The following is a 72089-nucleotide window of genomic DNA, read 5'->3' on the forward strand; positions in this document are numbered from 1 at the left end:
AGTATTATAAAATATAAACTTGATCACATGAGTATAAAAAGCTTTTACAAATATTCTCCTTGTTTTACAAACTAAGTATAAGACACAATCTCAAAAGCCTGAAAATCTCTATGAAAATAAACCCATACCATTAATTTCAAAATGTATATGTAATAGCATAGAAATCCTATGTAACCTCTGAACTGATACTATCACTCTGAGTGAATTCAGAACACTTTTGATTCCGATATCTAAAATCCCCAATACTCATATCAATACCTTGCTGCTTACTTCTACATTTCTGTAAAATATGTACCCTTCCATGGCAAAAGAAGCGGAGTCTTGAACTATGGTGATGATTGTCATTCTTATTCAGCTTAAGTTTTTCTTCTTTAACCCCTCTATATTGTCTGTCAGTCTTTTCACCATACAAACGCTTTATAAGATTACTAATTAAAGACAAAAGCAGGTTAGCAAAATTATGAACAAAACGAGTATATCTGGAATTTAAAGGGTTTTCTAAGGTTGTCTCAGAAGCACAGCCAGGCTGGGGAAGGGCTGAGCCTGAAGCTGCAAATGTAGTTAGAAAAAGTTGAGCATGCGCATCAGATCTCTGGACTTCCCAGGCAGGGGAAGCAATGGGCTTGGCCATGGGAGGAGTAGAGGGTGGGGTCTGGAGAGGAGGGGAGGGACCAGAGCAATTTGAATCAGACTTGATTTTGAACTCAGGCCTGGATTCCTCTTCCCCCACTTTGCCTCCAGGTGCTAGGGGATTAAAAGCTTCTAGAGGGTGGGTCATTGCCTCCAGGCATGCAAAATTAAAGCAACAATTACTGTTAGAACTGGGAAAAGCTGCGGGAATCTCTTCAGGTTTCTCTGAAAAAGCATGGTTGGGAGAGGGGGAGATATTTCCTTGTGTGAGTAAGTTGCTGGCTCTTTTAACAAAAATAAAAAGAAAAATAGAAAATCCACAAAAACAAAGCATTAACATGATCTTATCTCCCATTTGTCTGGTTAAACAGACTAAAATCAAAAATAGGGTAATTAGGGAGTTTAAAAGGTCCATTCGAAAAAATTTAAAGGAAAACACAGCCAGTACACCAGTACTTAGCAGTTAAAGGGAGAGGGAGGGGAAATTTCTTACCCAACCAGAAGATCAGAAGAAGACTGAGGGTTAGCTTTCCTCTTCGTGGTCAGCCATCTGTTAACGGCTAAAATTCTAGCTAGTCTGTCTAAAATATCTAATGAGTGGTCGCCAATAAATTATAAGCTTTAGCAAGAGTTAGACTTTTAAGCATTTATTAAGGATAATAAGAATTTGGTAAAGAGAGAAAAAAAGGCCTAGATTCCTATCTATTAAAGGGAGAGCACATTTCTAGCTCCCTTCTCCGCCAGCGTCCTCAGGAAAGAGCCCCAGAGTCAGCGCCAGTCTCTTCCTTCCTCCTCCCACTCGCTCGCGTCACTTCCTGACTCCTGGTCTTGCCCTCAAAGACCTTCCCTTCATGGGCAGAACTCTTCTACAGTAAGTATCCAGCAGGTGGCGTTATTCCAATCGTTACAACAGTGCTTGTTTTCACTGCCTTCTTGGCCTGTTGTTCACATCTGTCTATTTGGTTGCCCAGGAAAGTCTTCACATACTGGGGGTAGACACCACCCTTATTCAATGATGAATCTGAGTCCTCTCCATTACCCTCAACCTCTTTTAGCCTGTCAAAATGTGCATACTACAGTTTCTTTGAGCCACACATGAGAGTTGGGTGGGAGGCAGGCACCAAAGGTAGAAACCAACCCTGAAAAAAGAACTTGACACCCCTCACACTAGAGTGTTTATCTTCTCTGTAGTATACCCCATGATAGAATAATGGAATATTATTGTATAATAAGAAATGTTGAGCAGGATAGTTTCAAAAAATGTGGAAAGACTTGTTTGTACAAAATGAAGTGAGCAGAACCAGAAGAACAATCTACATAGTAACAGCTATATTATACAATGATCAACTGTGAATGACTTAGCTATTCTGATCAATACTATGATCTAAGACTATTCTGAAGGATTAATGGTAAAAAAAAATACTATCATTCTCTGGAAAAAAAAAACTGATGGAGTTAGAATGTCGTTTGAAACAGAATTTTTTCACTTTAATATTCTTATTTTTTTGCAACATGGCTAAAATGGAAATAGGTTTTGTATTATTTCATATGTATAATTGATATTACTTTTCTTGCCTTCTCAATGGGTAGGAGAGGAGTGGCAAGGAAAGAGACAACTTGGAAATCAAAAAAGTGTCAAAATAAATGTTAAAACAAATAATCATAAAAATATTATGATGTGGCAACCAAAAAATAAATGTCATCTTAGGCTACATTAAAAGAATCATAGTTTCCATGAATAAGGGAATGATAGTCCCCCTATACTCTGTTGTGATATTTAAATTCTATATTGTGTGATCGCCTTAAATTAAAAACTTTAACACCAGTCTTTGGGCATTAAACATTTATTAAAGCATACAGGTATTAACATGGAGTTCAGAAAGTTAAGAAAAGTCCTATCTCACATAGAGTTCCAGCCTGGGTGGGTTCTTCCTCAAGTCCTCCTCCAGGAGCCTGCTTTAATCAGGAACTCTCTCCAGCAAACTGATTGTGGAAGCTTCTTATAGGTCTGGAACAGAGGCGGTCCTTACACACTGCTTCAAGCTGATTGGTTAGTGTCATCCAAATCCATTGATTTTGAAGGTGTTCTCAAGTTGAGTTCACAGTCTAGCTTCTGAGAACAATACCTTCTTTTTTTTTTTTTTTTTTTTTTAGTGAGGCAATTGGGGTTAAGTGACTTGCCTAGGTTCACACAGCTAGTAAGTGTTAAGTGTGTGAGGCCGGATTTGAACTCAGGTACTCCTGACTCCAGGGCCAGTGCTTTATCCACTGTGCCATCTAGCTGCCCCGAACAATACCTTCTTAAGGGATAGCCAGGTGTGATTACAATCCAATTAACTTGAAGTAGGCTAATCAGCAGTCAATCACTCTCACTTGATTCAATCAGTCTAGATTAATCTCCAGGTTGGTCTTTGAGTATCTGCAAAATCCCATTATTTCATCACACTGTCCTGGTCAAACCACATCTGGAATATTGTGTTTAGTTGGTTTCCACAATTTTTAAATTGAGCACCAATGTTTGAAAGTTAAGGAACATCTATGGGAGGGTAACCAGAATTTTGAAGCCCCTTTGATCCATGTCTATAATGATCAGTTAAAGGATCTAGTTGTTTTGATAGGTACCTTTCCAAAATTGATCTAAACCTAGTATTCTAGCATACCGGTAATGATGCAGCCTTTTAGATGATATATACATTGAGTTGTTGACTACTCAATTGTTAGATCCTTTAACATTTTACCAAAGCAAAATAAGTTAACTAGTTTCAATTTGAATAATTCAATTTGTCTCCCCAAATTACAACTAATGCTTAAATATAGTTGATGTAGTACTATAATGCTTAACATTTATTAGAAGAATGTTTTAGATACTAACTAATGGTAAGTGCTCCAAAATTTGGGAACTGATTATATTGACTATACAGTTTGCTATCTTAATTTTTCTCAAATTTCTAAAAACACCATTAAACTGATTTTCAAGAAATGATTAATTCTTGGATTAAAAAAGAGTAATTGAAAAATTATTTTGTATCCCTAGGATTTAATTTTAAGCATGACAGTAGGTTTCTCTCATTTAATGCACATTGTTTAGTTAAATGATTTCAAAGTATTTGTATTTAAGCATTGGAAAGAACCTCGGAACATATACCTAAATAAGACTGTGTGAGAATCAGGGTGCCATCCCCTGCTGAGAAAGACATTGTGAGAACCAAGGCAGCTCCACCCTGAGGAGAAAGCATGTGACTTGGCATCTGGAAGTTGCCTGGCATCCGGAAGTTCAATGCTACCAGCCAATTAGCTTGGAGCTGTGTGTGTGGACAGCTCTGCATCCTGATCCACAGGTGACTTCTGGGAGAAGCCACTGAGGATCTCTCCTTTTTCGTCTGGTTTCGTCTGGTTTCGTTTGATTTGGTGGCAGACAGAAAAAAAAGAGAAAAAAGTAGATAGACTTTCTTGTGTTATGGGACTACATGTGTTGTCTTTACTCTTTAATAAATCCTTAAAAGCCTAAACTCTTGCTGAATTTATCAGTAAATTTCAGCTAGTTTCCCCCCAAAATGGGTGAGGCAGGTAAGGACCCACATTAGATTTTAAACCTCACAGTTGGCGACCACAAATAGATCTTGTTGTAAGAGGACTCAGCAGTTTCTCCATTTCATTTAAATAAATTTTTAAAAAGGAGCCTAGATACATATTTCAAGAAATTGTCAAGGAAAACTGTTCTGATATCCTAGAACCAAAGGGTAAAATAGATATTGAAAGAATCCACGAATCACCTGAAAGAGATGGCAAAATGAAAACTCCCAAGAATATAACTAAATTCTAAAGCTCCCAAATCAAGGAAAAGATATTGTAAGCACCCACCAACCTTGAACTAGTGTGTCCTCTAGCATGTCATCAAAATTAGCCATTGTATTTCCCATGATACTCTGTTTCTTATTTTGTCATAAACTCTTCCATTATAAATACCTATCAGAACAGGTAACATTTTCCAAGCTCTCCAATTTATGATATCGTCTTTTATGTCTAAGTTATGTACCCATTTTGACCTTATCTTGGTATATGGTAAGATTGGTCTATACCTGGTTCCTGTCAAACTGCTTTCCAATTCCCCCCTCCCACTCCAATTTTTGTCAAATAGAGTTCTTCTTCCAAAAGCATAGATCTTTCAGTCCATCAAACATCAAGATTACTGTGGTCTTTTACTACTGTGTATTGTGTACCTATTCTACTCCACTGATCCACCACTCTTGCTAGATTGTTTTCATGATTACCACTTCATTTTGAGATCTGGTACTTCTAGGTAACTTTCCTTCATATTTTTTTTTCATTGATTCCCTTTATATTCTTGAGCTTCTGTTCCTCCACATTAATTTTGATATTTTTTCAAGTTCTATAAAATAACTTTTTAGGCAGTTTGATTGGTTGGCATTAAATAAGTAAATAAATTTAGGTATGTGTTGTTTAAAATCTAAATTGTGGGTCCTAATCTACCTCCCCCGGTTTTTGGGGGGAAGCTGGCTAAAATCACTGATAAATTCAGCAAGAGTTAAGGCTTTTAAAAGATTTATTAAAATATATTATAAGTTAGGGGAGAGAGAGAGAGAGAGAGAGAGAGAGAGAGAGAGAGAGAGAGAGAGAGAGAGAGATTGAGAACAGATTCCTTATAGCATAGATAATTCTAGCTTAGATCTAATTCAGTATAGCCGGAGAGAAAGAAACCAATTTCCTTTCCTAGCAGCCCATGTGAAATCTCTCACCGCCAGTGTCCGAATGACTAAAAGGGGCCTTCCTGTTCTCTCTCTGCCACCACGTGGCACCAAAAAGAGACTCCTTCCGTGAGTGAGTGTCCACTTCCTAGTTCCTCTCCCCTCCCCCAAAGGGGAGGTCCTTCAAGCTGATTGGTTGAGAGTAGTCTCTTGCTGATGTCAGTAGTACATCACCTCTGAGAACAACATCACTCAGGGCCAGCCAGGTGTGGTCCCTATCAATTCATCCTTAAGTAGGTACTTAGTCAGTTTCTCATTCTCACCCAATTCAAATGATACTAAATCAATCAGGTGGAACCCCAGGGTGTCTGCCATATTCCATTATTTTATCACCGGTATAATTGTCATTTTTATCATATTGGCTCAGCCTACGCAGGAGTGGTTGTTATTTCTCTAGTTGTTTAGATCTGTCTTTATTTGTGTGAAAAGGGTTTTGTAATTATGTTCATATAGTTCCTTGCTTTTTCTTGGCAGGTAGACACTCAAGCATTTTACATTATCTGTAGTTATTTTAAATGGAATTTCTCTTTCTATCTCCAACTGCCGGACTTCATTGTTAACATATAGAAATGCTGACGGTTTATGTGGGTTTATTTTATATTTGCAACTTTGCTGAAGTTGTTAATTGTTTCAACTAGTTTTTTAGTTGATTCTCTAGGAATTCATAAATATACCACCATATTGTCTACAAAGTGATAGTTTTGTTTCCTCATTGCCTATTTTAATTCCTTTCTTTCTTTCTTTTTTTTGGTGGGGTGATGGTAAGGCAATTGGGGTTAAATGACTTGCCCAGGGTCACACAGCTAGTAAGTATCAAGGGTCTGAGGCTGGATTAGAACTCAGGTCCTCCTGAGTCCAGGGCCGGTGCTTTATCCACTGTGCCACCTAGCTGCCCATTTTTCCTCTTTTCTTATTGCTACAGCTTGCATTTCTAGTACAATATGAAATAATAGTGGTAATAATGGATGTCAATACTTCACCCCTGATCTTATTGGGAAGGCTACCAGCTTATTCCCAGTACAAATAATGCTTACTGATGATTTTAGATAGCTACTACTTATTATTTTAAGAAAAGCTCCATTTATTTCTGTTCTCTAGTTTGTTTTTTTTCTGTATCTGTTGAGATAATCATATGATTTTTGTTCTTTTTGCTATTAATATGATTAAGTATAATGATAGTTTTCCTAATACTGAACCCAAACCTGCATTCCTGGTATAAATCTCACCTGGTCATAATGTATGATCCTTGTGATCCATTGCTGTAATCTTGCTAGTGTTTTATTTTAAATTTTTACATCAATATTCATTAGGGAAATTGGTCTATAGCTTTGTTTTTTTTCTGTTTTTGCTTTCTATGATTTCTATATCAGTACCACATTTATGTCATTAAAAGTATTTGACAGGCATTCCCCAATTCAGAAATGGTCAAAGGATATGAACAGGCAGTTTTCTGATGAAGAAATCAAAGCTATCTATTGCCACATGAAAAAATGCTCTAAATCAAAGAGAAATGCAAATTAAAACAATTCTGAGGTACCACCTCATACCTATGAGAGTGGCTAATATGACAAAAAAGGAAAATAATAAATGTTGGAGAAGCTGTGGAAAAATTGGCGCACCAATGCATTGTTGGTGGAGCTGTGAGCTGATCCAACCATTCTGGAGGGCAATTTGGAATTATGCCCAAAGGCCTATAAAGCTGTATATAACCTTTGACCCAGCAATACCACTATTAGGCCTTTCCCCCAAAGAGATCATAAAAAAGGGAAAAGGACCCACATGTACAAAAATATTTATAGCTGCTCTTTTTTGTGGTGGCAAGGAATTGGAAATTGAGGGGTTGCCCATCAATTGCTGAATGGATAAACAAGTTGTGGTATATGAATGTAATGGAATACTATTGTGCTGTAAGGAACAATGAGCAGGCAGATTTCAGAGAAACCTGGAAGGACTTACATGAACTGATGTTGAGTGAGATGAGCAGAACCAGGAGAACATTGTATCAACAACATTATGTGTTGATCAACTGTGATAGACTTGATTCTTCTCAGCAATACAATGGTCCAAGATAGTTCCAAAGGACTCATGATGGAAATGCTCTCCAAATCCAGAAGAAAAAAGAAAGAACTGGAATCTAGACGCAGAACCATACTATTTCTATTGTTTTTGGTTTTGTTGTTGTTTTTTGAAGTTTTTCCCTGTTGTTCTCATTCTTCTTTCACAGTATGACTAATGCAGAAATATGTTTAATGTGATTGTACATATATAACCTATATCAGATTACTTGCTGTCTTGGGGATGGGAGGGAGAAAAAATTGAAACTAGAAATCTTATAAAAACAAATGTTGAAACTATCTCTACATGTAACTGGAAAATAATAAAATACATTTATGGGGAAAAAATATTTGACAGGACTCCTTCTTAACCTATTTTTCCAAATGGTTTACATTGTATTGGGATTAATTGTTCCTTAAATGTTTGAAAGAATTCACTTGTGAATCCATATGGTCCTGAGTATTTTTTCTTAAGGAGCTCATTTATGTTTTGTTCAATTTCTCTAAGATAAGGTTATTTAAGTATTGTCTTATTAATCCGAGCAATTTGTGTTTTTGTAAATATTCATCCATTCACTTAGATTATCAGATATATTAGCATATAATTGGGCAAAATAGTTCCTAATAACTGTTAACTTCATCATTAATGGTGTACTTTTTGATACTGTTAATTTGATTTTCTTCTTAAATCAAATTAACCAATGATTTGTCTATGTTATTGTTGTTGTTTTCATAAAACCAGCCCTGTTTTATTAGTTCAAAGTTATTTTAAAAAAATTTAGTTTATTAATCTCTACTTTGATTTTTTCAGGATTTCCAATTTATTGTTTCAGGATTTAAAATTTGCTCATTTTTAAAAAACTGGATGCCCAGTTCATTGGTCTGCTCTTTTTCTCTTTTTTATTGATTTGTTTAGATATAAATTTTCCCTTACGTATTCCTTTGACTAAAACCCATTAGTTTTGGTATGTTGTAACATTGTCATCATTCTCTTTGATAAAATTGTTTTGATTTGTTCTTTGATCTACACATTATTTAGGATTATACTGCTTCTTTTCCAATTAAGTCTTGATTTGTTTCCATGGTCCTTTATTGAAAGTAATTTTTATTGCCTTATGGTCTGAAAAGGACACATTTAATGTTTCTGCTTTTCTGCATTTGGTTGAGATTTTTATGTGTTAATACATGGTCAATTTTTGTGAAAGTGACATGTACAACTGAGAAAAATGTGATTCATTTCTATTTCCATTCAATTTTCTTCAGAGGTTTATCATATCTAACTTTTCTGAAATTATATTCAACTCCTTAATTTACTATTTATGATTAGATTTATCTATGTTCTTAAATGACAAAGTTGGAGTCCCTCCACTAGTGTATTTTACTATTTTCTCCTTTAATTCAACTTTTCCTTTAAGAATGCAGATGCCGGGGGCAGCTAGGTGGCGCAGTGGATAGAGCACCGGCCCTGGAGTCAGGAGGACCTGAGTTCAAATCCGGCCTCAGACACTTAACACTTACTAGCTGTGTGACCCTGGGCAAGTCACTTAACCCCCATTGCCTCACTTAAAAAAAAAAAAAAGAATGCGGATGCCATGCATATATGTTTATTATCACTATATTACTCCGGTGCCCATGGCACCTTTTAACAAAATGTAGTTTTTCTGTTTATCTCTTTTAATTATATCTATTTTTGCTTTTGTTTTGTCTGAGATCATGACTGCTACCTATGCTTTTTTTACATCAGCTGCAGAACAGAAGATTCTGCTTCAGCCCCTTACCTGTATTCTGTCTTTCTGCTTCAAATTTTACTCTTGTAAACAATTCACTCTTGGATTCTGGTTTCTAATTCATTCTGCTATCTGCTTCAGTTTTATGGGTGAGTTCAAACCATTCACATTCATGGTTATGATTACTGTGTATTATTTCCCTCCATCCTTTTTTCCCCTTATCCTTTTTACCCTATCCATCTTCAAAAATGTTTTGCTTTTGATCACTACCTCCCTTAATTTGCTCTCCCCTAAATCAGCACCCCTACTTCTTTCAGCTCCCTTCCTTACTACTTCCCTGTTGAGTATGATAGCTTTCTATACCCGAGTGTGTGAATATATGTATGTATTCTTCCCTCTTTAAACTAATTCAGATGAGACTGACATTCAAGAGTTGTCATCCCCACTTTCCCCTCCACTTTTCCTTGTGTGCCTCTTTTATGTGAAAGAATTTTCCCATTCTTCCTCTCTTCTTCCAATACATCCTTCTTTCTCACCCCCTTTTTTCTGAGATAATTCTATCATAGTCAACTCACATCCATGCCTTCTAAGTAGATTCTTTCTAACTGCTCTAATGAAAAAGTTCTTAGTAGTAGTTAAAAGTATCATCTTCCCATACAGGAATGTTAACAGTTTAACCTTATTAAGTTCTTTAATTAAGCTCTTTCATAGTTACCTTTTAATGCTTCTCTTGAGCCTTATATTTAACAGTCTCATTCTATTCAGCTCTGATCTTTTCACCAGGAATGCTTGAAATTTCACTAAATGTCCATTTTTTCCCCCCTGTAAGATTTTACTCAGTCTTGCTGGGTAGGTTATTCTTGGTTGAAATCCTAGTGCCTCTGCCTTCTAGAATATCACATTCAAAGTCCTCTGCTCCTTTAAAATGGAAGCTACTAAATCTTGTGTTGGTCTGATTCTCACTCCACAATATTTGAATTTTTGTTTGAGTGCTTACAATATCTTATTCTTGATCTGGAAGCTCTGAGATTTAGTTACGTTCCAGGGAATTTTCATTTTGGGCTTTCTTTCATGTGATTGGTGGATTCTTTCAATTTCTATTTTTCCCTGTGGTTCTAGGATATCAGAACAGTTTTTCTCAACAGTTTCTTGAAATATGTCTAGGCTCCTATATTTTTTATTTATTTTTAAATTTTTTTGGGTGAGGCAATTGGGATTAAGTGACTTGCCCAGGGTCACACAGCTAGTAAGTGTTAAGTGTCTGAGGCCGGATTTGAACTCAGGTCCTCCTGAATCCAGGACCAGTACTTCATCCACTGCGCCACCTAGCTGCCCCCAATTTGATTTTTATAATTTTTTTTGAGCTCTTTCAGGTGTTCTTGGGCCAGTACCCAATTCACCTTTTTTTTCTTTTGAGGCTTTGCTTGTAGCCATTTTGACACTGTTATTTTCTGAGTTTGTGTCTTAAAACTTCTTTGTCATCATGGTAGTTTTTTATGGTCAGGTTCTCTTTTGTTGTTGTTTGCTCTTTTTTCCCCTATTTCTTGATTTTTAACTTTAAGCTAAAGTTGGGTTCTGCTCCTGGGGTAATAGGGGCGCTGTCCCAGTTTCAGATTTTTCTGCTTGTTGTTTTCAGAATTAGATCTAGGGGTCTCTCTTAAGTTTTCCATGCTTCCAGGGTTGTAGGATAGAAGCAGAGGTGTGGTCACTGCTCTTCTAGAATGTGCTCCGTTCTTTACCTAGTCAGGGACCTTGTTCCCCTACAGTCTCAAATGCTCATACTACTCTTGGCCCTGGAACTGATTAGGGCTCCGGCTCTCCTGTGGCCATAAGTGCTAGTGCTCCTTTGCTTTGGAACTGAGATCAGTGTCTCTGTTGCCTCCTCAGCGATCACAAGCAACCTTCTCTACCCTGGAACTGTGACCAGGGTCCCTGCTCTCCTGTAATCAAAAACACTAGTGCTCTTCTTTGCCCTGGAACTATGTATAGGCAATGCAATAGGATCCTTCACCCAGTGCTAGCAAAGGGTCCCCTATAAGCTCTTTCTGAGAGGTTGTCTAACCCCCTTATTGTCTCTTGTCTAAGAGTTCCCAAAGCTGTTGCTGCTGTTGCCTCTAAGGCCTGCTGTTGGTGTTGCAGCTGCGTGGGCTTTGTTCTGGGTGGGCTTCTATTGTGGTATCACAGACATCTTCTCTCAATGCCTTGTTTTGGGGTGAAAAAACGTGTCACTCCAACCTTTTATTGGCTCTTCCACTCCAAGATTCAATTTGAAGAGCTACTTTATAGTTGTTTGGAGGAGAACGTTGTGAGAGCTCAGTCTAGTTGCTTCTTGTACTCTGCCATGTTGGCTCTGGCCCCATATTGCTCATCCATAACAACTCTTCAATTCACTAAAACCCCCAAGTCTTTTTCAGATAAATTGCTGTCTGAACAAACCTCTTCTTTTAAAAAAAAAATACAAGTTATACAACACTATCCCTATTTTGAAATTTATTTTCTTAGATTTAGTCCAAATGCACACCCACCAGGCTACATCTTTTCAAGAGCCTACCAGCCAGTATGTTAATTATCCTTCTTGCCCTTTTGTCATCTGCACTTTGATAAATATGTCATTTACGCTTCTAACCTGAGTCATTAATAAAAGCATTTAACAGCAAAGAGTCAAGCAAAGATACTTGTGGCGCTTCATTTCATGTCACATCTAGTAAAATTACATTTAGACCATTCCACTGTAACACTGACTATATACATAGCATTGGCTATAACACTGCCAAAAGAAGAAATAAGGTTAGTCTGGCATGAGCTATTCTTTATGAAGCCACTCATATTCCTTGTAATCATTGCCTTTTCTAGGCTCACTATGTCACATAAAGTCCAAAAAAACCAAATGATTTCCATAACCAAAGAAAAGCTAAATCAACCTTACAGGTTTAGGTACACAGGCACAGATGTTCTAAAATGTACACCAACAACCCCTCCATTCCTATCTGTTCAATAAAAGACCAATTAAATATTATGTCATATAGTGGTAGTTCTGAACAAAATGTTTGGATACATAGGCAGCCTCCCAAAAGAAATTACTATGTATTTATATTTATACTAATTTGAAGGATTAAGAGCTTATATATTTATATACACAAATATATATGCACAGATGGCTTAAACGGATTTTTTAAAATTTAGAAATAAGTGATTCACTTTTTAACAGTTATTTGAACACAGGATATTAATCAATGGTTACCAAGTTAATCTTTTCAATATAAAATAACAAAATCAAGAAAAAACAATTCAAGAAAAATAAATTTAATAACAAACTTGGATTCAGGTCTTTACACATAATTGCTAAATTACTGACAACTAACAAAAATTAAGAGCAGCCAATAAGTTACAATATTTAACAGGGAGCTGTTACATTGCTTTCTAAACTATAAAACAACTATTTAATGCATATATGAGAATGAAACAATATTTAAATTATTTTTTGCAATATTGCAATGAAAGGAGATAAGCTATTTTTTAAAAAAATAAATCAAAACCAAAGAGAACAAAATAGTTATGCAAGTTACAAAATACAAATGTAAAAATCAGTTCAGTTCCTCATTGCCAACATGGCATTTATATCCCAGATGAGGCTTCGTAATTGGTCCATAATTTGTTTCAGCTGTTGATTCTTCTGTTTGAGTTTCTGTAGAAAAGAAAGACAAAACTAATACAATGTATGCTTATATAACAGACTTATCAATTAGGTGAAATGATATTTATTGGTTTGTGGAGAAAAATGAAACGTAGAATCTTATATAATTAATGAAATTATAAATAATGAAACTCTACGTAACTATGACCCACAATATTCCTTAAAATGAAACAGGTTCTACTGATAGCAATATAAAATTGAGATACCTGATATAATGTTCTTTATCAATTAAGAATTACTGAATGCCCTCAGTGTGTATAATATGGCAAGTATTTCTACTCACGTGTTTTCCCCTCTAGAAAATGGGATAAAACTAGCAGCCTTGATTTTTACTAGGCCAATACCTTGCCTCTAGGGCACTAATGTCATTGGGCTACCCTTACATCTAATCAATTAAGGATTAGTTCAACACAAACATTTATTAGGCTGGAGTATTATCATTACAATGGTCTAATAATTCATTGCACTGTTTTCTGTGTAGATTGTCATTTTTTCATTGGGCAGTCAACTCCTGATGTGGACATTGTAGAGATCAGCAATTATTTTACAACTAATAGTTCTGACTCACCTGCAACTCTACAAGGTAAAGGAACTTGTTTTTGGCCATGGAACCAGCCAGGAGTCTGAGGCAGAACTAACTGGTACTTAGGGCTTCCTGACTTCAAGGCCAAGTCTTCTCATGCCAAACTGACAATGAAACTTTTCATATTTAAAAGTTTTTACTAATAGTACTGGCTTAAATAGCACAGGACACATCAAGCAACACATCAAGCTTTCCCAACAACTCACTTCTTAAATACTTAGATCTATTGTTTCATTAAATATGTGTATTCCCTACATTGGTGCTTCCTCATCTTGTGGGATTCTTGTTTGTTTTTTTTCCAGTTATCCTTCCTCTTTTCCTTCCTACCTTCTACCCTCCAAGGATCTACTCAACACTCTGGAAGCCTTCTTCTTGGTCTTGTAATATGCCTGGAGGACTGATGGAACACATGGGTTACTCATCTTCTATCCTTCATTCACACCAAATGACCAACCCATTCTCTTTTCTAATAAAATATTTTCTCTATGATATCCCTTACACAACTCAGGTTAACACTGGAAATAGGCTAAAGCTTAATCTATACCTACCATATGTCTTTCCATTGCCTTTTGTGCCATCTACAAAATTCCTCAAAGACTGAGGTATCTCTGCAACTACAAAGGAGTACCTGGAGAATATTTAAAAGTCCGCCTACATACAACATGAAGCAGCTTAGAATTATGAAAAAGCCCTGTGTAATATCAATTCAATCAATTCTCTTCCTCTTCAATTCTAGGCCCAATTCACTATCTATCTGCACTGCCTGTCCCTATCCCTAATAGATACATATTTTGAGATACAAACTCAGTGGACTTATGGTTTGGCAACATATTATAATCTGAGTAATAGATATTTTCTTATTTCATTTTTCCTATTTAGATGATATGGCTGATTTTCTTTTGAATAAGCATTGATCTCACGCTAGAGGCTCTGTAAAAGTCTAGAACTTGATGCAATCTGCACATTATCACCTCCAAACAGGATAATGTAGAGGATCTCATTGTGATGAACACCTCGGGTAAAATATGCCTCCTTGTTTTAGGTTTCATTTGATACTAACAAACAGAGAGTCACTGAACAGTTATCTCTGTGATTACATTTGTTAAAGAATCCTAATATAAACATGAAATACTTCTTGTGGGAGGAGGGCTTTTAAGGTTAACTGTTTATTTTACCAAATGCTTTTTTGTCATCAGTATACAATAAGCCTAGAAGAATCTTATTTTCTCTGGACCTTTTAGTCAAATATGTGATGGTAAAGACCCTATGTGCTGTAGATAAACATTTAGAAAATTGCCTTCTTTCTTTGCATATTTTTACTGAGTATATTCCTGGTATATTTATATTTAATTTCCAGAAACATCTGTAGAAAGCTAAAAAAGTAGGCAAAAACAGAAAACAGACAGAATGAAGAAGAGAACTGGAAGAACTCGGTTCAAGTCCTGACTCTGACACATGGTTATAAGAAGGGTGGGTCAACATGGATGTCCTCTTGAAGAATCATCACTGCACACCTGATTTGTATTATTTTAGCTACTAGGCCAGTACCTTCTAAGAAGATATTGGACATAATCGTGAAAATCATTTTTATTTATAACCTGGACAAGAATTTAAGCCAGAGGCATCCAGATAGGTAACATTTAAATGTATAAATTCATCATGTCAATCAACTACTCTTTAAGATATGTGTTAATACCTGTATTCTGTAGGATTAAAATATTTGGGGTAGCTTAAAAAGTTTCCACTGCTCCCAAAAAACTTTTTGATAGAGTGATTGTATCAGTAGCCATAGAAAGTGGCCAGTCAACTGTTAGAAAAGGACTGTTTTCCAAGCAAAGAAATACCCACAGTGATATAAAAGTTAGTGCCAGCATCAGTAAAACTTGTGCTGTGCTCAGGATGACTTATCACAGAGAATTTCAGTCCATACTATATTCTATTGATGAGTTTTTAAACAAACATGATAAAGAGTAAACTGACATTCTATTCACTCCCAAAGAAAAAGGTATTTAGGTCACATTTAAGAAGATATCTTAATTTCTTCCTTTACTAAACACTGTCATTTTATGGTGAATGAGAGTGGAAAGAGGTTCTAAACTTGGTTCCGTCACTTCAGACTGAGCAAACCACTTGAGTACTTCCAGCTTCAGTTTCCTCATCTGTGAGATGGGGATAAGAATGGCTTGGCCTGGCTCACAGAGTTGTTATAAGGATAAAAGATAAGAATGTGAACATTCTTTTTTAAAATGAAAGCACTATATGGATGTAAAACATTAAACTCTTTTCATACTTACTGCCAGTTATTTTACTTTATTAACAATTACATGATATTGCCCTTGAATTACTGGAGCACGTCCTACCTCTCACATTTTACCTTGCAATTCTTTATCTACAGATTTTATCTCTCTCATTGGATTGTAAGTTCCAAAAAGAACAGGAATTGACTTCTTTGTATCTCCACTGCACATGGATTATACACAGTAAATGCTAAATGAATATACATTGAATGAATTATTAATAACATCTGACTCTGTAGAAAAATGTTTTATATACCTCACTTCATTTCTTCCCGAGAAAAACCCTGAGAAGTATTATAGCTCATGGTCCCACAATTATTAAATTTCACAGGTAGGAACTAAATATATCACTCTTGACTTCAGGTCCCTCATTCTTTTTATTTATTTTTTTTTTAGTGAGGCAATTGGGGTTAAGTGACTTGCCCAGGGTCATACCGCCAGTAAGTGTTAAGTGTCTGAGGTTGGATTTGAACTCAGGTACTCCTGACTCCAGGGCCAGTGCTTTATATACTGCGCCACCTAGCTGCCCCGTCCCTCACTCTTAAATATGAATCCAATTGCTACATTGGCAAAGAATGTATTTTTGAGTGAATGGCTTATATAAAGAGTACTGGAGTGAAAAGACCTGAATTCAAATCAAGAATTTGATTTACAAGTTATATGACTATGGATGAAGTTTTAATCTCTCTAAGCCTCAGTTTCCTCATCTATAAAATAGGAATAATAACATTTGCACTGCTTATTTCAGAGTTGTGAGGGAAAGCACTTGAAAAAATACCAAGCACTAAATAAATACTATTACTGGCTATAGATATTGAAACATACCCTACCAACTGTTTCATTCATGATTTTCTAAATTTAAGATTACCTTATGAAAAAGGATCAGAGGGGGCAGCTAGGTGGCACAATGGATAGAGCACCAGCCCTGGAGTCAGAAGGACCTGAGCTCACGTCCGGCCTCAGACATTTAATACTTACTAGCTATGTGACCATGGGCAAGTCACTTAACCCCAATTGCCTCACCAAATAAATAAATAAATTTTTTTTTTAAAAAAGGGATCAGAAGCATTCATGATATGGTGAGAGTCTTGGCAAAAAAAAGACATAGACTTATTCTCTTATACAGGAGAGGGACTAGACCTGTAATGTCATTGGTATTAGGAATTCCCTGGTGAGGAAGATCCCTGTACCAATTCAGACAGTATATTCTCTGCAACCTACAGTCTGAGAGTCACCTGGGGCACTGAGAATTTAAGTAACTCATTCAGGAACACACATTAAGTACGTTGCAGAGGCAGGACCTTGGCCCAGGTCTTTCTTGGCTTTGAGGCCAAAGATTTGTCTGCTATGCCAATTTGCCTCTTTCTATATAAACATATAAAAGCAAAACTTTAATATAATTAAGGCAAAAAGACACTAGCCTAGAAACATTTAAATTTATTCCTTAGTTAATGACACATTTTTAAGCATATATCTTGGCAGTTTAGTTACATTTTAGACTTGTCAGCTGCAATGTCAGAAATAAAACCAAAAGACTAGCATGTAGAAAAAAAGCCTTACAATGATAGACAGAAAAATGTAAATTTAAAATCAGATAAACATGAAAGGAATCCATGAGCAAATGGTAGATTTTTTTTATATCACTGTAATATAATAGCTGCTACTATTATGAAAGTGAGTTTGTCTTAGAAATATCTTTCTGAAGAGCTTATTTGACAAATATTGCAGAATAGCCAAGAGTTTACATCTAGCTACTCACCTGTGCCTAATCCTCAGAAGCTGTGAAATCTCTTTCCCCCTTTTAAATTAATCTCTACTCTTCATATTTTGCTTCTGCTACATCTTAAAGGAAGCTCCCTTCAATAAGTGAGGTCTTCTATTGTGGACAGAGGTAGAGCCACTGCAAATTCACCTTCTTCCCTAAGCCAAAGAAAGACTTAATGAATCAGAATCCCTTAAATTTCCCTTTCACAATCCTTTGGAGAAGGCTTCAGGGCACATGACTTCATGCTATCCACACTTTCCAGCTTATCATCTTGGAAACTCTACCCCAGCATCTAGCACAGAGTCCTACACACACTAAGCATTTTATAAATGTTTAAAAAAAATGAACAATAGAGGAAACCATTTTAAAAACCCAAATAAGAAGGCTACTGTTTTAAAGGTTTGTTTAAAATGTGGGACTCCATGTTATTCTCTGGAAATCAGAACTGCTTATACTTGTGTAAATACAGGCAGATAGTTCTTAAAAAAACAGATATCTGCATCTCCCTAATTATATGAAGGATTCTAATGAAGCAGTTGAAGTAGAAGACCAATTTTTAAAATTGTTTTGGAGACTTCTCTACCCTAAAGTGCATTATATTATCCTATAAGCAGTCTTTCCAAATCTGCAGTAAATTAAATCTGAAACTCTCTAAAAACCCTTTACTGGTAGTTCCATCAGACTGACTTGAAATAACCTTTGCAAAACTCTATGAAAGAAATGAACAAGAGAACTTTCTCCTTAACCTAGGATAGTCCAGATGCCCATTTAATGTAAAACAAAAAGCAAAACATTTTTTCAAACATTAGCTTTTGGGGTGGATGGGAAGTAGAAGATGACATATTTAATTATATTACATATAGGGTCTACACTAAATAATTAAATAAATGAATATACATGTATGTATGTATACACACATACACACACATACACATATATAACTCCTAATATGCCTAATAAGGCATCTCCCTTTATCAATTCAAATTGAAACCTCCTCTACAACTTTAAGAGATGCCCTGAGAAATTAAGTAATGAATGGCCAGGGTCATAGAGCCGGCATGTCTCAGAGGCAGGATTTGAACGTAGGTCTTCCTAGCTTGGAGGCCAGCTTTTTATCTGCTACAACAATTTGTTTCTCAAGATCATCATCATCATCATCATCATTTTTTATTATAATTCTGTTATTTATTATCACTTTTAAAAACAATTATGCTCATCTAAATACCTGCTGGACTCGAGACTTTGATAACTAGCTATTTCAATTCCCACAATAATCCTCAAAATTCAGTTTCTATACACACACACACACACACACACACACACACACACACACACTCACACACAATATTCATTTGTAAACCTAAAGGAAAATGAGCAGCAAGCTTCAAAATCTCTACTAATCTTCCTCAAAATGGCTTTCATAGCAGGTTAACGTTCATGAAAGGAAAACAAAAACCAAAAAATGTAACTCCACAATTTGACTCAGAAAGATGCATGTATTTACTTTGAGCTGCTGGTACAAACAGTAAAATGGAAAGCAGCTCATGACAACTGCAAACATGGAGAACATAAAAATATTCTATGGAAAGGCAAAATGCCTATTTTGAGTTTTTAATTATGCTAATGTACAGTATGTATTTTAAAAGAATCACAAAGCATAAATGAACCAAGGAGAATTACATAAACCACTGTCATTAATATGGAGAACTCAATTGTAACTGAAGGCTCATAAAAATGTATCCCTACTGAGATCTATACCAGAGTGAGATACTACAAAAGTATCTTTTCAGGACTTCTGAAATATTTCCAGAATGTTTAAAAAAACTCCACTAAAGTGTGAAGTCAGAATTCTAGAGCTGGAAGGTATTCCAGTGGCCATTTAGTCAAAGCCACGCTTGAAAGAAAGAAATCCTCAATGCAAAATGCATGACAAATGCTTATTCAGCATATGCTCAAAGACCTCCACTGAAGGAGAACCCATCACTTCCAAGGGTAGTACATTCCAACTAATTGTTAAAAAGGGTTTTTTTCCCCCTGACATCAACTCTAAATTTGCCTTGCCACAACTTCATGCATTGCTCCTAAATCTGACTTCTGGAATGACCTAATCCCTCTTTCACATAATAGTCCTTTCATATTTTGTCATATTTGGAAGACAACTCATATATCCCCACCTCAGTCTTTTCATCTCCAGGACTTTCTAGTCAGAAGACTTCAGTTTCAATCATGACTTTGCTATTAACTGTATGTAAACTCTCCTATAAGCAGTCCCCCTAAATCTGTAGTAAATTAAATCTGAAACTCTTCAGAAGAATCCAGTTACACATGATCATCACCACCATCACAGCTCAAAATTAGTTAACACTTCACTAATACTCTTACATCAGACTGGTTTGTAATGGGCATTGTGGCCTTCAGTTCTTTCCTTTGTAAAAATCAGGAGGTTGAAGGTCCCTTTCAACTCACAATCTTAGACCCAATCCTACTACAGTATTTTTTCCCCCTAAAGTAAAAAGTGCTACAATGAAATTTTGGCACATCACACAATTTCATATGTTGCACAGATTTTGCTATGTATTAACTGTATATAAAGTAAGCCCAGTACATGAATTTCTGTCTATATTAGAATTTTTGATAAGGATGGTGACTGGAAATTGAACCTCAAATCCTTGAAGTCTCTGATAAGAGAAAGCAATAAACCGAAGCTTTCTATAGTTATTAAGCATGACAATGAACTTTTGGATGGGTACAACCATTAGGAACCACTAGTCTTTCTACTTGCTTTTTTCGATAATATCAAACCAGTTCAGAGTTGGTTGTCTCCTGTCCACAGGTCCATATTTTACTACTGATAAATATATTCCTTTAGAAATGAATCATTCAAACTATTGTTATCGCTCTTCTCATTTTTGTAATAATTTCTATAAACTGGTAGAGTTTAAGAGTGAAGGAAAATAGAGAAAGGAACGTAAGCAACAGGAGGGAGAAAGGAGTAGATGGCTAGTGTATTTTCTTAAAATTTAGGCTAAATCTGTGTTTTCTACATTAATTGCTATTGTGTCAGTTTTGGTTAAGCATATTATTATTTTATAAATATTATATACCAGTAAAGGATTGGCCGTGTGGCAGTTAGCATGAGCAGGAGAAAAGCTCCAGAAGACCCATGCTATCTCTCAGAGAGACAGCACATGGTTTCCTGGAGAGGTCAGAAGATCTACACTGTCCTAAGAGGGAGACCAAAGAGCAGAAAGCAGAGAGAAAGAAAAAGAGAAAGGAGGGGGGAAGGGAGGGGAGCACGAGGGAGAGAGCGCGAGCACACACGCAAGGGTAAGCACATCTCTTCCAGTCTTTATCCTCTTCCAGTCTTTATCCTCTTCGATAGAGGCTGATCATTATTTGATCAAGGCTAATTGGTTAGCATCATCCAATTCCACTGGTTGACATGACTTGAGGGTGGTCATGACCATCAGGGAAACATGTTGCTCAAGGCAAAGTCCATTATCTAGTTGAGGTCCTTCACTAAGCTAGACAAAAGAGTCTATCTCCATTTCTTCTGTTCCCTTGGGTTTGTCCCAAATAAGATGGAGGAGAACAGGACTTTCTGGAGTGGGGGGAGAAAGGACTGATCTCTGGGTCCCCCAAGAAACCCATTACGAATCAGATTTTGAGGTGGAAGGGATCTTGGTGATCCTCTAGTACAGTACAACTCCCGTCATCTTCCAGATGAAAAAGCCAGAGATGTTAAATGACTTGCCCAAGGTTACAACATTAAGTGACAGAATTAAGATTTGGAACTAGACTCATGGATTTCAACCCCAGCACCCTTTTCACAGTACCAAGCCTAAACATTTTGGAAAGCATAAAGAAGCACAAATAACACAGATCAGAGAATGTCAGTTTTAAAGGCCTTCTGATGCTGTATTCAAAATAAAAATAATTTATACAAAGAATACTAAAATTAATGAAGTCATTTTAAAATGTTATCTCTTGAGGAAAACTAAATCAACCCATATTTAAACAAGAATTCCATCTACATTCTAAAACAACTGTCAACCAGTTCTTAATGACTTCAAATCCAGGGGGCCCACTTTATCTCAAAGCAGGTCTTTTTATTTGTAGAGAACTCCAATTGCTAGGGGGAAAAGTCATTATACTGAGCTTAAATCTACCTCTACAATCTGCAAAATCTATGGAATTGATAGGAGGTGAATTAAGAACCATCTAGTAGAAAAAAGCCATTTATACAGTACCTACTATGTGCTAGGCACTGTGTATGTGAAGTACTTTACAACTATCATCTTATTTAAGCTTCACGAAAACCCTTTGAGAAAAGTATATTTATGATGCCATTTTACAGTTCAGGAAACTGAGGAAAACAGAGGTTAAATGACTTGCCCAGGTCACACAGCTAGTAAGTGTCTAAGGTAAAATTTGAATTCAGGTCTATGTGACTCTAGGCTAACTGCTCTATCCATTGTACCTACCTAGTCACTATTGAATGAAAGGTAAAGTATTTTGAAAAAAAAAAAGGAATATATATATATATATGCTAAATAAAACAGTACACTTTAAGCCAAGTTGCAAAAGTTTAGCACTGAATGGAGTAAAATCATAAATTAATATTTTCAAGTTATCATTATCTTTCCCCCTCAACTTTTCCTTCCTTTCTCCTACCTTCTCTATTACAGGGCAACACCATCCTCAGTCCTTCAGGTTCCCAAACTAGAAGTCATCCTGGATTCTCTACTACTTCTCACCCTCCATGTCCAAGCTCTTGCCAAGGCCTGACAATTTCCTCTCTGTAACACTGCTCAAACACACCCCCTTCTCTCCTCTGACACTGCCATCGGTCTAGTGTGTGTGGGTCCTCGTCACTTCATACCTTGATTTTTGCAGTAATCTGATGATAGGTCTAATTGCCTCAACTCTCTCCCACTTGAATCCATTCTCCATTTAGACATAGATCTGATTATATCACCTCCTGACTCAATAAACTCCAGTGGACACCAACCTCCTTGTTGTCCAACAAACAAGACACTCCATCTCTCGGCTTCCAGAATTCTCTCTGGCTGTCCCCGATGCCTAGAATGCTCTCCCTTCTCTGTTCTATCTACTAACTTCGCTAGCTTCCTCTAACTCCTAAAATCCCACCTTCTACAAGAAGCTTTCCCCAACTCCTCTTAATTCCAGTAGTTTCCCTCTGCTAATTATTTCCTATTTATCCTCTATATAGTTGCTTTGTATATATTTGTTTCCATTGTCTCTCCCATTAGATCGTAAGCTTCTTGAGGACAGGGGCTGTCTTTTCCTCTTTTTGCATCCCCACTGCTTAACACAGAGCCTGCAATTTGGCCAGGAATTATATACTTTATTTACTTTTGTCTTGGGAATAGATAAATTTGTAAACATTTTTTCATGCACTATCTTTTGACTTTTCTTATTATTCACTAAGATTTTTCTTTTCTTCCTTCATTTGCCCAAATTGTCTGGGAACTCTTGCTCTCCTTTGTATCTTATGAATATGGAGTAATCTGGGCAACACTCTACAGCATGTAAATCTAAATGAAAGGTATAATGATTCACACTAAAAGCACATCAAACTGTTATATTTTTACTCTGGTGCTGTTTCTACTACTTTGGGTATAAAAATATACCACATGTCTAATAAAAGGCCTTCTATACTGTCAGGAAGAATGGAATTCTTTTAACATGAGTTCATTACCTTGCATCCAATCTTTTCCAAGTTAGGGGAAACATCAAGAATCCTTCAAAATAAAACATCTTCCCTAAAATTAGAACTCCTTTTCCGGACTAATCATAAAATCATAGTCAGAGTCCTTAAGTGATCATGAAGAGCAAGGGCTGGCACACGATAAAACTTTGTATAAAAAATGTAAAAACCATTAGTTTGTGAACACTACAAAAACAGGCAATCAAGAGGGCAATAATGTGGGATGGATACTGATTTTTAGACTGAAATGAAGTATGGGTTTTAAGGTAAAAACACAATTTCTTGTGTGGTGCAAACTAACTCTGAAAGCAGTTCACAAAGAGTATTCCAAAGACGTTTTAATAGTGGCAGCATTGTCAGAATAAATACAACAGGCTTCAAAGGGCATGGAATTGGTCACAGAATCAGATTTTTGTGCTAAAAGGGACCTAAAATATTGTTTACTTTGAAAAATAATGCTCACAGATATAAAAGCTCTGGTCTATGGGAAAACAGTCATGATTGTGTGTGTGTGTGTGTGTATGTGTGTTAGAGAAGGTGGAATATTGTAATGATTGGAATGATGCCACCTGCTGGAGAGTTACTGTAGGAAAGCTTCACCATGAGAAGAAGGCGTTTGAGGGCAAGCCATGCGGCTTTCCTTGGTGTCAGGAAGTGATGTTTGCTTGTGGGTACTGTCTATCAAAGGTACCAGCCAATTAGCTTGGAGATGTGTGTGCATGTGGATGGGATGTGGCCAGTTTCACAGGAGGCTTATGGGATGAAGGAGGTGTGGCTCGCTCTCTTTCGTGAGGACTCTTGTGGAGAATGGAGCTAAAATGAGCTCTCCCTTTGATGGATAGAGGAATCTAGGCCTTTCTCCACCAAATTCTTATTCTCCTTAATAAATGCTTAAAAGTCTAACTCTTGCTAAAGCTTATAATTTATTGGTGACCACTCATTAGATATTTTAGACAGTATAGCTAGAATTTTACCCTTTATAATATTCTAAGTGTAGACTTAAGCATTTCACTATCTTTAGTAAGTTCCAATAGCTCCCTATAGTCGTCAGGATCAAATATAAACTCCTCTGTGACTTTTACAGCCCTTTATACAATCTAATCCTTTCCTACCTTCAAATCTTCTTAGACTTTACTCGCTTTCACCTGGGACACTGGCCTTGCTTTTCCTCAAACAGGCCACTCCATACCTTAATACTCTCCCTCTTGGCACAAAGACTCAGCACAAATCTCACCTCTTGCAAAAGGCTTTTCTTTCCCAGTCCCTGCAACTGCTAATTCCTCCTCCCTGAAATTACCTACAATTTATCTTGCATACCATAAATAAATAAATAAATTTATGCACATATCCATCTGTCCCATCCATCTCATCCTTCCTTCCTTGTTTTCTCCTATTAGAAATGCGAGCTCTCTAGGAGCTGGGACTCTATTTTTGCCTTTATTTCCCTAGCACCCTTCATATAGTAAGTGCTTAATAAATACTTGTTGTCTGATGTTATAAGGGCAAGATTTTTATAATTTGTTACTGATAATCGATTTTGCATTCCATATAGGCTCATTTTCCAGGATAACAGTTAACTCCAGTCAAGTCACACCTTGTTTCGTTTTGTTTTGTTTTGAGGCAATTGGGGTTAAGTGACTTGCCCAGGGTCACACAGCTAGTAAGTGTTAAGTGTCTGAGGCCGGATTTGAACTCAGGTACTCCTGACTCCAGGGCCGGTGCTCTATCCACTGCGCCACCTAGCTGCCCCTCACACCTTGTTTTTTACAAAGAAAGGCTTATATTATCATACATTCAAAGTGTGATTTTCAAAATATGATTATGGCACAGAGTGTCAAGAAACAAATTAGCATACAAGTAAAATATCCAGAGCCAAAACATGTCACAGAACTATCAAAAGTGAAACTGACAGTTATGCTTATTAGTGGCAGAAAATGTAAATACATTTTCATGACTATCTATGATTTAAATATACAATCTTGCCATTGATTGATTTAACAGAGCTTGACAGTTGCTATTTTCAAAATTCATCAGCTGTACTTAATTTGATACTTTCACAGGTGAATGTGTAAGTATAGAAGATGCTTTAAAATATATGTATGCAAAGTCATGGCAAGCTACTTGATATTCACACCAAATGTGACACTCCATCCAAATGCTTTAATTCCTAAACATATATTCTCAATTATGCTTCAACAAAACAAAAACTACTCACACACCTTTTCCATCACAAACAGAAATTTTTAAGAATGTGTAAAATAAAAACTGCCTCCAGGTGGTTAAGGTTACCTTCATTTAACTTCAGATGACAAATATGGAATAGTCAGAACTAGGTTAATACAACAATGGCCAAGACCCCTACCTATTTATGAAATGTAGACTTCTCTATTAGATTGTGAGGTCCTCAGGGCAGGAGAGCCCTTTTGTCTTTTGCCTTTCTTTATAGCTCTAGCACTTAGCATGGTGCCGGCACACAGTATGTGCTTAATAGATGTTTACTGACTGACTGATATACCTAACCTTTAAAATTCACATTTCTATATTTTATTCAGAAGAGGACAAAGTGGTAGGAAATTTTCAGCAATGGGCGTTATGTATCAGACTGCTTCAAGTTTTGTTTTCCTCCTATTTTAAATACTTAGTAAGCACTTAATTCAGAGGTTTAAACACAATCAAATCAACAACTATTTATTAAAAGTACTTACTTATGTGACAAGTATTTTGTTAGGCCCCGAGGATACAAGAACAAATGAAACAATCCCTACTCACAAGGAGAGTATTCTAATGTATGTCTGTGTGTATGTATATATATTTCAATGTATGTTTAAAAAACAACAAAAACGAAAATCAAACATTTACAGAAAGGAAAAGCATGTATCAACAAATATGCATATGCAAAACATTTTGAGGACTAAAAAACAAATTATAAGAAACTTATAGTTTAGTTAGAAAAATTCTTCTATGAACTTGGCAAAACCCACCAAATTATCATCTACTTTCCTACTTAGTGAAAAACTGGGCACACACAGTTTAGAAGTAAGGCATAAGGGGCAGCTAGGTGGCACAGTGGATAGAGCACCGGCCCTGGAGTCAGGAGTACCTGAGTTCAAATCCGGCCTCAGACACTTAACACTTACTAGCTGTGTGACCCTAGGCAATTGCCTCACTAAAAAAAAGAAGTAAGGCATAAGAGGGCAATGTTTGGAGACTATGCAGAAGACCCAAATCTCCATCTCTACATCATGAATACTTTTTTCAAGAAGTGTCAAGAGGTGGGGCAGCTAGGTGGTGCAGTGGATAGAGCACTGGCCCTGGAGTCAGGAGGACCTGAGTTCAAATTTGGCCTCAGACACTTAACACTTACTAGCTGTGTGACCCTGGGCAAGTCACTTAACCCCAATTGCCTCACCAAAAAAAAAAAAGTGTCAAGAGACACTGTGAATATCAAATAACATCACAAAAAATGAAAATGGTTATATTTTAATAAACAGAAAAAAAACATGTTACTAACAAAGGAGTCATTTACAAATCAGTCATTTGTATGTAATCAGATCATAGGCACATTAGATGAAAGAAAAAAAATCAATACCAAATTAGAAAATGAAGAGATAAGGAAAACAAATGAGGCAATTCTAAAAAGACATATTCAAATAAGCTGGTGATAGTGAAAAAAATGGTAAGTGCATAAAATAACAAACATTGACACAGTCTATCACCATTTCTGAAGTCTGATTTTGCTATAAGGAAGAAAAAACGAAAGCTTAGTTACTGCCTCAGTCAACCAACACAATCTCTTTAACAAGGGATCTGGAAGACCAAGAGTAACACAGACTTAAAGAATAAAATAATACAGAGCAGAATGATGGAAGAGTATGAGCAACATTGCCTTACAAAACAAGGAGAAAGAGTGGAGGGGAAAAACAAGCCTAGGAAAACCTAGTAAGAGATCTAAATCAAATAATTCCAAGGCATTTAAGGATGAAGCTGCAAGGAGTATAAAGAATGGGTGGGGGAAAAAAGGAACTGTTTTGACAATGGCATGTGAAATAATGGTATAAAAAATTTTTACAAGGTAAGAGGTTGGAAATGGGAGGGCACAGAAGCAAGACGACAGAGCTTAGGGCTGGAAGAGACCATAGAGATCATCTCATTTAATCCCCTTATTCTACAGAAAACGAAATGGAAGCCCCATAAAACTTAAGCGAATTGTCCAAGGCTGCATAGGTAGTAAAACAGAAGGTTGCACACTGGAAGAAAATGAAGTTTGCACCTCATACCATGTTAAAGAGTAGGCAATACAGAAACAGGTAAGGGAAAATAAATGCCAGTGTGAAAGTAAACCCATAAGCTTTACAAAAACAGGTACAAAGACAGTTTTCTACCAGTTAGACATAGCTTGCCAAGCTCTGTTCTACATGGTTATGGATCTCAGGAGAAGAAAAAATAAAAATAACTTAAAGGGCAATGACAGACATAAGCAAACCATGGCATATTAGCAATGATTATATGTGAGCAATAAAAGAAATAAAGACCATCAAGGCTACATAATAACCAAAAAAGATCACCCTGTTAATGGAGCAAGAATGAGCTATTACAGATGGACAATGAACTGGTAGTAGTTTATGAGAACCCTCCTAGGACTAAAAGAACAAGAGAAGGTCTCCAACAAGATTAGGTCACCACTCTCTGAGAACCAAATAGGATAGAATGCTTTGGAGGATTTGTATTTTCAAAGAGAAAAAGAGAGTGTTCCGATGAAATCACAACTTAATCAATGAGCAATTTCTTAAGACTCTACCCCAAGTAGGGGGCAGCTAGGTGGCGCAGTACATAAAGCACCAGCCCTGGATTCAGGAGGACTTGAGTTCAGATCTGGCCTCAGACACTTGATACTTACTAGCTGTGTGACCCTGGGCAAGTCACGTAACTCTCATTGCCCTGCCCCCCCCCCCCCAAAAAGGAAAAAAGTCTACCAAGTGCTAGATACTGTCCTCTAAATTGAGGATACAAATACAGAGAATGAAACAACTTCACCCAAGCAGTCTATGTTCTATAGGGACAGACAAATGCATATATAATTATATAGAGAATAAATATAAAAGAGTTAAAGGGAAAGGCAGTAACAGTTGGAAGCATTCAGAAAGGTTTGGGGTTTTTGGTTTTCTTGCAGAATGTAGTGGTGCCTGAGCTGTGGCTTGAAGGAAGAAAGAGAATCTATGAGGTGGAGGTAAGAAGGGAGTGAATTACAAAAATGGACAACAGCTAGTGTGTAGAACAGAGAGAAGGTGAACACAGTTAAATAGTTGAGTGGAGAAAGTGGAATTATGTATAATGAGGCTGGAAAGATGGGCTGGGGTCTGATAGTAACGGGTTTTAAAAGCTAGAGAGGAACCCAGAGGGTAATAAACACTAGAGTTTACTAAAGAGAACAGTCCTATAGTCCTATCTGCAGTTAAGGAAAATAACACTGACATCTTTGTGAAGAGTGGACAGAAAGGGGAAAAGACTTAAAGCAGGGAGACCAAATAGGAAGTCACTGCAAGTCCAGGCAAGAGGTGATAAGGCCCTGAATAAAAGTCATGACTAAGAGCAAGAAGGAATCTGATGGAAAAGTTGTTATGGAGGTAGAAATGGCAAAGATATGTGAGATGAGGGAGAATAAGGAGTCAAAGATGATGCTGAGACTGTGAACCTGGGACCCTAGAATGGTAAATTTGACAGTCTCCTCCTAGCTTTCCAGTCAACAACTTACTCCCGACACATGCCCTTCTATCAGGACACTGGCTTCCTGGCTGTCTAACAAGACCTTCCACCTCTCAGCTCTGGGCATTCTCTCTGGCGGCCCCCCACGCCTGGAATGCTCTCCCTTCTCCACTTCACCTACTGACCTCACTGGCTTCCTTTAAGTCCCAACTAAAATCTTACTTCCTCCAGGAAGCCTTCCCCAACCCCTCTTAGTTACAGTGCCTTCCCTCTGTTAATTAGTTCCTATTTATCCTGAATATAGCTTGCTTTGTTTGTTTGCATGTTGTCTCCCCTTTAGATTATAAACTCCTTGAGGGCTGGAACTGTCTTTTGCCTCTTTTTGTATCCCCAATGCTTAGCACTGTGACTAGCACATAGCAAGCACTTAATGAATGTTTGTTGAACTGAAATTTTATGTGAAACAATGAATTCTAATCTGGATGGGATCAATTTGAGAAAGTTCCAGTATATTCACTTTGAATGTTCAGTGGGCAGTTGATGATGCAGGACTAAAGTTCAGAGAACCTGACAGGACTGCATCTTTGAGTCATTTGGATAAAGATGATAAAATCCATGGAAGCAAATGCGATCATCACCAAAGGAAAGAATACAGACAGAAAAGAGAACAGGATCCAGGACAGAACTCTGGGAACATCCTCAGTTGGGGGCATGATATAGATGATGATCTAGCAAAGAAGACTGAAAAGGAATGGTCAGACAAGTTAGAAGTGAAGCAGGAGAGTGCCATGAAGACCCGGAGAAGAGAGAGTGTCTGGGAGAAGAGGGTGGTTAATAGTGGTAAATGAGGCAGAAAGGACAAGAAAGATTGGGACTAAAAAAGACCATCAAATTTGGCAATTAAGAGATCAGCTAATAAATTGGGAGAAAGCAGTTTCAACTGACTGACAAGGTCTGAAGCCAGCTTTTAAAAGGGTTGAGAAATGAGAGGAAAGAAAGTAGAGGCAGCGAGGGGAAAAAACAAAACAAAACAAAACAAAACACTTTTTTCTAAGAGTTTGCTGAGAAAGGAAAAAAATATAGAATAACAGGAGTAAAGTTTTTGAATATGGAAGAGACTTGGGCATGTATGAAAGAAGTAGGGAAGAAACCACTAGATAGGGAGACACTGAAGACTAAAGAAAGGGAAATGATGGGAGAGCAATCTGCAGGAGGAGATGGGACCAAGGGCACACATAGAGGGGTTGGCCTTGGCAAGGAGACAGGTCACCTCATTATCAGATAAGGGGAAAGGAGGAGAGGGGGTAATAATGCCAAGAGGCAGATATACATATATGTATATGTACATATACACACATATGCACACACACACATATATACTGGGGGGGGGCAGCAATGAGGGTTAAGTGACTTGCCCACGGTCACACAGCTAGTGTCAAGTATCTGAGGCCTGATTTGAACTCAGGTCCTCCCAAGTCCAGGACCTGTGCTATCTACTTTGCCACCTAGCTGCTCCCACCAAAGAGGTTTTGAGGGGCAGCCTGGTGTAGTTAGTCTTTGAGTCAGTAAAACCTGAGTTCAAATCTTGCCTTGGACATTGTGTGATCCTAAGCAAGTCTCTCCATTTAAAGGAAATATTTGATCAACAATGTCTGTACATAATAGAAATGTTTGGTCAACAAGGTCTGTACATATTAGGTACGCAAGTTTCTTCATCTATAAAATGGGGAGTGTGGAGGAGGAAGAGGATGTTAGAAGTAAAGACCTCTAAGGTACATTCTTTTTTTTTTTTTTTAGTGAGGCAATTGGGGTTAAGTGACTTGCCCAGGGTCACACAGCTAGTAAGCGTTAAGTGTCTAAGGCCAGATATGAACTCAGGTCCTCCTGAATCCAGGGCCCATGCTTTATCCACTGTGCTACCTAGCTGCCCCTAAGGTACATTTCGGACGTAGCTCTATGATTCTATGAAAAAGGAAGGAGGACCTCATGATGAATGGTCTCAATTTTTCTCAGTCAATAAAAAGCTCTCAGTTTAGAGACTGGGAGATGAGGAGGTACAGGAGCCTAGGGAGAATGTTTACAATAGTACTGTGGGGAGTAAAAAAGGGAATCAATTAAGGATCCATCTAAGTAAACATTCTTTTTTTTTTTTTTGGAAGAACTCATTCCAATTTCCCCTTAGGTACAGAACTTGTTTAACTTCAATCTACATGTCTTATATGAAAGCTGTCTTTTACCAAGGAAATATTTGAGAGGTGCCTGTAACACTAAACTATAAAATGAACTGAAGAAAATAGGTGCATAGAAAAGTAATGGAAAATACTTCAAAATCACAGCAAATTACATCTCCCTGATTTTTTTTATTATGATGTTATCATACTACTATACAATCCTCACAGAATTCTCATGACATTAGAAGGCAAATTATCCTTTGTTGTATTAAGATGGTATTTTGTAAACAAAGTTGGAAATGAAAAGGTATTTTATTTATATTAAGGTACTTCATAATAGAATTTTAAAATATACCTAGTGCCTGGAGGAAAACAAAACAGAAAAAAGCCATTGAGAAGTAAACTCAGAATGTTCTATGTCTAAAGAAAGCCACAGACCTGCCTATTTGGCAGAATAAGGTTGAAAAAAAAATCTCAGATCACAACAAGTACAGTCCTAAAGTCCCTTTTTGATTGCTGAAATGATTTTTATACACCAATGAAGATGGGTGGACTTGAATATTATCTTCTCTAATAACCTCTTAAAAGCATTTTGTCCAAAAAGACTAGTCCTAAAAAATAAAACATACTTATACAATTTAGAATCATGGATGTCAAAAACCATGTTTCATACATTATTAAAGTATTATCAAAAATAAACACTTATTAAGTGCTTCCTAAGATATACAAATAAGTATAAAACAATCTCTTCCCTCTAAAGACCCACTATTAAGGAAGGGAGAGATATAAGACAATGGGAGGATGATCAGGGTTAAGTGACATGCCTAGGTTTACCCAGCTAATAAGTGTCTGAGGTCACATTTGAACTCAGGTCCTTCTGACTCCAAGACAGGTGCTCTACACTGCTCCACCCACCTGCTCTGATATATGACAAATTTTTAAAAAGTTAAATAGCCCTTGAAGGATGGGTAGAAGTTCAATAAGCATGGTGATGGTTATGGGGTATTGAGGAGGGGAGAAATGAGGAAGGGAATAAGCATTTATGCAGTGCCCACTATATACCAGATACTGTTCTAAGTGCTTTACAAACATTATCTCATTTGATCCCCACAGTGAAGTAGGTGCTGTTATTATCCCCATTTTATAGTTGAGAAAACTGAGGCAAAATAGTGATTAAGTGACTTGCTCAGGGTCACTTAGTGACCTGAGTCACTGAGCCTGGATTAACTCAGGTCTTCCTGACTACAGGCCAGCCCTCTATCCACTGAGCCACCTGTTACTGTAGACAAAGGTATGGTATGAACAAAGATATAGAGGCAGGTCTATGTACATGACGAATTTAGAGAAGACAATAACAGACCAGCAATTGGGCTAACAGAGGATCCTCATATGGGGGGCAGAAAAGGATAAATTAAAGGCTAGATTTTGAAAGCCCTGGAAGCCAGGCTATAGAATTTGTACTTTATTCTACAGGGAATCTAAGGTTTTGTTTGTTTGTTTGGTTTGGTTTTGGGGGGCAGTTGTAGAAGGATATAAGTCAAAGTCTAATTTTAGGTACGCTAATCTAACCATAGTAGCTGACATGGATTGAAGTAGGAGAGATGATAAAAAGACTACTTCAATAGTACAGACACAAAATGATAAGGATCTGAATTGGAGCAGAGGCAGAAAGGATGGTCATTATTGCAAAGAAATCGAAGCCTAACCTTCCCTACAGTACCTTTATTGTAGTCAATAAATACCTTAACTGTATCAAGGTTTTTTAAAGTCATTTTTAGAAAGAATAAAAAGAGAAAGGATCCAGAAATATAACACATGCTATTAAATGAATAGAAAATAGAAGGAATTGAAATTAGGCTAGACAAAAGTCTATGCGTGATTAACAACTGGTTTCAACTACATTAGAGAATGAAGGCAATGATCGGTAATTTTGTTTTCCATCTTCACAGAAGACTGAATAAAAAAAGTTTCAACTGCATCAAAAGATAGATGTTAAATAAAAAGCCAAACTTCTTGATTCCGCAGCTAATTAAATGACTAGGTTACCAACATCGGATACAGAATCCTTAACCTTTAAAATTACTTTTAAAGAAATACCTAAATAGAACTGGTATCTCAAATCTATAACTGTTGAATCTGACTACCTGTAGTCTCTTAAATATATTGTGCAGCCCCAAGTTCAGATAAATATGTAACTGGTCTATGAAAAGTGAAATGAGCAGAACCAAGAGAATGTGGTATACAGTGACAGCAATACTGTTTTAAGAACAACTAGATCATTTTGATTATTATAAATACCCAAATTAACTACAAAAGACTTATGAAAGAAGATCCTGTCTGCATCCAGAGAAAGAACAAATAAATAGAAGTATATATATAGAATAATTTTACATATATATGCACATTTGCATATAATGATACCCATGGGGGGGGATTTACATGATAACTTTATTATATACTTAAAAGGAGTAACAAGTTAAACATAATAGATTTGCAATTTCTTTTCTGTTTTTGTGAGGCAATTGGGGTTAAGTGACTTGCCCAGGGTCACACAGCTAGTGTAAAGGGTCTGTGGCTGAATTTGAACTCAGATCCTCCTGAATCCAGGGACAGTGCTCTATTCACTGTGCCACCTAGCTGCCCCTAGATTTGCAATTTCATGTGCAATCATCTTTTAAATAATTCTACAATGTTATGGAAATACTCATTTCATAAATGAAAAATGAAATAAATTTAAGAAAAAAAATTAGCAGCAATAAATCTGAAGTTTTGCAAATAAAGACATGTATTTGGTTTAAAAAATCTTTGTGAAGAAAAACAAAGACTTAGAAAATAGAAATGCAAACAGATGAGTGCCACAATTTTAAAACAAAAATGAAATCTAGAGGAGATCACTAAAATAGATAATCTTGTGTTAGACAATTTTGAACTACTGTGTCAAGCTCAAATAGAAAAGGATTCCTAAGGACTGCATGCTGACTTAGAAAACCAAAAATTAACATTATCTATATTGGGTTGCATTTTTATTTGGTTAACTCTTTCCCAATTACATTTTAATTAGGTTCAAGTAGCACTGGGAAGTTTTACAGGCCATGAAGTTCTAAAGCTTCAGTTTATTCAAGGCATTTGGACACATGTCCTCAAGATTCCCTTCTAATTTTATCAAAAAAAACCCTCCAAAAAACAAAAAACAAATTAACAGATATTTATTAAGCATATAGCAATGTGATAGTCATGGTGGTGAATACAAAGTAACTGTAATTCATACAAAGTGTTTAATATAACTGAGTTTTGTAGATGGTTGATGCTTATTTCCTCAAGTACCCAAACATTAAAGGGAAAAAAAAGCTTTTAACCATTTTGTTAATTGTTAAAAAAAAAAAAACAACACTGAATTTTCCCATTGCAAAAGATGATAAATAAAACATTCTATATTATTTGTTTTAAATATCCCTTTTTTGATAATTGATTTTTTAAAAGGAATTACTGGACAAAAGTAATAATCAAGGAAGAAATAAATAAAATAAAATGGATAATATACTTCCCTGACCTCTCAAATAACATATCTCAGTATAATTTATAAACTTTTCTTGGCAACTAAAGGTCACTATTTGAAATATCAATTATTATAATGTGTTATAATACTTTTTCTGTCTCCTTTCCATTCTCAGGTGTTTTCTTACAGCTATCCTCCCCCCACGTATTTTTATTTTCTACTTCTGTTCTTCTGGGAAACTAGACAATTAAGACTGTAGACTTTCAGTAAATGTTTGTTGATTTCACAAAGCTATCTAAAGCAAATAGGAAAAGAAGTTCTGCATGAGCTTCTCTCCTCTAAGTGCATGTGCTGACCTGTGAGAATTATGTGATATCTATTTTTGTCACTTAAAGACTGTTTTTGCTAACTTCCTGGTTTTCGGCAATGGGTGAGGTAGATAAAATTGCTAAAGTGTAAATAATCTTTGCAAAAGGAAGATATTCCTTTCAATCACTATATAATAATGTCTTTGAGCCATCTTGAAATCACATAATATTTTACTAATAATCTTAAAACATAAAAAATGTGAAAAAAGCACTCACTTTATTTACTTCTGCAATTTCTCTCCTCTCTTCACTGGCAAAACGAAGTTGGCCAGAAGCACCACGGTCATCATTCTTTGAGCCATCTTCTTCCACATAAGGAATGAGTTGCTAGAAAGGGGGGGGGGGGAGGTTAAAATGTATAAATCACAAACAAAACTCAAAGCTTAAAATAATATCGATACTTTACAGCATGTAAAATAATGTTTATAACAGCATATATATAAATTTCAGTTTAGTGACAGTTTCAAAGAAATAATTTGTTCATGTGTTTAAAATTATGAAGTTTTTAAAAAATTATTTTAATAAGCTCCTTTTAGGATCATAACTAGAGTTGGAAGAGATCTTGAGAGGTCATTTACTCCCATTTCTTCATTTTGTCAATGAAGAAAACGAGGCCCAGAGAGGTCAAAGTCAGGTGACTTGTCCCAGGTCACAGAGGTAATAAGTAGCAGAGATGGAATTGGAACCCAAGTCTTGACTTCTAAGTCTAACACTCTTTCCACCAAAAACAATCTATGTTTTGTTTTATCAAGCTCTGTTATAAAAAACTTGAAGTCAGAGCTCAGTTGAGCCAAGTATAATCAAACAGTGTTAAGGTTTTTCAAGAAAAGCTCTAAATATTTTCAATAAATTTCAGAATATAATACATCTGAATATAAACTTAAAGTTTCCATTATAATTTTTATAAATCTCCATTTAAATGAAATCAATCAACTTGATCAATATAGTCATACCCAGTAGCTACTAAATAAATGTTTAATGAACTGAAGAAAATCAGAGCATTGAAAAATGTATTTCCTTACCCTTGGAAACAAAAGTACAAATTTATATGTAAAAACAACCAAAGAGAAGTACCACATACTCAATATAATCAAATACAGCTCTATTATTAAACTATATTATATATTTAAGCAACAATTTGAAATGTAAAAAAAGATCATTACTAGCCCCAAACTCAAATCTGAATTAGTACTATTATTAGAATTTTTGAGAAAGATAATAACTAACATTTACATAGCACTTTGGAAATTTTTAAAAAAACTTATGAAAGTCTGATATTTTTACATTTTTAAAACATTTGCAATTCTATTGTTGAACAGTTAAGATTGTGGATAAAGTAGTGATAAAATCACTAACACTCTACAAGTTTAAGAGCTTAAATTAGATTTGGCTCAGACTCAAAATTCAGAGCGTCTTATATCTTGTATACAGGACACATGATAAATAATAAGTTGTTTGACTAATGTGTTTCAACATTCTTATTAAAAATAATTGCTTTTGGGGCAGCTGGGTGGCACAGCGGATAGAGCACTGGCCCTGGATTCAGGAGGACCTGAGTTCAAATCCAGCTTCAGCCACTTAACACTTACTAGCTGTGTGACCCTGGGCAAGTCACTTAACCCCAATTGCCTCAAAAAGAAAAACCCATTGCTTTGGGGGCAGCTAGGTGGCACAGTGGATAAAGCACGAGCCTTGGATTCAGGAGGACCTGAGTTCAAATCTGGTCTCAGACACTTGATACTTTACTAGCTGTGTGACCCTGGGCAAGTCACTTAACCCTCACTGTCCTGAAAAAAACAAAATTGCTTTTTAAAAAAATTATAAACATATCCCACAACTGGCATACATGTTAACATATTTTAGTTTTCTTTAGATAAAGATTAAAATCAGCATAATTCAATAGCTAAGACTGTAGTGAAATAATAGATATGGAGAGGCAGCTAGGTGGCGCAGTGGCCCTGGATTCAGGAGGACCTGAGTTCAAATCTGGCCTCAGACACTTAACACTTACTAGCTGTGTGACCCTGGCCAAGTCACTTAACCCCAATTGCCGCACCAAAAAAAAAATTTTTTAAAGGATAAAAAAAACAGATATGGAGAACTAATTACTCCTATTGCCACTTTAGTCACAGAAAAATGTCTTACTTTCTGATTAGTGTCCCCATACTCTGCCACTAAAACTTACCTCTATTGGAATAGGATCCAGTCCTGCACAGTTTTCATTGCATTTATCATAAACTAATCGTAGTTTCCGGAAGAGGATGGAGAGTTGACGGAGATGATCTTGTAGTTTAGCTAACCTGTCCTGGTATGTTCCAGTGTGGTAAGTGACACCATTTGGTAACTGATTGATTAGACAAAAACAAAAATAACACAATAAACACTGAATGCATTGAAAACAGAAGATTTTTCCTCAAAAAAGGCAGTAAACAGAAGAACCACTTTGACAATCATCACATAGGATAAAAGGGCATGAAGGAATTATCATATGCATGTGTGGAAGGAGTGGCCACCCTGAAAAATTTATGTCTCCTACAAATAAACTAGGGAGATTTTCACTAGACCTTCTACCTGCCACAAAACTTAAGTATTTACAACAGGTTTTCATTTCTGTAAATTAGCCCTCTAAGCAACTCATTTATTTGGCATGTACTATTTTCCTTAATGCATTTATTTAGTGCTGGAAGAATAAAAATAAATATGGCTTACAGCCTAGTAAGAGATGTTGCTATAAAACATTATCATGATGTCAACTCTCGAAGTGAGCTTTGAATGACATACATCTGTCATGAATCATGACTTTGAAGTACAACTTCTGGGTAGTACAATAATATTTTTTTTGGGGGGGGGAACTGAGTCTCCCTATTTCACACAGGCTGGAAGTACAGTAGCCACTCATGTGCCTGATCCCAGTAACAGTCAGCATGGAAGCTTTGACCTTCCCCACTTCTGACATGAGCTGTTTGCCCTGCTCAGGCAGCCTAGCGGTCCTCCAGTCCTGAGGGATTCACCATATTGGTGCTGGCCTTACTAAAGATGCTTATTTGCCTTTAACACTCCTGCAGCTCAGAATTTCCAAACTCAAGTTCGACCATCCTTGGCCTCCCCAGTGGCAGGTACTATGGCATGCAACACCATACCCAGCAGAACAATGATATGCTAAAGCCAACTGCACTATATTTTGTAATTTCTGAAGTATATTATAGCTTTAAAAAGTACTACTTTAACATTACATAGAATTCTCCATATACCTCTACCCAATTAAGAATTGAAACTGTAAATACTGAAAAAATACTTGGCTCTGGCTACTTAATAAGCTAAATAATACACAGCTAAAAATACTAATTTACAAATATCTAGACAAAACTGATAAGACAATTAAGTTGCTCAAGGAAGATAGTAAAATGTAGTTTTCACTTTAACATTTTATTCAATTTATTTTTAAAATATACCTAAGGAGACTTCATATCAATTTTAAGTACCTATAAGTTATGCTATATATTTATCTTAAATGCCCATTTCCAGCAAAAGAAATAAGATATAGACCTTAAATACATGGAATTCTTAGCATGAACAAAAAGGAAAAGGTATCTAAATCTCAAGGGGAATGATGAAAAAGAAGAAGAATTAAACAGAGAAAAAAGAACTTTCTCGGGGGCAGCTAGGTGGTACAGTGGATAAAGCACTGGCCCTAAATTCAGGAGTACCTGAGTTCAAATCTGAACTCAGACACTTATGAGCTTTGTGACCCTGGGCAAGTCACTTAACCCTCACTGCCCCACCAAAAAAAAAAAAAAAAAGCTTTCTCACCTCAAGTTACATAAGAAATGTAATCAAAGCTACTTCATACTAGCTGAAAAAGATAAAAGTAGATAAATGCAACAGACCAGATAATCAAGAACCATAAAAGAAATAATCCAGTGTTCAATAAATCTGATAACACGGAATACTTAAGAACTCCCTATATGCTAAGAACTGCTGGGTAAACTGGAATTCAGGTTAGGGGGAAAAAATAAGCATCTTATCACATTAAGTTGCAAACTGACACAGAAAATGCATGGAGATATCATTTAGCAACTGTGGTCATGGGAATTATTAACTAAAATGTTGGAAGAGATCTCAAAAAATAGACTAGTACATATAATTACATGAAATTGAACACTTTTATATATAAAAATACATATAAATAAATGCAACTAGAACAAAGAAAGAAAAATGTTGATAAGAAAAAAACTGTACCAAATGTCTTATATAAAGGTCTGATATTCTAAATATAAAAGAGTATTCAACAATGAATTATACATTCCTCTTACATGCCAGGCACTGTGTTAGCCACTGAAGATACAAGAAAAAATGAAACAATCCCTATTTTCAAATTTCTGACATGCTCTATTGCAGGAGAAAATGTACATATACAAGTATATACAGAATGTATACACAATAAATACAAGAAAACTTATGGTGAAAGAAAAATTAGCACAAATATATATGACCAAGAACATGCTCAAATGTAATGGTTCTCAAAATTGTTTGGCTCAGGCCCCTTTAACCTTTAAAATTTATTGAGAACCACCCCCAAGAGGTTTTGTGTATATCATATTAGAAATGGAAATGTCTATTATGAAAATAGTTCCGACCTCATAGAGTTCCTAAAAAGGTCTTAAGCACTCCTAGAGGTTCCCAGACCACACTCTGAGAAACACACATGAGAAAACAGTTCATTAATAGTTCTCAAAAGAACTGCAAACTAAAAACAACCACAAGAAGACTGCTCCAAATCATTAGTAATAAAAGAAAGTGGGGGGCAGCTAGGTGGCACAATGGATAAAGCATGAGTCCTGGATTCAGGACGACCTGAGTTCAAATCTGACCTCAGACACTTGACACTTACTAGCTGTGTGACCCTAAGCAAGTCACTTAACCCTCACTGCCCTGCAAAAAATGAAATGAAATGAAATTTTTAAAAAGAGAAACTCAAATTTTAAAACAAACACCAACAGGCCTCACCTCACATTCAGCAAAAAATAAAATTCATGCTAAAGGTAAGAAAGGCTCATTCCCATCCAGCTGGTGAAGCTGTGAATTAGTCTTTAAAATGAACAAACGAATGAACATTACTGATTTTTTTTATTGCCTATATTTCTCAACATATAGCCCTCTCTGGCTAGTCTTTTCTTCGAGTCCTCTCACAACAAAGCGTAAAAGAAAAACAAAACTAACCAACACATGAAAAAGTCTGATATATATGTAGCATTCTGTATCCATGGTCTCCCACCTCTGCAAAGATGATAAAGGTGGTGTCTTCTTATTTCTTCTTTGGGGCCAAACTCGATCATTCTAATGTCACAGCACTCAGTTTTAACTTCTATTGTTCTCTACATTTATATGAAGCAATTGGATTGCTCAGTGAGTGGATATAGCACTGGGTCTGGAGTCAAGAAGACCTAAATTCAAACCTAGCCTCAGACACTCACTAGCTATATGATACTGGGTTGATCACTTAGTCTCTATTTGCCTTAATCCATTGGAGAAGGAAATAGCAAACCAGTATCTTTCCCAAGAAAACCCTTATGGGATCACAGAGAGTCAGACATGACTGAACAACAATGACAAAGTCAAAGTGTAAATTGTTTTCCTGGACGTGTTTACTTCTTTATATTTATCATTTCTTAGGACACAACAATATCCCATTATATTCATGTACCACAATTTGTTTAGTCACTCCTCCATGAATGATTATCTACTTTGTTTCTAATTCTTTGCTACCAAAAAAATGCTGCTATATTTTGGTATATTCTGAGGCTCTTTCATATTCTTGACCTCCTTCTGATATATGCCTAGCATGGGATATCTGGGTCAAAGGATATGGAAGTTTTAGTCACTTTCACAGCACAATTCTGGATGACTTTTCAGTGTGGCTGGACAAATTCACTGCTCTCTGAAGCATATTAGTGTCTCCCCTTTCACAGTTTCTCAAACATTATGTATTCCTATCTTATATTATCTTTTCCAATATGCTAGGACTAGAGGGAAATGGTGATTTTAGAATCTGAATTTCACTTAGTACATTGGACCAATTTTTCATAGTTATCAACACTTTATAATTCTTTTGTGAAATGTCTGTTCATATCCTTTGTTCACTTATCCATTAGAGGAATAGCTTCTATTGTTCATATCAATGTCAGTTCCCTTTTACCTTGGATATCAGAACTGTATCAGAGATGTCTGATGCAAATTGTTTTTCTCAAATATACTACTTTTCTGCTTGTTACAGTTGCATTGATTTCATCGGTGTTAAAAGCTGTTTAATTTTACATAATTGCAATCATCTGATCTGATATCGGATCTGGTTGTCTTTTTATTTTTATTTTTTAAAATTTATTTCTTTGTTTATTTTATTGCAGGGCGATGAGGGTTAAGTGACTTGCCCAGAGTCACACAGTTAGTGTCAAGTGTTTGAGGCCACATTTGAACTCAGGTCCTCCTGAAGCCAGGGCCCCTGCTTTATCCACTTCACCACCTAGCTGCCCCATCTGGTTGTCTTTTTAATTTTATATGGTATGATCTTTAATATGTAAGTCACATTTCAAGTTTATTACATTATGGGGTGTACAATATTGGCTTCAACCTGATTTCTGCCAAAAAGTTTTCCCAGTTCTTTTCAAATCCCAAATACATTGTATTCTCACATTAATCAAACACTGGGCTGTGGAATTCAATTGTTTCTGCACCATCATTATCTAGATTGTTCCATTAGTCTACTTTTCTATTTTCTAAAGGAGTAGCAAATAGTTTTGTTTTTTTTAAAATATATTTATTTATTTTTAGTGAGGCAATTGGGGTTAAGTGACTTGCCCAGGGTCACACAGCTAGTAAGTGTTAAGTGTCTGAGGCCAGATTTGAACTCAGTTACTCCTGACTCCAGGGCTGGTGCTCTATCCACTGTACCACCTAGCTGCCCCTAGCAAATAGTTTTTGATGATTATTATTTTATAGTAAAAATTGCCCTCTCAAAGTGCCATTTTCCCTACATTCCTACTTTCAAGTCAACAAGCATTTATTAAGCTTTTGCTATGTGTGCAGGGCACCTTGTTAAGCAATGGGAATAAAGGAAAAGCAAAAAAAGGCCCTTGCTTTCAAGGAGTTCACACTTTAATGGGGGAGACAACATAAAATAACTATGTACAAACAAGATATATAGACAGTATAAACTGGAAATAATCAGAAAAAGACGACACTAGCATTAAGTGGGATTAGGAAAAGTTTACTTTAGAAGGAAAGATATTAGCTGGGACTTGAAGGAAGCCTGGAAAGCCAGGAGACTGAGATGAGGGAGAGCATTATAGGTATAAGGAACATGCAATGAAAATGCACCCTCAGGAGCTGGAGTGGCACTGCAGAGAATACCAATGGGGCCAGTATCGCTATAGTGCTGAGTATATAAAGGGGAGTAAGGAGTAGATTGGAAATGCAGGAAAAGGTCGGGTAATGAATGACTTTAAACACAAACAGCTAGGGTTTTCTGGTCATAGAGGTCAAAGTGGGCCACTGAAATTAATTGAGCATTGGAATATCAAGGTTAGAAAGATCAATTTGACAATGGGATTGAAGGACAGACTGGAGTGGGGAGAGAGAGACTTAGAAGTGAGACCAAACATCAAGCTATTTCAATAGCTAAGTGGTGAGGATTTGCACCAGGGTGGTGGCAGTGCCAGAGGAGAGGAGAGTATACAAGAAGACATGCTGTGGAGGTAAAACTGACAGGCCTTGGGAAAAGATTTGAGTGGGGGAGGGGATTGAGAGTGAATGAGGAGCCAAGGATGACACTTTTGAGCTGAGAGGCTGAGTGACTTGGGAGGACGGTGCTGCCCTTGACAGTAATAAGAAGTTAGGAAGAAGGTTGCACTTAGGGAGAAAATGAGTGTAATTTTGGACATGCTGAGTGTCAAGTGTTTACACAACACTGAATTTAAAATATCTAGTTGGAAGATTCAAAACAGGAGAGAGGTTAGGGCTGGATATAAAGATCTGAGAATTACCTGGATAAAGATAATTGAATCCATGGGAAATGATGAAATAAATAAGCACAACAGTATATTGTGAGAAGGCAGGATAAAGTCTTAGGGAACACTTAGAGAGATTAGACAGGTAGGAAGAGACCCAAGAAAGAGCAGCATGAATATCAAGAAGAGAGGGTTGAGAAGAAGAGGAGGATTGAGAAAAGGCCATTAGATTTTGCCATTAAGTGATTGTTGGGAACTTTGGAGAGGGTTTTTGTTGTTGTTTGTCCTTCAATTTCAAAGAGGACCAATGTCATCACAGAGTGAGGTCTCAGTTTATGTGTGACTTGGATTTAAGTGAGGCAAAGTCACAGAAAGTTGTTAACCCCACTCTCCCAGTCATCAAAGTCCAGTGTCGAGATGACTGTCGATCTATCACATGGGATGCAGTGGATGACCTTGGGGTCTCCATTATCTGATCAAGCTCTAAAGGCTCCACAGAGCCTGCTTCAGCGGCTTTCACAGTTATTGGAACAAACTGTTTTTACCAGGTCCACTCTACCAGCGAAGTCTTTATATGCTTGGGCAGATACCCCCTAACGAATCTAGTTTATCTCATCTGCTGAGATTATTTATTAGGATGTGGCTTGGAACGAATAGGTGAGAAGTGGGGGACAGGTAGATACCAAAGGTGATTGAGCAAACCTGAAAAGGAGTAGGGAAGCTCTCACACCAGAGGTGCTAGTCCTCCTTGAACAGCAAACATACCCTGTCATGAAATAGCAAAGAAATGATAAACATTTGTAGGATAAACAAAAGTCCTGGAAAGACTTGGAACTAAACTGGATGACAGATGGTAACAGATACAAGAAAATAAAAACAAAGCATGGGAAAAAATGAAATAAATGTCATTTGAAATCTTTATGGATGAAACGAGATCTCAGATTGTGAAGTCTTTGAATATGTAAAGTGCTTTGGTGGTATATTAAATACTCAGAGAAACCGAAACTATTACAACTAGATTTACATCAACATTTCTTTTTCGCCATCCCCTATGGCTGGTATGCTTTCCCTACTGACTTCCCTGGTTTTCTTCAAATCTCGGCTAAAATCCTATCTTCTGCCAGCCTCTCCTTGTTTCCTTTCATGCCGATGCTTCTGAGATTACCACCAATTTGCTCTGTGTACATCCCATATGTACACAGTTGTTTGCATGTATTGCCTATTAGACTGTGAGCTCCTTAAGACCAGGGGCTTTGCCCCTCTCCTTTGTGTTTTCATCACTTAATCCAGTGCCTGGCACATAGTAAGCATCAGGTAGCTAAGCGGGTGAAACGAAATTTATGATCGGAAAGATCAGAGTTCAAATCCTGTTTCAGACACTGAGTAGGTGTGTGACTCTGGGAAAATCATTTAAACCCTTCTTTGCCTGTTTCCCATCTGAAGTGGCTGCACTACCTTAGGACTTTTCTCTGACTTCTTCACTACCCCCTTTTGCTGTTGTTCCGTCCTTTTTTCAGGCCGTGACTTTTCATGACCGCATCTGAGGTTTTCTTGGCAAAGATACAGAAGAGGTTTGCTCTATCCTTCTCCAGCTAATTTTACAGATGAGGAACTGAAACGAACAAGGTTAAGTGACTCGTCCAGGGTCACACAGCTAGTGTCTCCTTGACTTCGGGCCGCTGCTTGATCCACCTAGCCTCTAACTCCAGGAAGCTAATTATTGGGATAACTTCATCATCCAGGAGCCTCTGCCTCTCAGGAGACTGGGTCCATCAACTACAAACTTCCATTTAAGGAGGGACCTCGGCCATTTGTCTCCTCGTTGCTCACCCGGCTGCACTACCCTGGGCCTTGGATGATTTCCTTTTCCCACTGAGACCCCGGGTCGGGTACTCCCCTTTCCCCCTTTCAGCTTCCGCGTGTAGACTGTAAGCTCCCTGAAAGCAGGGTCGGTCCTTCTTTCCACACCGGCACCCTGGCGCTTAGCACCGTGTCCGGAAGCAGGCGCTGGATAAACGTTGACTACCGTTGGCCACTGACAGCCGCCTGGGTCGGTTTGCGCTCCGCAAACCTTCACGCCTTACACAAACGCCGCCTTTTATTTGGCCTCCGTCGGTGCTCGGCTCGGTGCCCGTCCCTGCGCTCCCTCCTCACCTGCATGTTCCTGAGCAGCTGGAAGATCTCCATGGTGCGATACACGATGTCCTGCACGGTTTCCTGGCCAATCCGGCAGAGGGACGCGGTGTTCACCTCGCGGGCAGCCTGGGCCTGGGGTCCCGTAAAGGCGCCGGGTGGCATCCCGGCCCCAGGCGGCATGCCGGCCCCGGCCAAAGGCGGGGTGGACATACCGACCTCGGCGAGCCCGGGGCGCGGAAGAGCCCCGGCTAGGGAGCGAGGACGGAAAGCGGTGGGGCCCACGCCACGTCAGTGCCGCAGCGAGGAAAGCTTCGCTTTATTAAACCGCGGCTGCCCGGGCGCCGGGGAGCGGCCTAGCAACAGCGCCTTTCTTCACTATATGCAGTTCATGTGGGGCGCTAGACAAAGCTGCGGGGAGGGAGCGGGAGAGTAGAAAGCAGCTCCGGAACCAGACCGCACCAAACAACTTCAAAACAGTAGTCCCGGCTTCCGCTTCTCCCGGACGCTAACGTCCCCGTGACGTCATCACGCTGCAGCCCATGGCCAGCGTCTCACGCGGGTAAAGAGAAATTGACTTGGGGTTCCACGAAGGTTGTAGAGTGAGGCCACTGCCAAGGGCAAACGTGAGGGTGTGCTCCCTGTGTGCGATTCAGGGACTGGCTCTAATGGGAACCTTAGGGACCAATCCCTGAGAGAAGGAATGAATGGATGAGCATTTATTAAGCGCTTACTATGTGCAAACGGAGAAAGCCATAGGGAAAAAATTGCAGAAACTGCTCGGGTGTTTGGGATACAGTGATGTACTACCACCCGGCCTCCCTCTAGGAAGCCAGAAAGACACATAAAATCATTATAAATAACACTCATCACTAGAATCTGGGAGCTCAAAGTCCTGCATCAGGGACAAAGTCACCCTTCCTAAAGACCCTACTACTACTGTCAGTGATTGAGGGGCAGGGACACTAGCGTGAGGACGAAATGAGACCAGGCAGGATGGGACAGTGGAAAGAGAATTTGCTGTGAAGCCCCAGACATGAGTCCAAATTTCACTACTAAAGCTTACTACCTGTAGGAGCTTGCGTATATAATTTACTATTCTTTGGCATGTTTTCTCATGTGTAAAATAAAGTGTCCTCTGAAGTCACTTCTAGTTCTGGATCTGGGATTCTAAATTTACAGTTTGAAGGGACCTTGAAGTCTATCTAGACCAGGGCTTGTTAAACTTTTTCCACTCTCAACCCCTTTTAGACTGAGAATTTTTTTACTTGACCCTGAGTATATATAATAAGTATACAAATCAAACATTTACTGGCAAATTTTCCCCAAACTTCACATTGTTACTTAACCCAATATGGGGTTTCAACCCACAGTTTAAGAAGCTTTGATCTAGACCAACCCCCTCCATTTTTTTGATGGCTTCTTATTTTGACTGTTTCAATTAACACGAATTTATTTTTTTTCCATCTGACCTTTCCCCTCCATTAAACAAACTAACAAAAATAAAACCCTTACCACAAATATATGTTTTTGAATATGTATACATATATGTATACTACATATATATTATACATGTGTATTATGTATATGTTTATAGGTATATATATAGAAATGTGTATATGCGTGTGTGTGTATTAAAGCAAAACAAATTCCCACATTATTCATGTCTAAAAATATCACTGAATCTGGAGTCCCTCACCTTTTGTCAAAAGGTTGGTGATATGCATCATCATCTGTCCCCTGGGATCATGGTTGGTTATTGCATTGATATGGGTTTTAAGTCGGTCAAAGTTTGTCTTTACAGTGTAGTTATTGGATAAATTGTTCTCCTGGCCCTGCTCACTTCATTCTGCATTAGTTCATACAAGTTGTCTCAAGTCTTCTGAAAATGTTTCCTTTGTCATTTCATAATAATATTCCACCATATTCATATACTACAACTTACTCAGTCATTCCCCAGTTAATGACCTCCCCCTTAATTTCTAGTTCTTTGCCACTACAAAAAGTGCTATGATAAATATTTTTGTCCATAAAGTACCTTTCCCCCACTTTGATGTCTTTGTATTATTGGTGGGTCAAAAGGTATGCACAATTAAATGACTTTCTGTGTATTGATGTGCCTGTTTTCTCATAGCCCCTCCAACATTTCTAAATTTCTGTTTTGTCAACCTTCCCAATTTGATGCACCATTTTGTAGTTAAATAAGCCAAAGCAGAGAAGTTGTGACATACCTTATGTCACACATGTAGTAAATAGTAGAGATGGGATTTGAAGCAATATCTAGTGACTCTAAAGCAACCTTTATATCAAGCCTTACAATTTATAGAATAATCATCTAGAAATCTGTCTCTAAATTATAAAAATAGTATTGAACCCTGTTTTACAGATAAGAACATTGAATCTTGAGAGCTAGTTATTGACTCAAAGTCATGGAATAATAATAGCTAGAATTTGTATAGCATTTTTAAAATTTGGAAAGTGTTTCATTAATATCAGTTCATTTTATCCTCATAACAACCCTGGTAGGTAGGTATTATTATTAACCCCCACAAATTTAACAGATGGGGAAGCAGAAGCAGACATAAATAAGTTAAGTGATTTTCCCAGGGCTACTTAGCTAAGGAAGTGACCTAGGAAGGATTTGAATTCAAGTTCCTGACTTCAGCTTCATGCTCGCTCAATTCACTAAGCCAGCTAGCTGCTTCTCTAGAGTATACCTGCACTTCTTTCCCAGGGTATTCAGTTTTCGGAGGTGTTTTTGTTTTTGTTTTTTTATCAAGTTGAAGTACATATTTATGATAGTACATTTTTACAAGTGTATAAACATGCAGTTTGAATATTAGAGCAGGAATGGACCCTAAGCATTACTGTGTTCAATTCCATTTTGCAGATAATTCACCTTATACTTCTATTACACTTCAAAAAGTGCTTTAAGGGGGCAGCTAGGTGGCTCAGTGGATAAAGCACTGGCCCTGGATTCCGGAGGATCTGAGTTCAAATATGGCCTCAGACTAGCTGTGTGACCCTGGGCAAGTCACTTAACCCCCACTGCCCCACCAAAAAAAAAAAAGTGCTTTAAGATCATCAGATCATAAACATGAATAAAATAACTATGAACTTGGTTATCATGTCCCAGAGTGATAAGATAAATGGGGTGATGGGTATTTGTGTTCTTTATTCATACTGCTTGCTCGCACACCCTTCCCCCAATGTAAGCTTCCTAAGGATGCCTTCCATTTCTGTGTCAGTTTGGCCAGCACCTCGGCCAGTACCTAGCACATAGAAGATGCTTTAAAATATTTATTGAAAGACAGAATGGGGGCAGATAGGTGACATAGTGGATAAAGCACCAGCTCTGGATTCAAGAGGACCTGAGTTCAAATCTGACCTCAGACACTTGACACTTACTAGCTGTGTGACCCTGGGCAAATCATTTAACCCTCATTGTCCCTCCTCCCCCCCCAAAAAAAAGAAAGGAAGGAAGAAAAAAGAATGGATGTATGAATACATTTTGAAGCCTAAATAAGATAAGTTTGGGAAATAGGAGGACATACAATTTCAACCCAGGTGGTAATGAAAGAATTGCACTCATTACTCTGAGAAATACATTTTTTTTTTATTAGGCTAAGGAAAAAAAGCATACTTGAAGCCTTCCCAGAAGTATTCCCACCTGGATCTAACCATGCCAGCAAGTTTTTCTAACACTTATATGGATCCTCAAAGATTGTGCTTGTTTGAGAGCTGTTATTATTTTTCTTGAGCTTTTGCCATATGATAATTGTACTTTCTCACAGGAGATGTGCACATATATAATCATAGTGTTAGAAATAGGAGAAGCTTAAAAGTTGATCTAGTTCAATCCCCTCATTTTACACATAATAACTTGCTAAATATTTACATAGTGATTCACAGTTTACAAAGTCCTTTCCTCACAACAACCCTGTAAGGTAGTATTAGTATTATTCACATTTTTTTCTTTTTTTTTTTTAGTGAAGCAATTGGGGTTAAGTGACTTGCCCAGGGTCACACAGCTAGTAAGTGTTAAGTGTCTGAGGCCGGATTCAAACTCAGGTACTCCTGACTCCAGGGCCAGTGCTCTATCCACTGCGCCACCTAGCTGCCCCATATTATTCACATTTTACAGATGAGGAAACTCAGTTCAGAGGAATATGGTCAGTTATACTTACAGGAAAACTGAAACCCAGAGAAGTGGAAATGACTTAACTAAGTATGGTATTGACCACTTCACTCTCCATCGCAGCTGTTCCACATCTTTCCTCAAGATTCCTGCACTACCCCCTTCCCTCTCTAGGCAGAGGCATTCACCTCCTTCATTGAGAAAATAGAGAACACCTGTCAGGAATCCAGTTTCCATTATTCTGCTTAAAACCCCTCTGAACAAACCCCATTCTCTCTTTTGCTCTAATTTGTTGAAGTAGTCCTTTTCTTTGCCTACTTGTACTTTTTCCCTTTTTCATACTTTAGAAGCCTTGTTCCTTTGATCAACCTTGCATTCTCGCCTCCTGTCTCTAATCTTCAACTCCTTATCCATTGGCTCCATCCTTGTTGCCTTCAAATATCACCAGATCTTTTCTCTCCTTAAGAAAACATTCATTTGACCCTTCTGCTCCCCAAGCTATCCTCACATCTCTCTCCCCCATTTCTATATTTCCTCCTTAATCAACAGTCTCTTGTAATCTGGCTTCCAACCTGAGCAGTTGACTGAAACTATTCTCTCCAAGGTTACCAAATGCTGTCTTAACTGTTAAATCTGGTGACCTTTTCCTAATTCTAATTCTTCTTTAACTCTTTTCAGCTTTTAAAGCTGTTCACCCAACCAACTCTCCCTAACCCCACATCCCAATTGATTGTCAGACCTTTACATTTTTACTTCCCTATATCTGACCTACCACATTGCTGCTAAAGTGATTTTCTTGAAGTGCAGATGTGACCATCATAATCTCCTCCTCCATACATCCCGGTGGCTCCCTATTGTATTTAGAATAAAATATAAACTTTAAAAAAATGTAGCTTTTTGAGACCATGACAACCTAGCCCCAACCTATCTTTCTAGCTTTGTTATTCATTATTCACCCTTCCTCACTATTTGATCCAGATAAACTGGTCTTCTCTGTTCCTCACACATGACATTCCATTTCCTGTCTCTGTGCTTTTCTAGAAGCTCTCTCTTATGACAGGAGTACACTTCCTTCCTTCCTACCTCATAGAATCCCTCTCTTCCCTCAAGATCCAACTCAAGTACCACCCAGTTCTATATGAAGCCTTTCTTGACACCCCCACACCCAACTTCTAGGGCCCTCTCTCCCTAATTGCTTACTATTTATTTTCCTTATATTGATTCTATATATGCTTATATATGTATTGGTATCTTTCCTGTTAGAATATAAATTCCCTGAGAGAAGAGATTGTTTTATTCTTTGTATTTGTTTCTCTAGTGCCTCGTACAATATCAGGTACATAGTGAAGAATTAATAAATGCCTGTTGGTTAACTGATGACCACCTGCTCCTGGATATTTTCTTCCCTTAGGGACATCATTCTCTCTTTGTTCTCCTACCTGCCTGTCTGGTCATTCATAAGTCTCATTTTCTGAATGTTTCTCCATCTTCCCTCTTCCAACCTAACCATAAGTGTCTCCAAAGTCTCTGCCCTGGGCCTTCTTCTTTGCCTACTCTATACCCTCTCTTTGTGATATCATCTCCCATTGATTGAGTTATCATCTCTGAAGATAATTCCCAAACCAACAAGTCCAGCCTTTGTATTTCTTGTCATCTTCAGTCTCACATAATGATCTGGAGCCAAGAGGTCTGCTGGGATACCTCCCAGTTCTCAAGTTCTTTAGCTCTGTAAGGAAAGCTCAAAATGAGACTGATCATCTCTTTTTCTTTTTTCTTTTCTTTTCTTTTCTTTTTTTTTTGTGGGGCAATGAGGTTTAAGCGACTTGCCCAGGGTCACACAGCTAGTGTCAAGTGTCTGAGGCTGGATTTGAACTCAGGTCCTCCTGAATCCAGGGCCAGTGCTTTATCCACTGCGCCACCTAGCTGCCCAGATCATCTCTTAAAATTATCATTGCTATTGTCTTATTTAAGCAAATTGACAAGGGAAAAACTAAAATTTAACCTTTAACCTGACTGTTGGATTCATCTTAGTTTCCTGATTTTTAAAAAATTAAAGAGAACATTGGTTATAAGGGAAAGAATTTCAATAAGAAGGAGAACACTCCATCCTTTGGTTCTTTCTCTAAGCAGTAGTTCTTGGAGATAATAAATAACAGGCCTCTGCTGAATTTGTATTTAAAAATTGAAGAGTGTGGAGTTTTTCTTCTATAGTATGATGGTTATAAATGACAGAGAGAAAGTAGAGCTATTCAATTTCTTGTTTTATATATACATATATAAGTAATAGAATATATGTAGAATATATTTGTACCTATATATACGCATATGTATGCATGTGTGTGTGTGTATAGACACATATATATCAGTATGTTTGAACTTGGAAGAACAGGGGACAATAGGCCCCTGGAAATGGAACCTAAAGGTGAGTAAGGTAGCAGCATCTAACTATCCTCAATAAATGCAAGTCATCATATTTAGAAGAACTTTATCTCATTGTACTGAGATAATAATTATAAAATACTTAGCACAGCCTAGCACATAATAGGTCCTTAATACAGTAAATATTTATTTCTTGTTTTGTTTTTGTTTTGTTTTGTTTTTTGGTGGGGCAATGAGGGTTTAGTGACTTGCTGAGGGTCACACAGCTAGCAAGTGTCAAGTGTCTGAGGTCAGATTTGAATTCAGGTCCTCCTGAATCCAGGACCAGTGCTTTATCCAGTGCACTGCCTAGCTGCCCCTAAATATTTTTCTTTCTTTTCTTTCTGTTATTTCAGTTCTGATGACACAAACAGAAGCAATTCTAATAAGAAGCTGTTTAAAGAGAAAAATGTGACTCCCCCTGCCCTTCTTCCTCCCCCTGCCCCTCTGCTCCCTCCATCTTGCTTCTCTTCTCCCCCCCAACACATGTGTATGTGTGTGTATGTACATACACATACATGTCTTTGGGGGCAAAAGAGGGAGGTGGTTTTGGATTCAGGGAGACAGTTCAGAATTAAAGGTAGACTAGTGAGGTGTCTTGATTTTTCAAAAAAGATGAGACCAGTTTGATTTTTGCAGAAAATCCATAATATGATTAAAATGATAGTTTGTGAGCCTTTAGAAAGGAAAAAAGTTATCATAAAGAACCAGAATGTTCATCCAAAACAGGTAAAGCCAGACTAAACTTATAACCATTTTTGACAGATTCACTAGATCAAGGAAACCCCATAGGAATTGTATCCTTGGATTTCAATAAGGCATTTCACAATGTAAAGTGATTTCCAAATTTTGTTTAGCAATACCCTCCTTTTTTGTTACTTAAAACCAGGCAGTCTTCCCTCATTTTCATAAGAAAATCTATAAAAATAGCTTTCTTGATTTTTTATTCAAATAAAATAAATTTATTAGTTTTATAACAACACAAAAACATTTTGAGAATAATAAAATAGTTTAATATATTTTTACTAAAATTATTTAGAGATTTCTTTGTAAAACAAAATAATAACAGTAATGAATGCAATGAATGTGCTGAGTAGACTTAGTTTTGGATACAGAGTTTCTTAAAATGTGGTGTCATTGATTATATTACAACTTATAATTCCTTTTCAACCACTAATCAAGATAGATACTTTGTCTTTATAACAGTTATATCAAAAAACTATGTCTCACAAAACAAATGATATAACAAATTGAATGAAAATTTGTATCATTTTGTTTCATAAACCAGAGAACTCTTTGTCTATAGCCAAACATAAGATTTTCAAGTTCAAATATTTGTTCCAACATACTATCATAAGTCCAATCTATCAACTATTCCTTTTCAGATGGCCTAAGATGACAAATGTATTGTATCAGATTCAAAAGATGTGTATTATATTAGATACAAAAGATACAAAACATCTTTAGAAACATCAAGACACCAGAAATAAAATCAGAATTGCTTCAGTAGATTAGTCAAGTTGTTGAGAATTAACTTTCTTCCATTTAATTTTTAGGGAAAGTGTTTTCTAAATTGGAAAACATAAATTTTTTCCTTAAATCCAACTTTTTCATAACTACTTTTTATTTTTGCATCCAAGTATGAATCTGAAGAGCTTATAGTATACGCAGACTATAGTCCTCAGTTTAAAAAAATCTCACCAAATAAAGAAGTTTCATGAGGAATTTTTTTATCCTAAAATCGATTTGCATCATTGTTGTTTTTATTGTCAATAAAATTTCTTCTTTTAGCTCAAATATCCTTTGAAGTACTTTGACATGAAAAAGTCAATGTATTTCCCCAGAAGATAGAAATAGCCTATGTTCTACCTTCATATCATTTTTAAAATGTGCAAGGATCTTTCCTTTTAAATAACTAATTTTTTAAAAATTTATCCCTATTGTCACAATTTGAACTGTATGTAGTTCTGTGCTCATATTTTTTGAAACAGATGATTGTCTCTGAGTCATGAAATGTGTCCAGATTGAGTAAAGGGCGGCATTTTAAAGCCATGCTTATAGACTTGCATTTCTTCCTGACATTGATTGAGTTCTGCCAGCATACAGTCCAATCCAATTTTCCCACATTATGTCATTTTGATTTTTAAAAAATCTGTCAATCTTATAGAAAAATTCTCTTGATCTGGCATCACCACCAATAGATGTGCCAAGTAACAGATCTCTAAACATTGATTTCAGCAACATGTCATGCATATGTAATCAGATGAGAAATTTTACCCACCTGTATCTTTCATTCTTTTGCTACACAAAATAAGATTTTTTGTTTCTTAATTGATCAATAAGATTTTTAGACAGATAAGTCATTCTTCTTTCTACTCTATTTTCTGCAAATCGAATAATTTGAAGATGCTTTGTAATTGATTAGTCAAATATTATTTCTTTTTTTTTGTTTTGTTTTTTAGTGAGGCAATTGGGGTTAAGTGACTTGCCCAGGGTCACACAGCTAGTAAGTGTTAAGTGTCTGAGGCTGGATTTGAACTCAGGTACTCCTGACTCCAGGGCTGGTGCTCTATTCACTTTGCCATCTAGCTGCCCCGTCAAATATTATTTCAACCATATCAGAGGTTGCAGTCAGCAATAACATTTCTTTGGTCTAATGAGGCTTTTTACATTTAACAATTCTGCCAACACTGATTCAAGCCACCCTTTTGATGGCACAGATATGGTTCTTTAAAAAGTTTGGTTTTGTTTATTAAAAGCATTTAATTTTCTCTGGAAAAGTTCTCTTTTCTGGTCAACATTTGAATACACACTTTCTTTTTTCTTTTTTTCCCTCTTCCTTCCTTCCTTCCTTCCTTCCTTTCTTTCTTTCTTTCGTGGGCCAATGAGGGTTAAGTGACTTGCCCAGGGTCACACAGCTAGTAAGTGTCAAGTGTCTGAGGCCAGATTTGAACTCAGGTCCTCCTGACTCCAGGGCCGGTGCTTTATCCACTGTGCCAGCTAGCTGCCCCCCCCCAATATATACTTTCAAGATGGTATTTCAGTAAATGCAGTTTTTTGCTATCTACAGATATGATCACAGTTGAATTGGCCCCTATTAAGGCTAATTCAAATTAGCCTTATTTTATTTCACACACTTTTTTTTTTTGCAGGGCAATGAGGATAAAGTGATTTGCCCAGTGTTGCACAGCTCGTAAGTGTCAAATGTCTGAGCTCGAATTTGAACTCAGGTCTTCCTGAATCCAGGGCTGGTACTTAATCCACTGTGCCATCTAGGTGCCCCTGGATTTTTTTTAAAGAAAAAAAGATCATGTTTTCTCACACATTTTAATTCCACATTTGATACTAAATACCTCTCCAAATGGGTGATCAATAAGAATTCAGATTTCCTGTTAAGTGAAAAGAAAGAAATATATATACATAAATATGTCCAAATGAGAATTATTAAAGGACATTCTTAGTTGATGGAGTCATCAGGATGGATTTGGAAGGGAAAGGGTGGTAAGGTACTACAAATCTCCAAATCAAGGTCAAGGGCAATTTCTTTGGGTATAGGAAGAGATGGTTGGTAAGATGGAGTAGTAGCATCAATACTATTACCAAAGATAGTTTCTCGATTATCACCTTTTATTTAGTAGAAGTCCCATCTCTGACTGTGATAGTCAATTTTCCTCATTTGCCAGACATTCTAGGGCAGTGATTGGCCAGGAAAAAAAGTTATTATATGTTATGTCTGCTCAGGAATCTTTTTTGGAGTCTGAGCTTTATAATTCATTTGAGAGGTGAAAGAAGGACAATGGGATATGTGGTGGTGAGAAAGGAGACAAGAGAGAGTCTGATTCATGCCATTGCTAAAATTGAATCTGTCTTCATAAAGATAGAAACCATCTTCTTGGCCTCAATTGTACTTTGGAAACATCTCTAAAGCCCAGGAGCTCATCCTTCCCCCATCCCCACCCCCAAAACAAACAAACAAAAAAACTGGCCATTGAAAAGGACTAATGAAAATACAAAAATGAAGCTGACATTAAGTTTTTTCCTGGCTTGAATTTTTGATTGAATGAGCCATTTTCCAGTCTCTCAAACATACAGGAAGTACAGGGAACAGGTTAATATCTACTCTGCTTTTTGTTTATTATGTTGAAGTAAGTCCTACCTGTGCTCATTCTCTAAGCAAGACTACACCTCTCCCTCAAAATTTTAGAGAGACACCAGAGTGGTTGTGGTGTTTCTTCAGCCCCCATTCTATTATGCTCCCCACTGCTGGCAGTTGTCATTACCTAGGACTCTAGTTCCATTTAACCAATTCACCAATTTTACCAACCATTTGCCCAATTAACATCAATTAGTTATTATAAAAAGATATAGCAAAACCAGAAGTGCAACCCTTCCCCCCCAACACTTTTCAGTCATACTCTATGATAACACTTCAGTCCAGGGGGAGAAGCAGACTTGGACATAACAGCTTTTTAAGGTAGCATTGATCCCACTAAAGGTACATCTAAAATAGTATCACTGCTAGATAAGCCCTTGTCTCTGCTACTGCTGGGCTGAATCCCAAAGGCCAAAGGCTTGTTCCTCATGTCTTCAAAGTTGGACCAGTGAATTGCAGACCCTGGAAAAGATTCCAGGGTTAGGAGAGACCAGTCCTCCATTATAATCCATACCTTGGAATACATTGTGATGATTATTTGGTAAAATTCCCTTATTTTTCCAGAGGAACTGTGTGAAAACATAGTCTAACAATCAGAGGTCTCCTTATGGTAATAGAGACTGAACCTGGCTGATATGCAAATAATCAGACATTCCTGAGAACCATAGAAGGACAAACCAAGTAGGTTTCCCCTGAATCTTCTGGAGACATCATTGTTTGCACCTCAACATCCCTGAGTCAATTAGGGGGTTACATAGAGCTTTCTTATCTGCAAAGATCCCCAGAGTCTTCCTCCTTCATATCCACATTGTTTGCTTTCAAGGAGTGATCAGGCTGATTTGCATTGTGCAAATGGAATTAAGAGCATCCTTTTAAAAAACCAGGAATCAGGGAGTTAATCAATCTGGACCTGACTGACTTATCAATAAAGCCTTAAAACTTAGTTGTTCAGGGACTGTATACCCTCCACATACTTTTCAACTGTTTAAATACTCTTCTATCCCCACGCTAAATTTTGATGGAACCTTTGAGAGGTTTCCCATGCAATGCATGTAACCAGTTGCTGAGAAGAAATATAAATGAGTGTTTTTCTTTATAACTGTGATTCTGTTTTTGTGGGGTACAGTTTTCCGGTTAACCATTGTATATATTATTTCGGCCAAAAGACAATTGCCAAGGGTTAGACTATTCCCTAACATAGTTGAATTCTTTGTCAATTGAAGTTAATAGGCCATGTTAGGCTCACTTTTGTTGACTTTGATTTGAATTTTGTATTCAGTGAAAAGGTAATTCATTTACGTGAGTTTTATATTAGAAAATGTCCAATAACTTGTGTCCCAAAAGAAGGTCTCATACCATAGAGGAGGTAGGACAATATACTTCACAGTTTGGAAAACAATCTCATGTTTTAATTGTGGATAGAATGGTAAGAAATAGGTTGTATTTTGAACAGGTTGAATGACCAAACACAAAGATCAATCATTTATTTTGCCCTTCCCAATTCATATTCCATATAGCTGCCAAATTAATATTCATAAAACATAAGTCTGGCTATATCAGTCTTATGTTCAATAACCTTCATTTCTTCCTTATTGTTTGGAAAATAGAATATAAACCCTTTTATCATTTATAATCCTTCAAAATATGGTTCCAGCCTTTCTTTTCTTCTTTCTTTCCTTCTTTCTTTCCTTCTTTCCTTCTTTCTTTCTTTCTTTCTTTCTTTCTTTCTTTCTTTCTTTCTTTCTTTCTTTCTTTCTTTCCTTTCTTCCCTTCCTTCCTTCCTTCCTTCCTTCCTTCCTTCCTTCCTTCCTTCCTTCCTTCCTTCCTTCCTTCTTTCTTTCTTTCTTTCTTTCTTTCTTTCTTTCTTTCTTTCTTTCTTTCTTTCTTTCTTTTTTTACAGGGCAATGAGGATTAAGTGACTTGTCCAGGGTCACACAGCTGGTAAGTGTCAAATGTCTGAGGCCAGACTCAGGTCCTCCTGAATCCAGGGATGGTGCTTTATCCACTGTACCACCTATCTGCCCCCCAACCTACCTTTCTAAGTTTATTACACATTATTCCCTTTAACATACTCTAAGATCCAGCCAAACTTATGTTCTTTTTCTTTGTGCACAATACTTTCCCACTTTTGTGCCTTAGAACAAGTAGCTCCCAAGGCTCAAAATACACTTGCTTTTACTGCGTAGAAATCCTACCTTCTTTCAAAGCTCAGCTCAAGAACCCCCTTCAAGATGAGGCACTTCCCAAGTTCAAATCTTGCCTGAGAAACCTCTTTTTTTATAACATTGTTTTATTATTTTTTATTATTTTTTAATTTTTTTAGTGAGGCGATTGGGGGTTAAGTGACTTACCCAGGGTCACACAGCTAGTAAGTGTTAAGTGTTTGAGGCTGGATTTGAACTCAGGTACTCCTGACTCCAGGGCCAGTGCTCTATCCACTGTGCCACCTAGCTGCCCCTGAGATACCTCTTGATTGTGCATCTCTGGGTAAGTCACTTAAACTCATTTCCTGCATATAATGGGAATAAAAAAAATCACCTACATAACTGGGTTATTTGAGGACCAAGTAACATAATAGATAAAAACTGCTTTGAAAACCTTAAAGCAACATATAAATATTAGCTAATATTAACCATAAACCCAATGCAAGACCCAAAAGATTAACATTTTGATGGGCCATTAATGAAGACCCAGACATCCGGTAAACAAAACCACTGATCTGGAACAGAATGTCAACTCAGAAACAATCTTTTAATTTGTTCATTATTATCAGATGATGGCTTGTTTACAAGTATGAGTCCTAGAAAAGATAATAGGACTGTGTCTCATTTCTAAGCCAGCACTGGGATATTTCAATACTAAATTTTATGTCTTCCAGAAATTAATTAGTCACGAAGGCATCCAGAAAGGTGACAGAATTAACTTGAATATAACTTTTAAAGCATTAAAAACATATGACTGGTGAAAGTTTGGGGAAAAAAAACTTAGCAATCTCTATCTTTACTGTGAGAACAATCAAACATCATAGAGTAATCTGATTATCACTAAATTAATTAACACCCCACCCCCCGTTTTTTTTTTAAAGAAAAGGGTTTCTAAAATTGAGTGTTTTAAGTAGGTAATCTCTATTAACATTTTAATTTATACTTATTTTTGCAGTGCTTGAAGCATGTTACTTTTAGGGTTATGTGAAATAGTTGTTAATATTGTAAGAATTATGATAAACAGAATTCAGTAGCTAAGTATGACTTACTAAACCAAAATCCAAGGTACAGTGTCTTTGGCATTTAAAGTCCTTTACAACCTGGCTCTAGCCCAGGAGCCAGAAATAATCCTTTGCAAGCTTATTTCACATAAATCCCTTCATCCACTTTGTGTTCGGGCCAAAGGGGCCTACTTGCTGCTGCCCCAAGTCAGCATTCTACCTTTTATGCCTGAAATGCTTTCCTTCCTTGCCTTTGCCTCTGAGAATCCTGGGATTACATCAGAGTACATACAGTTCAAGTGCTACCTTCTTTGAGAAGCCTCTGCTGATAGAGGACTTATTAGTGATCTCTGCCTTCTCAAATAATCAACTATGTAATCATAATAACAATTAACAGTTGTATAAAGCATTTATATTGCAAAGTATTGTTTTATATGCATTGAGCATTTCCCCCTACTCCAGGACAATGGAAGATCCTTGAGACAAGATTTAATTTTTGTTTTGTCTTTGCATGCCCTGAGAAAATCATTTTGCCTTGTAGGCTAATAGGGAACTCAGGTAGGATTAGCATCTCTGTTGTGTGGGCTTGCTGAGCCCTTTTCAAGGCTGCTCTTCTACCTTTGGTATCCACCTGTCAGCCAAGTGTCACCTTTGGTTCTAAGATGCTGTAGCATGCAGAGGCCACACCCTGTTCTGGTAGATGGGCTAAACCAGGTTGAGGGTAACCTATAGGCTCAAATCTGTTGGTGAGTTAGGGGGATGTCTATCCCAAGCATATAAAGACTTCCCTAGTGGAATGGGCAGATGAGAGCAATTTGTTCCAGTGAGCCATGAGGGTGGTGGAAGCAAACTCTGTGGAGCACTTAGAACTTGGTCAGACATGGAAGATGCTAGGGTCATCGACTGCATCTTTTGTCCTGTCACTGGATTTCCATGACTCTGGAAGAAAAAGTGAGGCTAACAACTACACAACTCTGATTACCCATCATCCACTATTTAACCCCAACATCATGATTATTGGCCATCTTCAAAATGAAGGATGAACAATAATAGTTCTTGAATAAATGGGTTTTGTGTGACTAGATTGGATTTCAGGAAGATACGCTTTCCTCAGGAGGATGATATCTGTAATGCAAGCAGGGAACATAAGTTCTGAGGGGAACAAAGTTTTCTTATGAAAATTAAGGTTGGGTTTTTTATGGTTTTGAAAGTGAGGTCTGAGGAAGAATGGTAAAAAAGGATGGGGAAGACCAAGTTGAAAGATAGCAAGAAAGAAATAAGCAAATTAAGTGTGGGAATAGCAAACCCATTGACAATCCAAATGACAAGGATGAAAAATGAAGGTTAGAGGAATATTCTTATTTGAACATTTCTTTCAGTATGTCTCTCCTCAAATGAATATCTTCACTAATTCCCATACCAAATCTATGCACATGTTCAGTTGAAAATCCTCTCTGAATGCTTTTTCTGGCCTTTTGTTATCTGGTCCTTCCCTACAAATCCAACAATTTTCTCCACTATTTTGACTGGTACTCTCTTATAAATGGCCAGTCCCCAGAGTATCTCATGAACTCACTGAACTTGGTGCCTTTATTCCCATCTCCATGCCTTTGCTATGAGACATTCCTCTCTCCTACAGTGTACTTACCTCAGCCCGTTCAAATACATTCTTCAAGGCTCATTTCAAGTTATACCTCCTCTGTGAAGTCTTTTCTGTTTCCATTAAACCTTCGCTCCTCTCTTGACTAGCTCTTATTTCTAGAATCATAGATTTAAAGTCCATTGAATCAACTCTACTCATGTTATAGATGAGGAAACTGAGGCTGAGAAAGATTGCCTAGAGTCACACAGGTAATAAGTTTCTGAGGTAATCAGCCCATCACCTAGCTGCCTATCTTTCCCTTGAACTCTTATGCTTATGGACTTAATTAAAAAAAATAATTTACACATATTTATATATTTGTAATGATAAATTAGGTCAGTGCTTATATACATATATACTTATCTCTGCATGTATATATATGCATATATATGTCATGTTCACTCACCTAGAGTTTACAGATTCTGTTATCTTTCATTTTTTGAAAATAGAGACATAATTTTCCCTATTGGTAGGTGGTATGTTGCATAAAGTGCTCGGCCTGGCATCTGAATTCAAACTCAGCCTCAGACACTTACTAGCTGTGTGACCCTGGGCAATTCACCTTCTGCCTGCCTCAGTTTCCTGATCTTTAAAATGGAGATAATAATAGCACCTCCCTCGCTAGGTGGTTGTGAAGATCAAATGAGATAATATTTGCAAGGCACTTTGCAAACTTTGGGCAGCGAGGTGGTACATTAGATAGAACTCTAGACCTGGAGTGAAGAAGACTAACCTTCCTGAGTTTATATCTAACCTCCCATACTTACTAGCTGTGTGACCCTGGGAAAGTCACCTAAACCTGTTTCAGTTTCCTCACCTATAAAATGAGCTGGAAAAGGAAGTGGCAAACCACTACAGCATCTTTATCAAGGAAATCCCAAATGGGGCAATGAAGAGTTGGACATGACTAAAATTGACCAAACAAATCACAAACCTTAAAGCATTATATAAATGCTAGTGATGATGATGATGATAATAATAATGATGACAGACCTGGATGATGTAGAAAGGGTCTAGAGGAAGATCATCAGGATAGTGAAAGGGATCAAACTTTTCCTTATGAGGAGCATTGAAGAAGGATACTCAACCTGCAGATGAGAAGACATGACATGTGAATGACATGAAAGTTGTCTTCCAGTGTGTGAAGGGTTGTCAGGAATGTGAAATTAGACTTCTGATTACCTTGTAAAGGCTAGAAGTAGGAGAAAGCAGTGGAAATTACAGAGAGGTAAATTGATTTAAAGAAAAACTTTCTAATAATTCCCAAAGTGGGCAGAATGTGCTGCTTTCAGGAGGTAGCACCATTATCTTTACTAGAAGTCTTTAGGTACAAGCTAAACACCTGCTCAGCATAGGATTATAGAATTCTGAGCCCGAAAGGATCAGAGAGACCATCAAGTGCAAACCCCTCATTTAATGGATGAGGAAAGTGAGTCCCCAAATGCTCAAGTGATTTGCTAAGGGTGATATTGCTGGTGATTGTCTGAAGTAGGATTTGAACTCAGGTCCTGCCTCAGGTCCAGTCCTTCATCCACTACACCATACTGCCTCTTTACATGTGAAAGACAGAAATGTTGTTTATATAAGGATTAGACCAGATGCTTCTGACATCCCAACTGTGATTTTCTGTGATGTTGTGACTTAACTTGCTTTTGTCTGGGGTTGGGAGGATAGGTGATGAAGAGTGGATTAAAAGATCCTTGAAGGCAAGGACCATGTGAATCCTTTGTTTTCTCTAGTCCAAGTCTTTATACCTAGAGGTCTCCCTGCCTCTAGGATCTTCCCCACACTATATTAACCTTCTTATAACTGACTAAGGTCATGTCACCCACTCTCACTGCCCTAGCTCAGAAATTAAATGTTTCCTTGTGGTTTATGTGAGAGTCCAAACCTCTTAGCCCCATGAATAGTCCCATATCCAGAACTTTTCTCATACCACTTTTCTAGCCCCAAATGCCTTTTTCACATTTTTCTTCTAAGTCTCTGCTTCCTTCAAAGTCCAGTGCAGTGCCCAAATGTTCATGAAGCCTTACCTTAGGAGATCTCTTTTTTGAACTATAGCATAAATTGTCTGTTCTATTCATTAGACAAATATTAACTATCTTTTATTATTATTAACTTCTTATGTACATGATGGAATGTTGGCTAGAGAGCTGACCTCAAAGGCAGGAAGTCATGGTTTGAGTCCTTCCATTGACACATACTGACTGTGTGATTCTAGAAAAGTTACAATCTCTCATTGTTGTTGTTGTTTGTCCTTCATTCCCAAAGAGGACCATGACATTGGAGTGATGTCATGACCTCCAATGAGTTGGATTTAAATGAGGGAGGGCTCTGCAAAGTCACCAACCTCACCTTCTCCTTCAGAGCCATCTGGGTCCAGTGGCAAGATAGATATCAGGATGAATCAGGATGACTGGAGATGGCCCTAGATGTTAAACATCTAGCAATTGGTGTTAAGTGACTTGGCCAGGGTCACACAACTAGTGTCTGAGGTAAGATTTGAATTCAGGTCTTCTTGGCTCCAGGGCCAGTGCTCTATCCACACATCACCTAGCTGCCACCTAGCTGCCCCCATAATCTCTCAGTGTACTTTCAGACATCATGGTAATCTGCATTGGTAGAGGGAGTTTCCTCTTCTGGGAGTTCCCTAAACCATAAAATCACAGATTCATTCATTCTCTCTCTCTCTCTGTATGTATGTATGTATATATGTATATATATGTATGTATGTATGTGTATATATATACACACACACCAATGTACAAACCTAGATTTTAGGCTTCTTGAAGGAAAAGTTGATATCTTCTTTGCATCTTTAGCAGCTAGCAAGGTGCTTTGTAATAACATTGTACTTTAAAGTTTGTAAAGTACGTTATGGATGTTCTCACTGTAAAGAATTAATTGTGATTAATTTTTGCTTTTTATGTTTGCTTCATTATGGTCAGACTGAAAAAAATGTAAGCTTAAAAGCCTAAGAGAAGATGGGCATGTAATTTGAGAGATAATTGAACAAACAAGAGGAACTCTGAACACAGGGAACATTTATTGAAACTAAGTAACTAAGCCTTCCCTAATAGCTTCCCCACACCCATGTGGGCTTGGCCAGATTATAATGAGGACAGCCCATGTGGGTGTGCTGAGCCAATTGGAGACTAAGCATGACTAAGAACCACCCCTTCCTGTGGGAGAGACAGTAAGAGGCAGTTAAAGGAAGAAGAGAGGATTCTGAGAGAAACAGGAAAGGAAGGTAGACAGTTAGAGGAGCTATTGGTGTTTGACCTTCAGACCAAAACAGAAGACACTGCAAGATAATTCTCCTTAGAGCCACAGATTTTGGGTGGTGGTGAGGTTTTTTTGTTTTGTTTTGTTTTTTGGGGTTTTTTGGGTTTTTTTTTGAGGCAAAGCTATCTCTTCAGAGCTTTTTACTGCAAAGATTTAGACATTGTTCCTAGCTCTATTAACCTCACTGGTGTTTTAAATTTGTTCCTATTAATAAAACCTGTTTTGTTTTTTGAGAAAGGTTGTTAATTTCTGTTCTTACCCCAATATTAAGGCAAGCCACCCAATTAACTTTTCCCATACTATATTTGGCCCTTACATCACTTATCACAATAGCCTAGAGAGGTCATTGCTCCAGGAATTATTTACTGCCATTTTATAGTTGAGGAGATTATGGCACAGAAAGGTTAAGTAAATTGGCTATCTGGACACATAGCTAAGTGTCAGAGGTAAGATTTTAACCCAAGTTTTCCTGACTCCAGTTCCAGTATATTTTTTTCACTTTCTCCTCCCCTTTTAAACTTCCTTTTGTGGTTTATCTTCCCCCAATAGAATGTAAGCTTGAGTCCAGGGACTTGTCTTTCTTTTTTGTATTTTTATCACCAACATTTAGCATAGTAACTAGTACATAGCAGACACTTAATAATATTATGTTTATAAACTGACAGACTGACAACACCATTCAGCCTCTTGTATAGGGAATGCTAAATAAATATTTGTAATTAGTATTACTACTATGGCTAATAGTGACTTTGGGAACCATTTGGGATGTAGAACATTCTCATAGCATCTGTCCCTAAAGCACACTCACAATCTTTTCAACTGAGACCCTGTGATAAAGAAAAGACTATGAGAGTAACTAGGGTAATCAAAAATAACTTCACTTCAATGAATAATTCAATAATAAATGCTTGGTGAATTGAATCATATAGGGCTTAATAGATTATTTAACACTTTAAATTGTACCTCCTAGGAGACATTGTAATAACCTGAAACTAATTACCAGCTTGTTTTCTGTCCATTGATTTGCATTATCTTAAAAGCATTTTTCTTTGTTCCTTTTAGAATGTTTCTTACAAACAGAGATTCTCTTCAATTCAATTCAACATACATTTGTTATTTGTCTACCCAGAATTGTGATAAGTACTAAAGAAACAAAGGTGACAAATAACTAGGCATTGAGATAGCATCATGAATAGTGTAAGAGACTTGAAGTCAGAAAGACCCAATTTTGAATCTTGCCTCAGATACTTACTAGCCATGTGACCCTGGGTAAGTCACTTATCCTTTCTCAGCCTCAAGTTTTCTCACCCATAAAATGAGGATAATAATAACACCTACCTCCCAGAGTGCTTGGAGGATCAAGTGAGATAACATATATAAAAAGTTTCTCAAACTTGAAAGCACTATATTACTATTAGTTATGAGTAGTATACAGTCCTTCCTCTTAAGGAACTTATATTATAGTATACTACATAATAGTACAGTACAAAGATAAAACATAATATCTACAGATATAATTGTAAGGCATGTTAGAATTTTTTTTTTTAAGTGAGGCAATTGGGGTTAAGTGACTTGCCCAGGGTCACACAGCTAGTAAGTGTTAAGTGTCTGAGGCCGGATTTGAACTCAGGTACTCCTGATTCCAGGGCCGGTGCTCTATCCACTGCACCACCTAGCTGCCCCAGCATGTTAGAATTTGATAAAGGCACTGGAGAAAGAAAACAGAAAGGCATGTGATATTGGGGAAAGATGGGTCACTTTGGTCTGGGGGAAATCAGAGAATACTTCATAGAGGCAAGTGTTAGTTAAATTAGTTCTTACAGTGACATCAAAGAGAGGGTTAGGTCCAGACATCAGAAACAGTATGTATAAATTCACAAATGGCAAAGAGTGCAAGATAAGATTGATGGATGGCTAGTAATTCAATTTGTTTGGAAAATAGAGCTCTTAAATCCTAGTATTCAAAGGCACAATGCTATTTAGAGTTCATTTAATCTAATGTTTCTCATCTTAGAGATGAAGAAACTGAGGCTAAGGGAAAGTGACTTTCCCAAGGTCACACAAAGAGTAAGTAGCAGAGTCAAGTGAGAGGGAGTAGAGGGAAATAAGTGCTTACTAGGTACTTTAATCAGTCTTCTTATGGCATGAACCTTCAGGATGTTTCCCAGTTAATTAACATCCCTTCTAAATTGTGGTATCCAGAACTTCCCACAGTACTTTAAATGTGGTTTGACCAGGAAAAAAGCACAGAGGGATTATTATCTTTCTAGTTATGGCCATTAGTTGTGTCTCCCTTAAAAAAAAAGATTGCATTAATTTTCTAGGCTGCCATATCATGCTGTGGACTCATATTGAGCTTGCTATTAAACAAAGCCTGATGACTTTTTTTTTCACAAAAGCTATTGTCTAGTCACGCCCCCTTGTTCATAAAAATAATTTTTTGAACTCACCTATAAGACTTTACATTAATTCCTATTAAATTTTATTTAAATTTTGTTAGATTTCTCCTTATAGGATTTTTTTACTCTTACTTTTTCAGCCAGCATTTTAGCTATTGCCTCCCTGATATACAGAATTTGCAAGATGTATAAACATGTCATTTTGCTGTCATTCAAGTCATTGATAGACAAGTTGAACAGCACAGGGACAGGTATAGATCCCTCAGATAACACCCTAAAGATCCCTGTTCAAGTTGTCATCAAATCTCAAATGACTACTCTTGGGGTCCAGCCAATCAACGATTCTTTTTTGTTTTTGTTTTTGTTTTTGCAGGGCAATGAGGGTTAAGTGACTTGCCCAGGGTCACACAGCTAGTAAGTGTGTCAAGTGTCTGAGGCTGGATTTGAACTCAGGTCCTCCTGAATCCAGGGCCGGTGCTTTATCCACTGTGCCACCTAGCTGCCCCCCAATCAACAATTCTTAATCCTCTTATTTGTGGTTCTTCTCCAGTAGAACAGCATGAAATGCTTTACTAAAATCTAACTAAATAATATCTGCAACATTCTCCTGATTGCATAGAAGATCTCCTGATCATCAGAAAATTGTAGTTAGGTATGACCAGTTCAAAGGAAAACAATTTCTAGGACACATCCAGAGTAATTCTCATTGGCTGATGATAATCTGAGTCAGGCCAGGTCCTTAACCAGGTACCGAGCACTTTTCATTTTAAAAGATTCAAGAATATTTGCTAAAACTCTAAAGCCCCTGGACCTACATGGTCTTTAGAAAGGCCCAGATTTGAGGCAATCAAAACCAAACCAAACAAAACAAACAAAAAAACTCACAAGCCCCTACTGACATATTTACTTATATTATCCAGTCAGGAGACAGTTATTCAAAACAAACAAAAAAACCCACATTTAATTAAGCAGTAGAGCTAATAAAATGACAAGAAAAATCTCTCCACACCATATTACCAGGGGCTACATATTGAAGTCAGGAAGAACCGAATTTAAATCTAGCCTCAGACACTTCCTAGCTGTGTGATACTAGGCAAGTCACTTAGCTTCTGTTTGCCTTAATTTCCTCAATTGTAAAGTGAAGATAATGATGCATCTACCTCTCAGGGTTGTGGGAATCAAATGAAAAAAATAGTTCTAAAGCCCTTATATGGCACAGTGCCTGGCAGTTAGGTACTTATTTCCTTCCTTTCCCCACAGTTTATGTCAGCACCACAGAGAGAATTGACAGCTCCTGAATTCTTAGGGTCATATTTGTTCCCCAGAGGCAAATAGAGGATTGCTGCAAGAGTCTGACTCCTTATTGAATGCTGATTGATTGATTAGACTGCTTGTCCCTGGAGTCAGGAAGATGGGTTAAAATTCTGCCTTACTAGCTATTATACTATGATTTGGGGCAGCTAGGTGTCATTGTGAATAGGGCACTGGCCCTAGAGTCAATAGGACCTGAGTTCAAATCTCACCTCAGACACTTACTAGCTGTGTGACCCTGGGCAAGTCACTTAACCCCAATTGCCTTAAACATCTAGTGCCATCTCCAGTCATCCTGATATAGCTATAGCTATAGGTATAGGTATAGGTATAGGTATAGGTATAGGTATAGGTATAGGTATAGGTATAGATATAGATATAGATATAGGTAAAGGTATATAGATATAGATATAGATATAGATGATATAGATATAGATATATCTTGCCACTAGACCCAGATGGTTCTGGAGGAGAGAATGATGTTGGTGACCTTGCACAGCCTTCCCTCACTTAAATCCAATTCTGACAAGTCATGACATCACCCCAATTTCACGATCTTCTTCAAGAATGAAGGACAAACAACTGTGAGTTAGACTTGGTTTTCTCATCTGTGAAATGGGAATAATAATATCATCTAGCTCCCAGAGTGGGGTAGCTAGGGGATATAGTGGATAGAGTTCTGGGCCTGGACTCAGGAAGAACCATTTCTATGAATTCACATCTAACCTTTGATATTTACTACCTGTGTGAATTTGGGCAAATTACTTAATCTTGTTTGTCTCAGTTTCTTCATCTGTAAAATTAGCTAGAGAAGGAAATGACAAACAAGTCCAGTATCTTTGCCAAGAAAACCCCCCAAATGGGGTCATAAAGAGTTGAATATGACTGAACAACAACAAAAACCTCCCAGAGTCACTGTGAAGATCAAATAAGATAAAATGTAAAGCACTCTGCAAACCTTCAAATGATCTAAAAATGCTACCTAACTATTATTATGATTATAATAATTATTGTTATTTTTATTATATGCTATCTTGTTATTGGTAGTGTTTTCTCTTTCTCTTTTTCATCTGAAAGGCTGAGCTAAAGCATAGAAGCATCATGAAAATGAATATTTCAGAGTCACCTGACGGATCCTAGCTTACATGCAAATACAAATTCCTGTGAAACTAACAAAAAATAAATAAAAGGAAAAAAGCAATTCTTTCAATATATTTTAGGTACGTTGATTTTTGAGATGAAGAACAAAGTAATATACTAATTTGCATAGCTGATTTAGGTAGATAGGGATACAAGGAATCCTTTGAGTTAGAACACATAATTTGGGAGCTATTCTATGTATAGTGAATTAAAGGTTTTTGATTTTCTTTGAAGAATGTTGATTTCCATATGGCTAAAGAAAAAAGCACCCGTGTCAATCTTGCCTTTCATTCCCTGCGAAGACAAAGTTCTGTATGTTTTGAAGATGCTTAAAAAAATCAAAGTTCTTGTTTTTCCAATTACTTTCATTACCAGGACCGGGGTGCCTACTTTCTGACAGTATCTACCCAGAAGCCCAGAAGTGGAGAAGAACTCCATGACATCAGTCCCTTTGTACTCATTTAACATTGTTGGATCCAATTGTGTGCTTAAAGGGAATTGACTACTTAAAACTAATGGCATATGACAAGTTTCATGTAAAATGTGTGATGTTTAGAGATCCTAGTAAAAAAATAATCAAAGGCCTTGGAATACGTGGTGTTTCTGAAGAGTGTGAGAAAGAGCAATCAGGGAATATTCAGGGACAGGGAGACACATCAACCTGCCATCAAAACTAAGCCTCCAAAGCAGATAGCTTTCCCTCTTGAGCCCCAAGAATATATTAATGAGAGAAAAAAAAGTTTTCAGTATTGTGGTGGGTTAAAGAAAACATTAAAAGCTCAGTGACACTTAGATAAATAATAATTTTATTTATAAAAGCCCCCCTTTCCCCCAGCCATGGCACTACACAATTACAATGATTGCAAGTCACTGAAAACTTTAATTAACTAAACTGTGAAATGCAACATTTCTTTAGCTATACATATAAGCATTATTTGCTAAAAACCACTTAGGAATGGAGTCCACAAACTTAATTCTAGTAATCAAATTAGTGCCTAAGAGATCCATGGAGTCTTATCTTTTCCTTCACTTTATTAATGGTTTGTGCAAGAACTCACCATGTAAAATCACTGAACAGCTTCTAAATTATAAGCTGCATTCTTAATTGAATGAGATGAAAACAAGCCACAAATGAAAGATCCATGTAGGGAAGGAAAATAACTGGGGCATATATGGTCATCTGGAAGAGGTTCAGGCTGAGTAATTCCTTCTCTCATGGTCATTGCTATTTTAGTTTTAACCCTTCAGAAGTTGTCTTTTTTGGGAGAGAGCTAAATTAGGTAGCTAAATTGGAATTATAAGATAATAATTCAGAATGACTTTATTTATCTTTTCAATTTGATCATGTCTTCCTCCTAAAATTAGGGATGGGGTACTTAGGTACTGGTCCTAAAAGTTACCTAGAGCACTAAGAAGTTAAGTGACCTTCCCAGGGTCACACAGTTCATGTGATACTGGAAGCTAGGTTTTTTTCCTTGCTGGCTCTCCTCCACCCCCAATTACTTTGCATGTATTGTGTGTATATTGTTCCTTCTAGTTCTAAATCTGTGACCATATGATACAATCTCTGTCTGGTTCATTACAGTCAAACCCAATAAATTTTTAGCTAAATTGTTGCAGAGCCATTGTTTCATTTGTTGTAGCAAACTCCAGATGAAGGAAAGTCAAGTCAAATCAGTCAACCAGAATTTATTTAGTCTGTAATATGTGCCAAGCAGTATGCTAAGCCTGAAAATACAAAGAAAGGCAAAAATATGCCTTGCCCTCAAGGAGCTCATAGCTGAATGGATGACACAATATGCAAACACCTCTGTCTTAATAGCTAGGAAGCTAGGTGGTGGAGTGGATAGAACATCAGGCCTGGGATCAAGAATTCCTGAGTTCAAATGTGACCTCAGATACTTACTAACTAGGTGACCCTGGGCAAGTCATTTAACCTGTTTACCTCAGTTCCCTCATCTGTAATATGAGCTGCAGAAGGAAATGGCAAAGCACTCCAGTATCTTTGCCAAGAAAACCCCAAATAGGCATGACTGAAAGGACTGAAAAGTAGCATGTATTAACAAGACAGATACATGAACAATATTAAGTTGAAGATAATCATGGAACAGGGGCATTAGCACTAAAGGGGATGGGGAAAGGCTTCTTGCATAGGGTGGAATTTTAGCTGAGAATTAAAAGAAGCCAGGGAATCCACAAGGCAGAGATACAGAGGGAGAGAGTTCCAGGTATGGGGGACAGTCAGTGAAAGTGCTCTGAGTCTGGAGAAGGTTGGTTTTGTGTGAGTAACAGCAATAAGGCCAGTTTTGCTCAACTGGAGAATATATGCTGGGGTATAAAATGTAAAAAGACTGGAAAGTTTGGAAAGTTCAGAAGGGATCAGTTTATGAAAGACTTTAAAAGCCAAATGGAGGGTTTTATATTTGATTCTTGAGGTAATAGTGAAGTCTGGAAAGGATACGGTGTTTAGTGGGATACTGAATTGATTAGAGAGATGCAAAAGCATTGCTTTGCTGCAGTGATAGCTTAGTTGAGATTATATAAACAAATTTGTAGTGGAATCAGTTTGCGTGATTTCCTGGTGTTTTTTCCACTTTCATTCAGCAGCACATACATAGGAATGAAGACAGGTGATGGTCAGGGTAATTCAGATCTGGTACTTGGCAGGACAAGATCAGTGATAAGATGATGGGGCAAAGGACTTGAGAGAAGAGGGAAGCATAGAGTTATACAATCACTAAAAGGTCAGATTGGGGAAGGGAGGAGAGTGTAGCAAGTACAATGGCTTGGGAAAGAACTGGAGGGACTGAAGATCATGGTGAAGATGAAGATCAGTGGGATAGGGACAGGGACTGGTTCTGTGATAGAGGAGGAGTTATAATGCAGAGGGAAGGTGGAATGACAAAATATTATGATCATATAAAGGAATTTCAAAGTTCATGAACACCAAAGTGGAACACTTGTAGTTGATGGCATAATCAAGGGTATGGTCATCAGGAGGTAGGTTAGAAATCATGGGAAATGATTAAATTGAGGAACTCTGAAGGTTAGATATTTGATAATGTATAAATATTGTGCTGATGTCCCTTTGTATGAAAGCAAGTGTTGTGAAGGAGAGGAAGACTGTGACTCAGCCGCTGAACTCTTTGAAGATGGAAGGAGAATGTCCTGGCAGCTACCAAATAGTTACCAGAATCTTGATTGGGTGATTAATATAGACTGAACCTCAAAGGAGGTTACTGAGTGAAGTTACTGAGTGATGGTGGTCAAGGGAGAT

General features: G+C 37.3%; 1 protein-coding gene across 2 annotated transcripts; it reads right to left on the minus strand.

Moving 5' to 3' along the window:
* Positions 1-12464: 12464 nt before the first annotated feature.
* MED30 (mediator complex subunit 30) lies at positions 12465-45622 on the minus strand. Of its 2 annotated transcripts, XR_006354060.1 has the most exons (5): positions 45143-45622; positions 37171-37329; positions 35202-35312; positions 17511-17671; positions 12735-12862 (listed from the first exon to the last, which is right to left on the minus strand). XR_006354060.1 is itself a non-coding variant. In XM_043975231.1 (4 exons), the coding sequence occupies exons 1-4, from the start codon at positions 45332-45334 to the stop codon at positions 12767-12769; spliced, it is 558 nt and encodes a 185-aa protein (XP_043831166.1). In that variant the 5' UTR covers positions 45335-45622; the 3' UTR covers positions 12465-12766. The 2 variants fall into 2 exon arrangements, 1 of the variants encoding a protein (XP_043831166.1); XM_043975231.1 differs by lacking the exon at positions 17511-17671 and having other exon boundaries at positions 12465-12862.
* Between the last annotated feature and the right edge of the window lie 26467 nt (positions 45623-72089).

This window comes from Dromiciops gliroides, chromosome 1 (genome assembly GCF_019393635.1).
Source record: "Dromiciops gliroides isolate mDroGli1 chromosome 1, mDroGli1.pri, whole genome shotgun sequence".
NCBI lineage: Eukaryota > Metazoa > Chordata > Mammalia > Microbiotheria > Microbiotheriidae > Dromiciops > Dromiciops gliroides.

Bases quoted from the DNA above. Each gene is read 5' to 3' on its own strand.
- MED30 (XM_043975231.1), bottom strand. From the start codon at position 45,334: ATGTCCACCCCGCCTTTGGCCGGGGCCGGCATGCCGCCTGGGGCCGGG. The intron at 37,330-45,142 runs GTGAGGAGGGAG...CTAATCAATCAG, and splicing joins AGCTGCTCAGGAACATGCAG to TTACCAAATGGTGTCACTTA. The intron at 35,313-37,170 runs GTAAGTTTTAGT...CCCCCTTTCTAG, and splicing joins TGGATCCTATTCCAATAGAG to CAACTCATTCCTTATGTGGA.